Source organism: Budorcas taxicolor, chromosome 7 (genome assembly GCF_023091745.1).
Source record: "Budorcas taxicolor isolate Tak-1 chromosome 7, Takin1.1, whole genome shotgun sequence".
NCBI classification, from domain to species: domain Eukaryota; kingdom Metazoa; phylum Chordata; class Mammalia; order Artiodactyla; family Bovidae; genus Budorcas; species Budorcas taxicolor.
In genome coordinates, this window is record NC_068916.1 from 15,102,879 (window position 1) to 15,164,428 (window position 61,550).

Below are 61,550 nucleotides of genomic sequence, written 5' to 3' on the forward strand. Positions count from 1 at the left end.
TATTCCCACTCAGTAGCAACTTGGAAAGAGATATCCAATTGCTCTAGGGTTCCACCAGAAGTCCCAGTACTGAATCTCATGGGCCTTTCTAGGATCACATGTCATAACTTAACCAATCTCCTACCGCGGGGTTCGGGGTGGGGGTGGGTGGGTGAGGACGGACTACTCTAAATGGTCAGGCTGGAAAATGTGGGCGGGGTCAACTCAAATTTGATCTGAGCCTGTTCATGTGGGCCAAATCTTGCTAGGTTGTTTTTCAGGAATCTGAGATGGGAAGATCACAGAACAACAGAAAAGGCAGAAGTTAAATTCTGGGAGTTCAGTTTAGGGCCAGTTGAGTTTGAGATGCCTCCCAGCCATCAGGTGGTATCACTGAGTCCTCAATTGAATATGAGACATGCATTCATCTGGTGTCTTGGTGGCTCAAGTTGTTTTTATTGATTTTATGGAAATATAATTTCCTTTCGAAGGATACCCTTAAGTGTAATTATTATGATATATAATTTCTCCACTGGAGTTAATTTCCTTTTTTTCTTTGGTTCTCTTTCTTAGAAGTTCTAGCAATTTATCTCAATTCAGCTTTCCAAATGATAAAATTTATCCAATAATCTAGAGGTGAATGTGTGCCTGCTAAGTCCCTTCAGTGATGTCCAACTCTTGTGACCATATGGACAGTAGTCCTCCTACCCCCAGGCTTCTCTGCCCATGGGGTTCTCCAGGCAAAAATACTGGAGTGGGTTGCCATGCTCTTCTCCAGGGGATCTTCCCGACTCAGGGACTGAATCCATGTCTCTTATGTCACCTGCATTAGCAGGCAGGTTCTTTATCTTTAGTGCCATCTGGGAAGCCTAATATAGACGTAGCATTCTGTTTTCCTCCTGGCTTCTTTTTGTTGGGGATTTCTTCCTGTCACGATCCTAGGAATTCTCTTTATTGTTTAATTGGGGTTTTTTCCCAGTTAATTTATTTTTGCTTGTATTGGGTCTTAGTTGCTCCTTGAAGGATGTTTGTTTCCCAGCATGGGCTCCAGAGTGCTTGGACTGAGTAGTAGGTGCTTGCACTTAGTTGCCCCAAGGCAGGTGGGATCTTAGTTCCCCCACAAGGGATGGAACCTGAGTCCCCTGCATTGGAAGGTAGATTCTTAACCACTGGATCACCAGGAAAACCCCCTAGGAATTCTCTTTATCCCTTTCCTAAGTCAGAATTCTTTCCTCCCTCTCTTGTCTTCTCTTTGTCTTTGTTCAGGCTTCCATTGTTGTGGACTGCTGCAGCCATGCTGTGCTCAGTCGTGTCTGACTCTTTGCGACCCCATGGACTGTAGCGCACCAGGCTCCTCTCTCCATGGGGATTCTCTAGGCAAGAATACTGGAGTGGGTTACCATTTCCTCCTCCAGGAGACCTTCCCCACCCAGGGATCAAACCCGAGTCTTCTGAATCTCCTGCATTGGCAAGCGGATTCTTTACCACTGAGTCACCTGGAAAGCCCTTTGTGGAGTTCATCCCACAGTAAATTTCCAAAAACATAAGGGCACGAGAGAGAACATTTTTGAGCCCTTCCATGTTTTGGAATGCGCCTTTACTTGCGCTTCATGTTTGATTGACATTTTGGCTCTAGATAGTAATCTAGATGAAATATGGTTTTCTGTCAGAATTTTGAATCCATGTCCCCACTGTCAAAGTCTGTATAGTCAAAACTGGGGTTTTTCCAGTAGTCATGTATGGATATGAGAGTTGGACTATAAAGAAGGCTGAGTGCCAAAGAATTGATGTTCTTGAATTGTGGTGCTGGAGAAGACTCTTGAGAGTCTCTTGGACAGCAAGGAGCTCAAACCAGTCAACCGTGAAGGAAATCAACCCTGAATATTCATTGGAAGGGCTGATGCTGAAGCTCCAATACTTTAGCCACCTGATACAAAGAGCCGACTCATTGGAAAAGACCCTGATGCTAGGAAAGATTGAGGGCAAGAGGAGAAGGGGAGGACAGAGGATGAGATGGTTGAATGGCATCACCGACTTAATGGACATGAGTTTGAGCAAACTGGGCGATGGTGAAGGACAGGAAAGCCTGGTGTGCTGCAGTTTATGGGATTGCTAAGAGTCGGACATGACTCAATGACTGGACAACAGCAACCCATTGTCTCTTTGTTTCTGGTGCCTTTGAATGCGTTGTTTGTTCTACCAAGAACGCACTTCCTTCCTCTCTTCTTATTTGTTTATTTGGCTGTGCTGAGTCTTCACTGCTGCATGTGGGCTTTCTCTAGTTGAGGCAGGTGGGAGCTGCTCTCTAGTTGTAGGGCTTCTCTTGCTGCTGAGCACCAGCTCTCGGGCCCGTGAGCTTCAGTAGTTGCAGCACGTGGGTTCTAGTGGGTGGGCTCAGTAGTGGTGGTGCATGGCCTTAGTTACTCTGCAGCATTGTGGGATCTTAATTCCTGGACCAGGGATTGAACCCATGTCCCCTGCATTGGCAGGCAGATTCTTATCCACTGGACCACCAGAGCAGTCCTTCTCTCTCTTTCAAATTCCCACCATCTTTTAGCTCCTATGATAAACATTTTTAGAGATCACTATCTTTTGAATGAAAAACAACTTCAATTCGGTGACTCTCTTGACTATTTCTGGCTATTGAAATGTGAGTGGAAATGACACTTCACTTCTGTATGTCAGTCACTTCTGAGGAGACATGAAAAAGCCCATACAAGCTTCTCCAGTCTCTCTCTCGTCCTTCCACAGCAACTGAGACAGTGATTTCTTCCTGATGGTACAGCTGCAAGATGGTGGATATCTGGTCAACCTGGACCCCAGCACGGCTGTGTGGAGCTAAGCCCCTGCAGCTCATGTAGAATGAGTAACACGAGGGAGAAGTAAACTTTGGTTGAGTTGAACCACTGAACTTTGGACTTGTTTGTTACTGCAGGGAAACTTGACCTTTTCTGACTAACGTCAGCCTCTTCTGACTAAATAAGCTTCCTCAGAAGTCCTCCTGAATCACAACCTCTGAACTATACTATTTCCCACCATTGCAAGCTTTCATTTTCCTATGTGACCCATATTGTAAGCATTAACTGTAATGTGTAATGAATTCAATATCTATCTCCTGGGACTTCCCTTGTAGTCCAGTGGCTAAGACTCTGCATTCCCAAATCAGGGGGCTGGGGTTCAATCCCTGGTCAGGAAATTAGATTCCACATGCTGCAACTACATCTCAGTACAGAAAAAAAGAAAGAAAATTAAGAAAACATCTCTCTCCTTTATCTCACCTCCAGAACCCCAAGAGGAGACAAAGATGTTTTTGTTCCTGTTAATACCTAGCGGAGCTTGACACACAATAAATGTCAGGATATACTTGTGCTTTTTTTGGTTTTTGTTTTCATAGCATTGTTTTAATTTTTATTTTAATTAAAATTTTTATTGATGTAGAGTTGGTTTACAATGTTGTGTTAGTTTCAGGAGTACAGCAAAATGATTCAGTTATGTGTCTATATATGTATGGGCACAGATGATCAGTCGTGTGTATATGTATTCTTTTTTAGATTTTTTTCCATCATAGGTTATTACAAGACATTGCATATAGTTCCCTGTCCTCTTCAGTAGGTCCCTGTTGGTTGTGCTCAGTAACTCAGTCATGTATGACTCTTTGTGACCCCCTGGACTGTAGCCCACCAAGCTCATCTGTCCATGGGATCTTCCCAACTCAGAGATTGAACCTGGGTCACCTGTGTCTCCTGCATTGGCAGGTGGACTCTTGACCACTAGCACCACCTGGGAAGCCCCATTTTATTTATAGTAGTGTGTATATTTTAATCCCAAACTCCTAATCTGTCCCTCCCCCCAGGATACATTTGTTGAATGAAAGAAGAGTTTAGCATTCTTTCAGCCAAAAAGGGGAGAAGGCAATGGCACCCCACTCCAGTACACTTGCCTGGAAAATCCCATGGATGGAGGAGCCTGGTGGGCTGCAGTCCATGGGGTCCCTAGGAGTCAGAAACGACTGAGGGACTTCACTTGCACTTTTCACTTTCATGCATTGGAGAAGGAAATGGCAACCCACTCCAGTATTCTCGCCTGGAGAATCCCAGGGACTGGGGAGCCTGGTGGGCTGCCGTCTGTGGGGTCGCACAGAGTCGGACATGACTGAAGTGACTTAGCAGCAGCAGCAGCAGCCAAAAAGGCAGCGGTAAACAGAGAGCTTCCCTGGTGGCTCAGATGATAAGAATCTGCCTGCAGTGCAGGAGATGCAGGATCTATCCCTGGCTTGGGAAGATCCCCTGGAGAAGGAAATGGCAACCCACTCCAGCATTCTTGCCTGGAAAATTCCATGGACAGAGGAGCCAGTCAGGGTACAGTCCATGGGGTCACAGAGTCAGACATGACTAACACATATATACAAACAGAGTTCATTTCTAAAACATTCTGTCCTGCAAATCTCATGTGTAATATAAGCATGAAAGACAGAACAAAGTGGCTCCAACAAGGCAAGGAAGTTTGATGAGGAAAATGATCTCTCATGAGAAAGCATCTTTGCACGTATTCATGTTTCTTTCAAGAGTGTGTAATTTAGTCAGCTCAGCCTTGGGGGGCGTTATTGCAGAAAAGGGCATGAGAACTGGGTGGAGAGACACAGAAACATTCCAGAAACATTCCTAGAATTGCTGAGGAACCCAGGATGAAATTCATGCGCTGAAGCCAAAATACAGTCACCAGAAGACAAGCCTACCTCATTGGATTCCACTCAAATGCAGTTTTGTTCCTGTGTCCTAACGTTACCATAGTGATTTGTTCTTTCAGCTTTATTGGGGTGTCACTGACGTACAAAAAACTACCGCACTTTTTTTTTATTTCATTTTTTGTCCGCATTGGGTCTTCATTGCTGTGAATCGCCTTTCTCTAGTAGCTCGGGCTTTTTGTTTCAATGGCTTCTCTTGTTGCAGAGCACACGCTCTGGGGCGTGTGGGCTTTAGTAGCTATGGCTCGCCGCCCGGGCTCTAGAGAGCAGGCGCAGTAATTGTGGGGCAGCAGCTTTAGGAGCTCCGAGCAGTCTTCTCGGACCGAGGATTGAACCCGTGTCCCTGGCATTGACAGGCGGATTCTCATCCACTGTACCACCAGGGAAATCCTCTTCTTTCTTTTTCTTAATTGAAGTGCAGTTGATTTAAAATATTAGTTTCAGATGTACAACATAGTGATTCAGTGTTTTTGTAGAATACTCCATTTAAAGTCGTTATAGGAGGACTTCCCTGGTGGTCCAGCGGTTAAGAATCCACCTGCCAATGCAGGGGACAGGAGTTCAATCCCTGGTCAAGGAAGATTCCACATGCCTGGGAGCAACTAACCCCACGTGCCAGGATTACTGAAGCCCATGCGCCCCCGAGCCTGTGCTCCACAACAGGAGAAGCCGCTGCAAGGAGAAGCCCGCACACTGCAACTAGAGAGTAGCCCCCACTTGCTGCAATTATGGAAAAGCCCATGCAGCAATGAAAACCCAGTGCAACCAAAAATAAATAGGCATACAAAGTCATTGCAGGGAATTCCCTGATGGTCCAGTGGTTAAGACTCCATGCTTCCACTGCAGCAGGCATAGGTTCAGTCATTCGTTGGGGAATTACTACACAAGCCACGTGGTGTGGCCAAAACATTTCTTTTAAAAAGTCATTATAAAATATTGGCTATCTTCCCTGCATTGTACAATGTATCCTTGTAGCTTATTTATTTTATAAGAGTAGTTTATACCTCTTAATCCCCATGCGTATGCTGCCCCTCCCTCCTTCCCCAGCCCACTGGCAAGCACTAGTTCGTTCTCTATATCTGTGAGTTTGTTTCTGTTTTGTTATATTCATTTATTTGCATGGATTTTTTAGATCCCACCTATAACTTTTTGCTTTGTCTGTCTGATTTATTTCACTAAAGCCTGATACCGTTTAGGTCTATCCATGTAGTTGCAAATAGCAGAATTTCATTCTTTGCCAGGGATGCTCTTGAAAGAGTAATGGAATTAGGACCACTGTGATTCTTGTCTTCATGGAGCTTCTGCTCTCATGGGAGACACTAGGATTAATAAGCAATGACACAGTTGATTGTAATGATGTAAGGTGGCTCAGCAGTGAAAAAATCTGCCTGGAATGCAGCTGCCTGCAATGCAGGAGGCACAAGTTCAACTCCTGGGTCAGGAAGATCCCCTGGAGAAGGAAATGGAAACCCACTCTAGTATTCTTGCCTGGGAAATCCCTTAGATAGAGGAGCCTGGCAGTCGCGGGGTCACAAAGAGTCGGACACGACTTAGCAGCTGAAACCATCACCACAATAATTCATTTGTGTTAGGAGGAACCTGAGAATAAAGAGAGCCTGGCCCAAGCTGGAGGTCAGGGCCAATCTCTAAGAGCAGGCGATGGGCAAGCCAAGACCTGGTGAAGAGAAGGAATAAACAGGCTGCATTGGTTTCCTAAGGATGCTCTTCCCACGGACCGTGTGTCTTGAGACAGAAGTAGATTCTCCCACAGGGCTGGAAGTTGGAGGTGCAAAGTCAAAGTTATCAGCAGGGCTAAGCTCTCTCTGAAGGCTTGAGGGGAGAATCATTCTGTATCTTGTCCTAGCTTCTGGTGGTTACTGGTCTTCTTTGGTTTGCATGCAAGTGCATCACCCGAATCTTGGCTTCTGTTCACATGACCTCCTTCCTCTGTGTCTTTCGGCATCTCTGTCTTCTCTTCTTATAAAGACAGCAGTCCTATTGGACTCAGGACCTGCTCTAGTTCAGTATTGATCTCGTCTTAATTAATTACACCTGCAAAGACTCTATTTCCAAATAAGGTCCCAACCATAAGTACCTGGGGTTTGGATTTCAACACATCTTTTTTGGAGAAACAATAGAGCCCATAAGACAGGCTGGTCTGTGACAGTCATTGTTAGTTGGAATTTGAGGTAGTGGCCCCCAGGTGGATCCAGACAAGCCTGGGGTGGCCTAGTGGGGGTGCCTGGCATCTGGTTTGCTTAAAGTAGTGGGACCTTTGCTTAAAGTAGGAGGGAAAAGAGGAGAAGGGGTTCAAAGAGCAGAGTAGCTCCTAACTGACTCTGTTAGAACATCTCAATTCCGACTGGCCACATTTCAAGTTCTCCATGGCCACATGCAGCTAGTGGTTACTGTCTGAAGGTACAGACAGGGGCCTTTCCCTGGTGGTCCAGTGGTTGAGAATCCACTTGCCAATGCAGGGGACACGGGTTCGATCCCTGGTCTGGGAAGATCCCACATGTTGTGGGCAACTAAGCCTGAGTGCTCCAACTGCTGAGCCTGAGCGCCACAAATACTGAAGCTCACGCATCCTAGAGCCTCTGCTCTACACCAAGAGAAGCCACTGTCGTGAGAAGACCTCTCACTGCAACTAGAGAGTAGCCCCCACCTGCTGCAACTAGAGAAAGCCCGCACACAGCAACAAAGGCCCAGCACAGCCAAAAAATTAATAAATAAAAATTTTTTAAAAAGAGCAGTCAGCACCTTTGAAGATACAGCCTGGGTGCCAACCCTATACCAGGTGGTCCACCCTGACACAGGCAGAGGTTGTCTGGGGACACAGAAGGAAGAACCCAGGGTTCCAACTGTATCTGATATGTCCCCTGTCATTACCTGGGCTGTAGTTACATTTTCCGAACAAATACAGTAGCCACTAGCTGCATGTGGGCATGGAGAACTTGAAATATGGCCAGTCTAATTGAGATGTTCTGTGGTTGCAAAACACATGAAGTGTTATCAGACATAGAAAACACTACCAAAAAAAGATAAAACAGCTCCATGATAATTGTTTATACTTGTTACATGCTGAAATGATCATATTTTGTGTATATTGGGTTAAGCAAAGAGTATTATTGGGAATTTCCTGGTGGCCGCTTGAAGACTCCATGCTCTCACTGCCAAGGGCCTGGGTTCAGTCCCTGGTGGTGGTTTAATTGCTAAGTCACGTCCAACTCTTGCGTCCCCATGGGCTGTAGCCTGCCAGGTTCCTCTGTCCATGGGATTCTCCAGGGAAGAATACTGGAGTGGGTTGCCATTTCTTTCTCCAGGGGATCTTCCTGACCCAGGAATCGAACCTGGGTCTCCTGTATTGCAGGCAGATTCTTTACTGACTGAGCTACAAGGGAAGCCCGCAATCCCTGATTGAGGAACTAAGATTCTACAAGCCATGTGCTCCTCCCCCTGCCAAAAAAAAATAGTATTAAAATTAATTTCACTTCTTTTAATTTTTTAATGAAGTTAGAATTAACATGTAACACTATATTCATTTTTAAAATATTTAAGTATGCAACAGTACAATTTGCTATATGTATATAATCTGGAGTGTTCACAATAAGTTTAATTAACATCCACTACCACATATTTTGGGCTTTCCTCATAGCTCAGTTGGTAAAGAATCTGCCTGCAATGTAGGAGACCTGGGGTCGATTCTGGGGTCGGGAAGATCCCCTGGAGAAGGAAATGGCAACCCCCTCCAGTATTCTTGCCTGGAGAATCCCATGGACAGAGGAGCCTGGCGGGCTATAGTCCATGGGGTCGCAAAGAGTCAAACACAACTTAAGGATTAAACTAAACCACCACCACCTGGTAGCTCAGCTAGCAAAGAATCCGCCTGCAATGCAGGAGACCCAGGTTCAATTCCTGGATCGGGAAGGTCCTCTGGAGAAGAGATAGGCTACACACACCAGTATTCTTGGGCTTCCCTGGTGGCTCAGACAGTAAAGAATCTGCCTGCAATGTGGGAGACCTGGGTTCAATCCCTGGGTTGGGAAGACCCCTGGGGAGAGGAACAACTGCCCACTCCAATAAAGGGCTTCCCTTGTAGCTGCCTGTAATGCAGGAGACCTGCGTTCGATTCCTGGGCCAGGAAGATCCCCTGGAGAAGGAAATGGCAACCCGCTCCAGTATTCTTGCCTGGAGAATTCCATGGATGGAGGAGCCTGGCAGGCTACAACCCATGGGGTTGCAAGAGTCAGACATGACTTATCAACTAAACCGCCACATATAGTTCAGTTTTTTTTTCTTGTGATGAAGATTTTTAAGAACTACTCTCTTAGCAACTTTCAAACACAATACAGTATTATTAACTATAATCACCAAGCTGTGCATGACATTCCCTTATTTGTCTTACAACTGAAAGTTTGTACCTTTGACTCTGTTCACTGATTTCATCCACCACTCATTGCCTCTGGCAACCACTTATCTGCTCTCTGTATCTGAGTCTGTTTGTTTTCCTACGATTCCACATATAAGTGAGATGCTGCAGTGTCTTTCTCTGTCTGTATATTTACGCAATATAAATTTATATATATATGAATATATTTATATCATTGTTCAGTATCTCAGTTGTGTCCAACTCTTTGTGACCCTATGGACTGCAGCACGCCAGGCTTTCCTGTTCTTCACCATCTCCTGGAGTTGGCTCAAACTCATGTCCATTGAGTGGGTGGTACCATCCAACCATCTCATCCTTTGTTGTCCCCTTCTCCTGCCTTCAATCTTTCTCATCATCTTTTCCAATGAGTCAGCTCTTCACATCAGATGGCCAAAGTGTTGGAGCTTCAGCTTCAGCAGCAGTCCCTCCAGTGAATATGCAAGGTTAATTTCATTTAGGATTGACTTGTTTAATCTCCTTGCTGTCCAAGGGACTCTCAAAGTCTCCAGCACCACAGTTCAAAAGCAGCAATTCTTCAGTACTCAGCTTTCTTTATGGTCCAACTCTCACATCCGTACATGACTACTGGAAAAACCATAGTTTTGACTATATGGACCTTTCTTGGTAAAGTAATGTCTCTGCTTTTTAATATGCTTTTTAGGCTTGTCACAGCTTTTCTTCCAAGGAGCAAGCGTCTTAATTTCATGGCTGCAGTCACCATCTGCAGTGATTTTGGAGCCCAAGAAAATAAAGTCTGTCACTGTTTCCGTTGTTTCCCCATCACTTACCATGAAGTGATTGGATCGGATGCCATGATCTTCATTTTTTGAATGTTGAGTTTTAAGACAGTTTTTTCCATCTCCTCTTTCACCTTCATCTTTAGTTCCTCTTTGCTTTCTGCCATAAGTGTGGTGTCATCTGCATATCTGAGTTTATTGATATTTCTCCTGGCAATGTTTCTCCTAACTTATGATTCATCTAGCTCAGCATTTCAAATGATGTTCTCTGTATATAAGTTAAATAAGCAGGGTGACAATATACAGCCTTGATTCCTCTCCCAATTTTGAACCAGTCTGCTGTTCCATGTTCAGTTCTAACTGCTACTTCTTGACCTGCACACAGATTCCTTAGGGTGCAGTTAAGATGGTCTGGTAGTCCCATCTCTTTAAGAATTGTCCACAGTTTGTTAAGATCCATACAGTCAAATTTATATATTAATATATGCATATATATAACTTTTCCCCCATACTTCTCAGCTTGTGAGATCTTGGTTCTCCGACCAGGGATCAAACCCATGCCCTGGAATGGAAGTCCCGAGCTCCAACCACTTGACTGCCAGGGAATTGCCCTATATCACATTTTCTTTATCCATTCATCCATTGGTGGAAGTTTTTGTTGCCTGCTTCCACATGCTGGCTACTGTAAGTAATACTGTAATAAACATGAGGGTGTGCATATCTTTTTGAGATAGTGACATCATTTTTTTCAGATAAATATCCACAAGTAGTTGGATCATATGATAGTCCTATTTTTACTTTTTTGAGGAACCAACAGAGAGTTTTTGATAATGGCTCCACTAATTTGCATTCCTACCAACAGGGCTGAAGGGTTCCTTTTCTCCACATTCTCACCAACACTTGTTATCTCTTGCTTTCTTGATAATCGTCATTCTAACAGGCATGAGGTGCTATCTCATTGTGGTTTGGGTAAGCATTTCTCTGATGATTAGTGTTGCCAAGCACCTTTTCACATACCAGTTAGCCATCCATATGTCTTCTTCGAAGACCATCTATTCAGATCCTCTGCCTGTTACTGGAAAACCTGCCTCTTGGTGAGTGTTGAGCCCAAAGACACAACCAGAGATCTTTCTCAAAGCAGAAAAACTGGGGACCTTTTATGCTAAGATTATGTGCATATGCATGAAGGGGCTTGAGCAAAGGAGAATTCAGCATAGAATTTGGACAAAGGTTAATAGAGTCCAAGCTTTGAAAGTGAAAGTCACTCAGTTGTGTCTGATTCTTTGAGACCCCATGGACTATATAGTCCATGGAATTCTCCAGGCCAGAATACTGAAGTGGGTAGCCTATCCCTTCTCCAGCAGATCTTCCCGACCCAGCAGTCAAACTGGAGTCTCCTGCATTGCAGGTGGATTCTTTACCAACTGAACTATCAGGGAAGCCCTAGTCCAAGCTTTAGTTAATTGAAATCAGGAGGATTAGAAAAGGTCAACATCATTATTCCTTCAGTTCAGTTCAGTCTCTCAGTTGTGTCCGACTCTTTGTGACCCCATGAACTGCAGCATGCCAGGCCTCCCTGTCCACCACCAACTCCCGGAGTTTACCCAAACTCGTGTCCCTTGAGTCGGTGATGCCATCCAACCATCTCATCCTCTGTTGTCCCCTTCTCCTCCTGCCCTCAATCTTTCCCAACATCAGGGTCTTTTCAAATAAGTCAGCTCTTCACATCAGGTGGCCAAAGTACTGGAGTTGCAACATCAGTCCTTCCAATGAACATCCAGGACTGATGTCCTTTAGGATGGACTGGTTGGATCTCCTTGCAGTCCAAGGGACTCTCAAGAGTCTTCTCCAACACCACAGTTCAAAAGCATTAATTCTTTGGCACTCAGCTTTCTTTATAGTCCAACTCTCACATCCATACATGACTACTGGAAAAACCATAGCCTTGACTAGACAGATCTTTGTTGACAAAGTAATGTCTCTGCTTTTTAATATGCTGTCTAGGAGAAGGCAATGGCACCCCACTCCAGTACTCTTGCCTGGAGAATCCCATGGATGGAGGAGCCTGGTGGGCTGCCGTCTATGGGGTCGCACAGAGTCGGACACGACTGAAATGACTTAGCAGCAGCAGGTTGGTTATAACTTTACTTCCAAGGAATAAGCGTCTTTTAATTTCATGGTGCAGCCATGAAAATCACCATCTGCAGTGATTTTGGAGCCCTAAAAAGTAAAGTCAGCCACTGTTGCCACTGTTTCCCCATCTATTTGCCATGAAGTGATGGGACCAGATGCCATGATCTTAGTTTTCTGAATGTTGAGCTTTAAGCCAACTTTTTCACTCTCCTCTTTCACTTTCATCAAGAGACTTTTTAGTTCCTCTTCACTTTCTGCCATAAGGATGGTGTCATCTGCATATCTGAGGTTATTGATATTTCTCCCGGCAATCTTGATTCCAGCTTGTGCTTCTTCCAACCCAACATTTCTCATGATGTACTCTGCATATAAGTTAAATAAGCAGGGTGACAATATACAGCCTTGACGTACTCCTTTTCCTATTTGGAACCAGTCTGTTGTTCCATGTCCAATTCTAACTGTTGCTTCCTGACCTGCATACAGGTTTCTCAAGAGGCAGGTCAGGTGGTCTGGTATTCCCATCTCTTTCAGAATTTTCCACAGTTTATTGTGATCCACACAGTCAAAGGCTTTGGCGTAGTCAATAAAGCAGAAATAGATGTTTTTCTGGAACTCTCTTGCTTTTTCAATGATCTAGTGGATGTTGGCAATTCGATTTTAGGGTCTAGTTAATCTGGTGGTTGAGTGCTTGAGGGAGGTTTGAATTTTACAAAATGCTTCAAGTGCTTCAGGCTAATCCTTACCACTGAAACAGAACTGGAAGTCTTTACAACTAATTTATTACCTTCACTGTTGTTACTTCTCTTGCCTAATAACAGTTGTGTTTCTCTATCTTTCCGTCCCTTATGATCATTAATTACTGAGACTTGATCAAGGGCAAGCTTGTAGCCAGGCTTAGATCACAAAATGCCTTAGGGTTAAAAAAAAAAAAAGGCTTCTCTATGTCAAAGGGCTTCCCTGGTGGGTCAGACAGTAAAGCATCTGCCTGTAATGCGGGAGACCTGGGTTCAATTCTGGGTTGGGAAGATCCCCTGGAGAAGGGAATGGCTACCCATTCCAGTGTCCTACCTTGGGAAATCCCATGGACAGAGGAGCCTGGTGAGGTACAGTCTCTGGGGCCACAAAGAGTAGGACATGGCTGAATGACTTTCAGTTTCACTTTTCTTATGTCAAAAAGGTGTATTTGGTTCTTTTCCTCCAGTGATCTCTACCCTGTCTGCTTAAAGCCCACTTAAATTTTTTTTTTTTTTAATTTAGCGGTAGTGGGTCTTCCTGGAGAGGGAAATGGCAACCCACTCCAGTATTCTTGCCAGGGAAATCCCATGGACAGAGGAGCCTGGTGGGCTACAGTCCATGGGGTCTCCAGAATTGGACATGACGGAGCACCCGTCAGCAGCAGCGGGTCTTAGTTGCAGGATCTTCATTCCTTCACACAGTATCTTTCACTGTAGCACTCGGGCTCAGTTGCCCCAGCATGTGGGATCTTAGTTCCTCATGCATGCATGCTTGCTGTGTCACTTCAGTCCTGCCAGATTCTTTGCAACCCTATGGACTGTAGCCTGCCGGGCTCCTCTGTCCATGGGACTCTCCAGGCAAGAATACTGGAGTAGGTTGCCATTTCTTTCTCCATTTAATTCCTCAACCAGGAACAAACCTGTGTCCCCTGAATGGCCAGGCAGATTCTTAACCACTAGACCACCAGGGAAGTCCCACATGCCTGCTTTTTAATCCAATTATCCGTATTTTTTTTTTACATGGCTACTAGAATATTGAAAAATGTACTTCATGTTTCTGTTGAACAATGCTGATCTAGATTTTTGTGTGTGTGGTGGAAATTGTTCCAGAAAATAATTTGATATATAGGCATGTTCCTAGGACTTCCCCTGGTAGTCCAATGGCAAAGACTCTGAGCTCCCTATGCAGGGGACCCAGGGTCTGATACCTGATCGGGGAGCTAGAGTCCATATGCCACAACTAAAAACCTCACATGCCACGACTATCAGTAATAATAAACAAAACAAACCTGCTTGCCACGACTAAAACTCCCACATGATATAACAAAGATCAAAAATCCTGCATGCCACAACTGAGACCCAGGGCAGCCAAATAAATAAAGAAATATTTAAAAATAGTTTCTTCCAACTGGTGTGTGGATTCGAAGGGTCAACGATGGCATTCAGGAGGCTGAGAAGGATGCACAGCGATAGTGGAGGCCAGGCCTCAGAGGGCAATGGCGGGCGTAAGAATGACAATAGCAGTAACAGTTCACAGTAAAGTGGCAGTTGCTGTGTTGTAAGCATTTTGCATGTTCATTTCATTCTTCTCCGAAGCCCTAGGAAGTAGGAACAATTACTATCCCATTTGGCAGATGAAGAAACTGAGGTATAGAGAAGCAAGGTCATCTGTTTAAGACACCTGGTTGCAGCCTATGCCTCTTTGGGGACATGAGGACAATTATGGACAGATTAGTAGGTGGACTGACCGACCCCGGGAAGGGAGACAATGAAGCCTGGGTATGAGGGAGCCAAGGGCATGGGAGGAAAAGCCAGTGGTGGTGAAAGACAGGATCAATTAAGGGTGCATCAAACCTGGGGAGCCTGGAGGACCTCCAAGGGGGGATACAAGTGGCAACTGGATGCTAGGTGGGGACAGACACCAGGTGGAGAGCTGAGGTTGTGGCTATACTTGCATGAATGGGGGGTAACGGGAAGGAATTGAGGGTCACAGTAAATCACTGCCCTCCTCCAGGCAGGAACTGTTGCGGGAAGGGGGACTCCTTCTGGGGCCCAAGAATGGGCTCTTGTCTAACACTTGGAAATGAATTGTCCGAGGAGACACGCATGCTGACAGAGCAGAAGACTCTATTGGTCAGGCGCACGCAGGCAGAGAGCAGCAGGGTAAGGGAACCCAGGAGAAGTGCTCTAGCACGTGGCTCGAAGTCTCACGTTTTATGGTGATGGGGTTAGTTTCCGAGTTGTCTCTGGCCAGTCGTCCTGCTGCTGCTGCTGCTGCTAAGTCGCTTCAGTCGTGTCCGACTCTGTGCGACCCCATAGACCGCAGCCCACCAGGCGCCCCTGTCCCTGGGATTCTCCAGGCAAGAACACTGGAGTGGGTTGCCATTTCCTTCTCCAGGCCAGTCATCTTGCTTGGCCTGTATTTGGTCTGACTCAGGGTCCTTCCTGGTGGTTTGAATCTCTCAGCCAAGAGGGAGTTCAGTGCAAAGGATCCTCGGAGGTTGGTAGGACATATGATGGACTGGCATCTCCTCCCTCCTTTTGCCTCTCCAGAATTCTCCTGGTTAGTTTTGGCGGCAGCGCTGTGTTCTTTATTGCAATCTCCTGTTATGAGACCACGCATGCAAGTGGTTATCATCCTGCCTGGCCAAGGTGGGCAGTTTCCATCAACAGTGGTGGCCGTGGTGGGAGGGGGTCCAGGCAGGAAATCAAACAGAACGGGGTCACCTGTGGCCACCCCAGTCAGTCTGCCCCCGAGAGGCTATAAACTCTCCTTGCATTCCACAAGTTGCTTGAGCACCTATGTATGCCAGGCCCATGTTGAGTGTTGAGGAGTCAGCAGTGACCAAGATGGACAGAGATGTCTGCCCTCGTGGTGTGGTGGGGACAGTGGATATAACATAATAAGAATTATATATAAATAGAAGATCAGTGCTTTGGTCTGAAAGTTTGTGTCCCCTCTCCCAAATTCATATTTTGAAATCCAACTTCCTTATGTGAAGTTATTAGGAGGTGGGGCCTTTGGGAATTGATTGGGGTTAGATGAGGATTTGAGAGTACAGCCCCCATAATTAGATTAGTGCTCTTATGAAGAGGAAGAGAAACAGGTATTTCTTTCTGTGTGCAATGCACTAAGGATAGGCCATGTGAGGACATAACCAGGAACAGGGACTTCACCAAGACCCCTGCAGCACTGGCACCCTGATCTTGGACTTCCACTATCCAGAAGTATGTGAAATAAATGTCTGGGAATTCCCTGGTGGTCCAGTGGATAAGAATCTGCCTGCCAATGCAGGTGACAGGAGTTCGATCCCAGGTCCAGGGAGAGCCCGCATGCCGTGGAGCAACTAAGCCCGTGGGCCACAACTACTGAGAGCCTGCATGCTGAAACTACTGAAGCCCATTAAGCCCTCAGGCCTAGAGTCTGTGCTCTGTAACAAGAGAAGCTACTGCACTGAGAAGCAGCAATGAAGACCCAGTGCAACCATTAATAAATAATGTCTAAAAATTTTTTAAAAAAGAAAGAAATGTCTGTTACATAATCCGCTCAGTCTGCCCTGTTTATTATAGCAGCCCCAGTTTACTCAGACAATCAGGCTATGATACCTGCTCTGGAAAAAAAAAAACATATGTAGCAGGGAAGGGAGAAGGGTCCCAAGGGTAGGGATGGGGTGGAATTTTGAAGATGGTCACACTGCAGGTATGACATATGAATAAAATCCTAAAGGAGGCTGGAGAGAGCCATGCAGATACCTCAGGGAAGAGAGGTCTAGGCAGAGGCAACAGCAGGTGCAAAGGTCCTGAGGTGGGATGGTACCTGTCGAATTTGAGAAAGGAGGCAGGTCTTCACATCACACACCCTTGTCCAGATCCTTCATCCAACTTCCTTCAGCCAGCTGGGGACACAGCCCTTGAGCTGGCCACTAGAGGCCACCCTCTCTGCGGTTTCCAGGGTCACTACACTCACTCTGCCTGTGAGGTCACGATTGACTTTCGCGGAGCCCTAACTGTGCCTCAAATGCCATGCTAAGCGCTCTAGAGAGATGAACTCGGCTGTCTTCCAAACGTTCCTCTGAGTTAGACGCATTGAAAACATTTATTGCAGTTTTATTGAGTATAAGTGACATACAACAAACCATACACTTTTAACGTGCACAATCCGTTGAGCTGGAAGCAATCACCATAATCAAGATATTAATACTAAACAAATCCTAGTTCTTTTTATTAGTCCCTCCCTCCAACGTCTCCGCACCCAACCCCCAGGCAACCACTATAGATGAGGTTGCATTTTCTAGAGTTTAAATAGAACCATAGAGTACATACTTTCTAAATTTTTGGTCTGGCGTCTTTCCCTCAGTAAAATTAGGAAGATTCATTTGTGTTGTATTTTCGAGCCCCTTTTTGCTCCTGGGGAAACTGAAGCACATAGAGATGTGGCTTGAAGGGGGATTTGGGGTGAGTGGGTGTCACGCACAGACTGGGCTCCCGGGGAAGGCGGGTCCTGGGTGCGCAGCTCTCGGAGGGGCGCTCTGATCCCTCGGGGGACGCAGGCAGGTGCAAACGGCATAAGCGGCCCCGCCTCGCGGGCGGGGGCTAGTCAGTCCCGCAGCACCTGGAGGGGGCGGGGCCGGGGCCGGGCAGGGGCGGGGTCGAAACCGGGGGCGGGGCGGCACCGGGGCGGGGCATCCCGGCTCTGGGGCCTCCGATAAGTACCTGCAGGGGCTCGGTCGCGCCTGGGCGCTGCGATAAGGCGGGCGGCGGTGAGGGCCGCGTGGCGCTGCCGGGAGGCTCCGCGTCAGGAGGCCTCAGCGCCGCCACCCGGGACCGGGGCCGGGGACCCGGGCTGGGGGCCGGGCCAGGGCGGGGCGCGCCGTGTCACGCCCGCCTCCCTCCCGGGGCCAGGGCCGCTAAAATGGCGGCGGCGGCGGCGATAGCGTCCCGCACCGGGCCCGGGGGCCTGGTCGCCGCGCCGGGGCCCCACTAGCACTTTCCTGGGCGTCCGCGTCCCGGCCGCGTCCTGGCCTCTGGGGCGCTCGCACGCGGCCCCCGGGGCCCTCGGTCCGCCCTCCCGGCGCGCCCATGAACTCCGTGTCGCCGGCCGCCGCTCAGTACCGGAGCGGGAGTCCGGAGGACGCGCGCCGTCCGGAGGGCCGCAGGCCGCGGGGACCCCGAACCCCGGACCCCAACGGCCTGGGGCCCTCCGGAGCTAGCGGCTCCGCTCTTGCATCGCCCGGGACCGGCCCCGGAGAGCCGGACGAAGTGGACAAGTTTAAGGCGAAGTTCCTGACCGCTTGGAACAACGTCAAGTACGGTGAGGAGGGGGCGGGGCCCGGGGCTTCGATCCTGACGTGAGAGCGAGCTGAAGTTCAGGCGGGCAGGGCTAGGAGGTCGGTGGGAGTCAAGGAGAGCCAGGACCCTGCCGTCGCCAAATATTCCACCCTTTGTTCCCCTCCTGTGAGTCACCTGTGGGTCGTCTCCCGCCCTGCCCAGTCCAGGGCGGGCCGCTGGCTGGCAGGTCCAAAGGGGAATGTATTTTCAAGTCTCAGCCGACACCTCAGTGTGACCTAGGAAACGGGTTTTTTTGTTTCCCTGTGCCTCCATTTTCCTCCTCTGTAAAATGGGTACAATAATCAGATCTGCTTTGATTCATCCTGAAATTAATGGCAGACATGCATGTGGCTTCCCAGGTGCCAAAGTTGGTAAAGAATCTGCCTGCCAATGCAGGAGACTCAAGGGACATTGGTTCGCTTCCTCGGTGGGGAAGATCCCCCGGAGGAGGAAACAGGCAATCCACTTCCATGTTCTTGCCTGGAGAATCCCATGGACAGAGGAGCCTGACGGGTTACAGTCCATAGGGGTGGTATAGTGTTGTACATGACTGAGCATGCATAGGGAACACATGTGGCTGTTACTAGGGGCCTGGCCTAGAGGGGAGGAATGTAGCAGATTCCCCAAGAGCCTACCCTGACATAAGAACTACGAGAGTCCCCATCTCACACATGGGGGCACGTAAGCGCTGTTGCTGTCCTGTTAGGGTGCGTGTCTGCCAAGCAAGTGCTTCATCTTGCTGGGGGCTGCCCTATGTCTCCCCAGGCTGGGCAGTCAAAAGCCGGACCAGCTTTAGCAAGATTTCCAGTGTCCATCTCTGTGGCCGCCGCTACCGCTTCGAGGGCGAGGGTGAGCTGGTGGCCCCTGACTAGGGTTGGAGGAAGCCCAAAAGGGGAGTTTCTGGTGGTAGCTAACAAGCCTGCTCTTGCAGGTGACATCCAGCGTTTCCAGCGGGACTTTGTATCCCGTCTATGGCTCACATACCGCCGGGACTTCCCACCCCTCGCAGGAGGCACCCTGACCTCAGACTGTGGCTGGGGGTGCATGTTACGAAGTGGCCAGATGATGCTGGCTCAGGGCCTTCTGCTTCATCTCCTGCCCAGAGGTGAGCGGTGGTGGAGGGGGAAGGGCACAGTAGGAGTATAGCGCCAACCCCAGATCAGCAGTGTTACAATGGTTTGTAAACCAAGAATTTCAAGTCCTGTTAGAATTGTGTGTAAAGTTAAAGTTTGGGGGTGGAGTGAGAATTGTTTGTAAAATAAGTTTAAGGGGGCTTCTCTGGTGGCTTAGACGACAACGACGGTGAAGAATCCACCTGCAATGCGGGAGATGTGGTTTCGATCCTGGATTGGGTAGATCCCCTGGAGAAGGGCATGGCTATGCACTCCGTGTATTCTTGCCTGGAGAATTCTGTGGACAGAGGAGCCCGGCAGGCCCCCAGTCCATGTGGTTGCAAACAGCTAGAGATGACTGAGCGACTTTTACTCACTCCTGGTGGCCCAGCGGTTAAGACTCTGTGCTTCCATTGCAGGGGGCTAGGTTCAATCCCTGGTCAGGGAACTAAGCTCCCGCATGGAATCAGTGCAGCCAAAATGTAAAAATTAATAGTAAGTTTAAGGAATGTGAACAGTGTAGTTAAACATGAGGTTTCTAATGGAGCATTAGTGTTGTGTGTGAATCATGGGAACTGCCCCACCCCCACCCCATCGCCGTTTGACTATTTGCTGCATCCCTACCAGACTGGACGTGGTCCCAGGGCGCAGGCCTGGGCCCCGCCGAGCCGCCGGGGTTGGGCTCTCCCAGCCGGTGCCGGGGGCCCACCCGGCGGCTGCCTCCACTCTGGGCCCAGGCCCCTGAGCTGGAGCAGGAGCGCCGGCACCGGCAGATTGTGTCCTGGTTCGCTGATCACCCCCGGGCCCCCTTCGGCCTACACCGGCTGGTGGAGCTGGGGCAGGGCTCAGGCAAGAAGGCAGGCGACTGGTATGGGCCGTCACTGGTGGCACACATACTCAGGTGAGGGCCGCGGCAGGGGGCGTGGGAGCCCCTGGGTGCCCCCCGGGGAACTCAGGCCTTTCCTCCCATCCCCAGGAAAGCGGTGGAGAGCTGCTCAGAGGTCACCCGCCTGGTGGTGTACGTCTCTCAGGACTGCACAGGTAAGGGACTGGGGGCCGAGGTCACGGGGTTCTCACCCTGAGCCAGTCACTGCCTCAGCCGCCTCTTAGGACCCACTTTCCTCAGAGGCTGAAACAAGGTCTGCAGCAGAGGGACCCTTGGAAAGGACTGGAGGCCCACACTGGGCGGTGGGGTCGCTGCTCAGGATCCCTTCATTCTCTCTGGAATCAGGAGAGGAGACTTCAGGAGCTTCTCTGAGTAATAGAATAAAGGACAGAGGAATTCCCCTCTCGGGTCCAACTCACTCTTTTTTTAAAGAACTAACGATTATTTATTTTTGGCTGCACTGGGTCATCGTTGCTGCGGGTGGGCTTTTCTCTAGCTGTGGTGAGCAGGGGCTACTCTCTTTTACTCTCTAGTTGTGGTGCATGGGCTTCCCATCACTGTGGCTTCTCTTGTTGCAGAGCACAGGCTCCAGGCACTCAAGATTGCATAGTTGTGGCCCATGGGCTTAGTTACCCCTCGGCATGTGGAATCTCCCTAGGCCGGGGATCAGACCCGTGTCCCCTGCATTGGCAGGCAGATTCTTAACCACAGGAAGGCCAGGGAAGTCCCCCACTCACTTTTACTTTGTGAACAGTGCTAACGCATACAAAAGTCAGGTTTCCTCTGCCTCACAGGGTTTTCATGAGGATTAAGTGAGTCAGTGATAAACATAACTCTTAGGGGCTTCCCTGGTGGCTCAGTGTGCTAAGGAACCCACCTGCCAATACAGGAGAGATGGGTTTGATCCCTGATCCAGGAAGATCCCACATGCCACAGAGCAGCTAAGCCCATGCGCCACAACTACTGACCGGTGCTCAAGAACCGTAACTATTGAGCCTAAGGGTCACAGCTGCTGAAGCCCTCACTCTAGAGCCCGTGCTCCACAACAGGAGAAGCCACTGGCAATGAGAAACCGGTGCACACAGCTAGAGAGTAGCCCCGGCTCTCTGCAGGTAGAGAAAAGCCAGAGCAGCAGTGAAGACCCAGCACAACCAAAAATGAATAAAAATTTTAAATTAAAAAAAAGTAACTTTTAGAACAGAGCTTCTCATATAGTAAGTATTCACTGAACATTAGCTCTCACTGTTATTGAGTGAGTGAAAGTCGCTCAGTTGTGTCTGACTCTTTGTGACGCCATGGACTACACAGTCCATGGAATTCTCTACACCAGAATACTGGCATGGGCACCATTTCCCTTCTCCAGGGGATCTTCCCAACCCAGGGACTGAATCCAGAGCTCCTGCATTGCAGGCAGATTCTTTACCAGCTGAGCCACAAGGGAAGCCTAAGAATACTGGAGTGGGTAGCCTATCCCATCTCCAGCGGATCTTCCCAACTCAGGAATTGAACTGGGTTCTCCTGCATTGCAGGTGGATTCTTTACCAACTGAGCTATCAGGGAAACCCCCCTCATTGTTATTATGCCCTCCCAATCAGTTTAGAAAGGGAGCTTTTGTGGATTGGTATCAAGGAATCTACAGATCCTATACATGATCCGATACATTTTAATGAAAGAATATAGATGGGGCAAGGTGTAATTTTTCACAGAGAGCCTCTTAGTCTGTTAGGGTTGGTATAACGAAAATACCATAGGCCAGGGAATTCCCTGGTGGTCCAGTGGTTATGTGCGTTCACTGCTGGGACCTGGTTTTGATCCCTGGTTAGGGAACTCTGATCCCACAAGCTACGCAGCATAGCCAACAAAACAAAACAAGCACCCACAGGCTGGGTGGCTTGTAAACAAGGTGTTTATTTTTTATAATAAAGGCTGGGAAGTCCAGGATCAAGGCACTGGCTGTTTGGATGCCTGTTGGGGGCCTACTTCCTGGTTTGTTTCTCTGTATCTTCAGGCAGCAAAATGGGCAAGCATGCTCTCTGGGGTCCCTTTTACGGGGCAGTGATGTCACTCATGATCTCATCACCTCCCACTTCCTCATTCCATCACTTCTAGGGGGTTAGAATTTCAACATATGAAATGAGGGACGGGGGCTGTGAGGGGGGTGCTTCCCAGGTGGCTCTAGTGGTAAAGAACCTGCCTGCCAATGCAGGAGATGTTTCAGAGACTCAGGTTCCATCCCTGCGTCAGGAAGATCCCCTGGAGGAGGGCATGGCAACCCACTCCAGTATTCTTGCCTGGAGAATCCTGTGGACAGAGAAACCTAGCGGGCTGCAGTCTATGGGTTCTCAGAGTTGGACACGACTGAAGCATTCAGACCATTGCAGCTCTTGTCTCCAGGAAAGATTAAATGTACTTTTCTGGAAGTCAGGAGGGGGTTACATAGGCACGAGGGAGATGAGAGGAAAGCAGAGACCAGTGGATGGAACTTGAGGAGGGACATACAGGGACATCCAACTGACTGACAAACTGCTTGGTGCTCCCATTTCCATCTCAGCAAACCCAGGTGCCAAGGAGGGGTAGACTAGTCAGGCCCGGGCTTGGGCAGGCACTCTGGGCTGTGGGGAAAGCTCTTCACCTCCCTGCTGGCTTTACACTCTTTGTCATAATCTCAGGACCTCAGTTGCCCTCTCTGTGAAATGGAGGTGTCCATACCTGCCTGGCGTGCCTGGGATTGTCTGAGGGAGTTTGGGGCAGAGGGTGGGGAATACTGGAAAGCTCTTCTGCCAGCAACAGGAGTGTCATCCAGGGTGGTTGCTCAGGCGAGGTTGGGCCCCAAGGATGGAGGGTTATACAGTGAGACTTGAAAGGCGGGTGAGAATGTGACCTGCTGCCGTTCTTGCAGTATACAAGGCGGACGTGGCACGCCTGGTGGCTCGGTCAGACCCCACGGCTGAATGGAAGTCCGTGGTCATCCTGGTACCAGTGCGGCTTGGTGGAGAAACTCTCAACCCCGTGTATGTGCCCTGCGTGAAGGTAGGTTCTGCCAGGCTCCCCCGTGCCTCCCCGCACTGCCCCCCTCACTGGAGCACTGCAGACATTTTCAGCTTGGGTTAAGGGTTTATGCTTTCTTTTGTCTCTTCATTGGATTATCCAGTACTTATGAAGCACCTGTTATGTGCCAAAAACCCTCTCAGCTGCTGAGGACTCAGAGGTGAACAGGCAACAGTTCATGCCCTCTGGGAACTGACATTCTAGTGGGGGAGTGACAGGCAGTAGGTGTGGAACCACGTCGAGCTGTGGCATTGCAACTCGTACTCTAACGGAACCAAAACTAACGTGGTGAAGGGCAGGTGGGGGTGGCTGCCCGGCCTCGGAAAGCCCCTCTCTGGCGAGAAGCAAATGAGAAGCCAGGGGTGCGGTAGTCCAGGCGAAAGGAACAGCAAGGCTGCAAAGACCCTGGTGTGTTTACACTCAGAACAAAGGCCAGCAATCTCCCCACAGCCCACAAGGCCCTCTACCATCTGCCCACACGCTGCACCTCACTTGACTCTGCTGCAGCCACACGGGCCGCTTTTCTGTTCTCAGAAAACACCTGCCTCAGGGCCTTTGCACTTGCCATTCCCACCACTTGGAGTGCTCTTTCCCAAAACGATTTCTGAATTCCCTTAACTGTTTAGTGAAACATCATCTCAATGAGGTCTTTCCTGACTCCCCATGCTTAACACTGCAAAGCCGTCTTCCCTCCTTTTATTCTTCTCCAGAGAGCTACCACCTTCTGACACATGACAGAACTTATTCTTGTTCTTCATTCTCCCACACTAGAACATAAGCTCCATGGGGACATGGTTTTGTCTGTCTTGGTCACTGCCACCCCCCAGGGCCCTGGCTTGGGTTTGCACACATTGGGCCTTTGTCTTTTTTTTTTTTTTTTTTAATGATTTTATTTATCTATTTTTGGCTGTGCTGGGTCTTTGTTGCTGAACAGGTTTTTCTCTAGTTGCGGCGAGCCAGGGCTCTTCTTTGTTGGGGGTGCAGGTTTGTTATTGCAATGGCTTCTCGTTGGGGAGCACAGGCTCTAGGGCACGGGCTTCAGCAGTTGCAGCTCCCGGGCTCTAGAGCACAGGCTCAGTAGTTGTGGCGTGTGGGCTTAGTTGCTCCGTGGCATGGAGTGGGGTGGGGGTGGGGGGCTCTTCCCCCAGCAGGGATCCAACCCATGTCTCCTGCACTGGCAGGCGGGCTCTTTACCACTGAGCCACCAGGGAAGAAGCCCTGGGGTTTTGCGAGGCATTTGGGTGCCTGACAGCACCTGCCCTGGGCCCTCACTCCATCCCCTTTCCTTCCTGCAGGAGCTCCTTCGTTCAGAGCTGTGCCTGGGCATTATGGGGGGCAAGCCCCGCCACTCGCTGTACTTCATCGGCTACCAGGGTAGGCCCACACCATGCTGCTCCATCGCATCCCTCTACCCCCCTTTCCGCCGCCACCCCCCCTCACACGTCCTCCCTGCAGATGACTTCCTGCTCTACCTGGACCCACACTACTGCCAGCCCACCGTGGATGTCAGCCAGGCCGACTTCCCCCTGGAGGTGAGCGAGCTGGGATCCCCAGGGTGGGGTTGGAGGTGTGTGCAGGGAACCTGCTGAGCCCCCTTGTCTATCCACCCCAGTCCTTCCACTGCACCTCACCCCGCAAGATGGCCTTTGCCAAGATGGACCCGAGCTGTACCGTGGGCTTCTATGCTGGAGACAGAAAGGAGTTTGAGACGCTCTGCTCAGAGCTGACCAGGGTGAGCTGGGTGTGCTGGGAGGTGGGGGGTCCAGAGGAGGTCTACAGCAGGAGAGGAACAGAGGCCATGAGGCCAGCAAACCTGGCCATGTTGTCAGGATTATTATCCTGCAGGAGCCCTCCAGGGTTTTTCAGCTTGGGTTAGGTCTGATTAGAAAGCCCTGCTGATTACAGCAAAAAGCTTCATGAAATGAAAAATTTAAGGGAACAGCTGGTCCCCAGAGGCTGAAGTGGTAGGACCTGCCTTGTCCTTTGGTTCTGTTCTATCAGGGATTTACCCTTACGGTGGCAAGAATGACAACCAACTTCTCTTGTTGTGCACACCAGTCATGTCTGACTTTTTGCAACCCCATGGACTGTAGCCCGCCAGGCTCCTCTGTGTATGGGATTTCCCAGGCAAGAATACTGGAGAGGATTGCAATTTCCTTCTCCAGGGATCTTCCCAACCCAGGGAACCTGGGATTCTTTATTGCTGAGCCACCGGGGAGCTGCCCCCCACCCCACCCCCACTATCTAGTTCAGTGGAAAGAGCCCCATATTCTTAGCAGAGAAGGAAAATCCCAGGGCTGTGGTTCATTGGTTGTACAAGGTCATATACTCATTACTGAGCCAATCACTGTAGCCAGAGCACGGAAGGTGCTGATTGGCTGCTCTGCGTCACTGCGCTGGAGGGATGGGAGTTGAGCCCAGGAAGCACCTGATAAGTACGGCTGTTAATTGTATCTACTTGGATAATTACTATGGCTTCGGGACTGAGCTGCTCCCTCGCCTCCCACCAGGTCCTCAGCTCCTCCTCAGCCACAGAACGATACCCCATGTTCACCCTGGTCGAGGGCCACGCTCAGGACCACAGCCTGGATGACCTCTGCTCCCCGCCCTCCCAGCAGACACTACGGCTCCCTCGCAGTGGCCGGCTCCTCAAGGCTAAACGCCCAAGCTCTGAGGACTTTGTGTTTTTATAAAGGGAGGGGATAAGGGAGAAGACACGACCCTATTTATTTTTAACTTATGTCATGTTAGGTGTGGGAGCTTGAACTCCCCCCTGACAAGTGCAGCTGAGAGAGACCAGTCCAGGAAGCCTCAAGGGCTGGGGCTGTTCAGCCAGGAACAGAGCCCGTACACCTGCCTCCCACCAGCTGGGCCCTCCTCATGGGGCAGGGAGGGAGGCCCCCGGGCACCCACTCAGGGCCTGACTCCGTACTGTAGTTTGCACTGGACCGTCCATGCCCCTCACTGGTCACAAAGCCCCTATCCTGCCAAGAGCTGGTGAGAGGGAGGAGGGGCTGTGGCCGCTGGGGGGTAATAAAGCCGTTTGACTTGACTGTAGCTATTGCTGGGCCCAGCACTTGAGTGTGTCTTGCGGGGAGGTTCCCTGAGTCATCTGGGGAAGCTTGTTGAGTAGGCCTCAGCTTCCACATCTCTAAGATGGGAAGACTCCCTGGCCTACAGGTAGATGTGAGGGTCCATACAGTCAATAAGAAGGGGAAGGGGCCCCTGCAGGCTCCCTTGGGCTCAGTGGCTAGCCTTGGGCCCCTGCTGCTTCCTCCGCTGTCGGCCCAGCTGCCGGAAGTGCAGCCGTTTGGGGTTGAGGCCAAAGGCCTGCAGTCTCTGGCGGCTGAACTCACGTCCCCCAAGTGTCACTGTGGGGCCCAGGAGACGTGCCTTCTTGCCCCTCTTCCGCCTCTGGGGGCCCAGCTTCTCCGTGGGTGTCACAGGGTCTGCCTCTTCCTCTGCTGGGGTGCTCTCAGGCCGGGACCGCTTGCCACAGGCCCCATCAAGTGCCACCAGCTGTCCTGATGAGCCAGCTCTGTCTCTCTGTGGCTTCCCTGTGGCTTCCGTGGGCATCTCTGCCCTGGAGGAAGAAAAGTCATGGATCAGCCCAGGCGCGTCACAACTTTTATAGGCCCGTTTTTACAGATGAGAAAAGCGGCAGCTCAGAGAAGTGGCCAGAACAATTTGGGGGCCTGCCTGCACTCAAACATGGGTCTGATACCACACTGGGATTTTTCTACTCTGAAGCTAGAGTGGGTGATTGATGCTCTTGATCACTGAGCCTGTGCCTACACTAAGCTCTTCACACAGACTAACTCATTTTAGCTTTATGTTAACTCTGTGAGCACTCCTGATTTATTGATCAGGAAATAACAGGCATAGTTACAGTAACAAGAGCTAATAGCTATCCAGCATTTATTGTTTTAAGCACTTTACATGAATTGATTAACTTAATCTTCAAAAAAAAAAAGAAAAACCCAGCAACAAGTGAGCCATCTGTATCTCCATTTTGCAAATGAGGAAACAGGCCCAGAGAGGGAAAATGACTTGCCCAACATCATACAGCTATGGCTCAGCCAAGACCTGATGCCCAGGTATTGGAAAGGAAACCCTACCCCCAAGGTCATGTGGCAAACAGCTGACAAAGCATGACTCAAACCCTGGGCCCGACAGGGCTCTGAAGCCCACCCCTCCACCAGCCATACTCACTCCTCTGGGCCGAGTGACTTGAAGATCTGCCGTTTTTTCCACACGTTCCGGGCCTTCTGGCTGTATGCCCTCTTGTCCTGCAGTTCCTCCTGCTCCGACCTGCGGTCCCCCAGTGGACACGTCTGTTGCTGGGTGGCCTGGATGGGGCTCATGCTTGCCCGCCAGCCTGCTTGCCCCTCCTCCCGGGGTACCCGGCCCAGCCCCACCCCATCACCTATACATGCAGGTCTTCTTCAGGGAGCACCACCGATTTAGCTCCTTGTCATCGGCAGCAAGGATCTGTAAGGGAAGGGAGGGTGGGGTCCTGCTAGTGAGCCCCGGAGGGCCCTGACTCTCAGCCTTAGTCACCCTATGGGTCAAAGCAAGGTAATGCTAGTTCCACCAAGCAGCAGTGTCATGATGGTGAGAACTGATTTCTGCAAAGGCCAATGGAGGTTTTTTTGTTAGGGGCATCAGATGGGGAAACTCAAGAGAAGGGGATCCTTACCCCAAGTCACATGGCCAGGAAATGGCTAATGTCAGATTACAATCTGGGCCCCGACTGGTACACTGTGGTCCCAACAGACTCAAACCAGGGGAGGGGTCTCCATGCCAATGACCAGCTTTGCTAATACAGATGAGACCCAGGTTCCCAACCTTAAGACCTTAAGTCTCCTCACTTACGAGTTGGGCACCCCCTCTTAGAACCTACTGGAAGGTTGTCAGGATGATGAAGTGAATACAGATGGTATAAGCTCAATTATCATTGGCTGTTTTTACTGTCAAGCATCCACAGCCATCATGGCTAGGGCACAGTGACATTCAAAGCACAGTTGTTTGACATCCACAGTCATAAGGTGGGGGTGTTATAAGGCCCATTTTACAGACGGGGAAGCCAGGTTACAGAGCCTTAAGTCATACGTCCAAGGTTATACAGCTGGTGAGTGGCCCAGTCAAGATTTCAGCTGGTGCCAAGTCTTAATGGCCACGCTGCTACCAATATACAGAATTAAAACTGATATTTACAGGGGCTTCAGGTGGACAGAGCAGTGTTTGAGCCCCTGCCTCACAGAAAACCTTTGTGGCAGGCAATATTATTAGTATTATTATTAGCACTGTTGGTCCTGTTGTTTTGGAGATAAAGAAATAAATAGGCTGTGTCACAGCATGGCCAGTTCTGGGCATCCCCGCTTGCTTCTGGGGTACCCCAGGGTCCCACCTCCTCAGTGCTAAGTCCAAAGTCGCAGGGCACCACCGTGCGGTACTTGAAGCGACAGGGCAGATCATCAATGATGTCCTCATAGTCCAGACGGTAATACTCGTCCAGGTACTCCTCAAATGTCTTGTCCCCTAAGTGGGGACAGAGCCAGGCTGTCAGGGTGTGCTGGGCCCCAGGGAGCCCCTGCCCACCCACCGGCACCCGCCTAGGCCTCACCGGGGTCAAACACAGGCTTCTCCTGTCCCACAGCCGCAGCAAAGGGTGACTTCCGCTTCTTCTTGCCCAACAAAGGGGCCTCTCGCTGCTTCTTCCAGGGCTGGCTGGGGTCATAGTCGGCATCCATCTGCCAGGACACACAGGTCAGGCCTGCTGGGGGACCCTCTGAGGCGCCCCCTGCAGGTTCCCATGCCCAGGGCACCTACATTGAAGTCGGGGTCCTCGCAGTGCGGCTCCTGTTGGCTCCAAGCTCCACCTTGCTCCGGCCCAGCCCACATGTCCCAGTTCCAGTCGTCTGGTTCAGGCCAGACAGGCAGGGGGTGAATAAGGGATCAGTAGGCCAAGCACCCCCACCCCCAGCCCGGTACCCCAAGTGACCTCACCTTCCAGCCCTTCTTCTTCCTCAAACTGTGGCTTCTCCTCTTCCATGGCGCCATAGTACTCGTCCCCGAAGCACTTCTACAGGGTCAGGGCCGGGAGGGTCAGCAGGGCCCATTCCCCGCCAGACACTGGTGCTCCTGCACCTTCTGTGGCTTCCCAGCACTGCCCCCCAGGACCCAGCTCCTGATGTGGGGAGAACCCTGTGTGTCTAGGTCCCTCCACCCCCACTTCTTAGCTCATCTTGCCCCATCGACCCTCCTGCTCTCTGCCCCTCCCCGTTCCACTGGCTCGCAAAGGCAAATATTGCTAACTGTGCCACTTATAAACACCTACTACATGCCCAACACTGGGCTGTGTCTCACTGCATTCTCACAAGCACCCCAGAAGACAGAACTACTAACAAACCCAGAACCTGAAGCTCAGGATTAAGAAGCTCCCAGAAAGCGAAGGTTAACTTCAACTAATACAGCACCTACCCACTGCACTTTTCACCTGGCCCATCTACTCATCCTTACTCTCCTTCCATGAACCCCCAGGCTGAGTCTGGGTCCACTTTTTGGTGCTCGGAGTCCCCACTGCGGCTCCCATCCAGGCCTCACTGCCTGTTTCCGTGGTCTGAACCCGCGTTCCCCCTCCCCATACAACAATCAACACTAATGGCTCAATAAATGTGTTTAAAGAAAATATAGCAGCCCATGGTTCCTTGAGCATTTACCAAGCTAATTAGCATTTAGTATTTCTCACAGCCCTGAGATAAATGCTGCAGTTTGGACCCACTTTACAGACAAGAGACACAGGATTAGAGAGGTCAAGTCCCTTCTCTGAGCCAGAAAGGGACTGCTCACTCCAGAGCCACACTCAGCTGCACAGCCAGGCTGGGGCTCCGGGGCTGCACCTGCATGAGCTGGTCGTGCCGGGCAGGGTCGAAGTCATCCTCCAGGTCCTGCTCTTCAAAGCCCAGCGTCTCGTTGCCCGTGACCTGCCGTAGCCTCTCCAGCTTGGCCAGGATCTCCTTCCTCTTCAGGTTCTTCAGCTGCTTGAGTTCCTCCTGCTTCCTCGCTTTCTCCTGCAGGCGGCAGGTCAGAGGGTGTCAGCAACGCCCCCAACCCCTGCAGGCTGCACGTCCCCCCAAAGGCCACCCTGAGAGTCACTCACCCTCTTCTTCCGCTCCCGTGTTTCCTCCCTCTTCTCCTTCCTGCGCTCGTCCTTTCGGCGCACGGAGGAGGCGATGCTCCGAGGGTAGGTCTTGACCTGTGGGCACCAGAGATCTGGGTTCCTTCCCTGGCTTGGGACCCTCCGGCCAGGGCCTCCTCATCCCCCAGCCCCCGGCCCGGCCACCCACTGAGGCAGAGTCTGGCTCCTCAAAGCGGAAGTTGTACTTGAGCTCAAAGTCCTCCTGCTTCTTCAGAAACAGTTCACCCTCGTCTGAGGAGTCATCTACAGCCAGCTGGACCGGGGGACCGGGGACCCTGAGGGATGAGATGGGGTGGGGCTGAGGGGTCAGCAGAGCTCCTGAACGCTTATGTACCAGCGTGTTCACACATTTAATCCTCACAAGAACACTCTGCTAGGGAGCCACTGTTACCCCATTTTACTGATGGGGAAACCGAGGCATGGAAATCCAGGAGCAGGGCCCTCTGGCTCCAGAGCCCACACTCTGGGTCTCTTCCTCAAGAAAGGCCAATTCTGGGGACTTCCCTGGTGGTCCAGTGGTTAAGGCCTGCGCTTCCAGTGCAGGGGGCACAGGTTCAACCCCTGGTCAGGAAATTAAGATCCTACATACCGTGTGGTGCAGCCGCCCCGCCAAAAAGGCTAACTCAGCTGCTGTTGTTCAAGTGCTAAGTTATGTCTGATTCTTTGCGACCTCATGGTCACAAAGCTAGGCTCCTCTGTCCTCCACTATCTCCTGGAGTTTGCTCAAACTCATGTCCATTGAGTTAGTGATGTCATTCAACCATCTCTCCGTCTGTCGTCCCCTTCTCCTCCTGCCTTCTATCTTTCCCACCATCAGGGTCTTTTCCAATGAGTCGGCTCTTCATATCAAAGTATTGGAGTTTCACCTTTAGATTGACTGCTTTGATCTTGCAGTTCAAGAGACTCTCAAGAGTCTTCTCCAGCAACCCAGGCGATCTTCCCGACCCCAGGACCGAACCCATGTGTCCTGCACTGGCAGACGGATTCTTTACCACTGAACCACCAGGGAAGTCCCTAATTCTGTTACCATCTGTGTGATAAAGTAAACACCCAGTGCCTTTTCCTTTCTGCCCAGTGCTGTCTCCAGGCCCCTGGAGGACAGGGGCGCTCACCTTTCCTCCTCTTCGTCTTCCTCCTCCTCATCTTCCTCCTCCCCTTCTTCCTCATAGCGTTTGTTGAGGATGTAATCTCGCAGGAAGCGCTCCCCCTCGTCCAGCTCTGGGTTGTTCCAGAATTCCCTGAGGTGAGTCTAGGGGAGAAGGGTGTATGATAAGACCCAGGTCAGGGACTCAGGGTCAGCGAAGCAGGAGGGTGGGGGCGTGGATTGTGGGGAGCCAGTGGATGTAAGTGACTGCAACTTCACAGCCAGTCTATGAAGTAAGTGGGATAATCCCCATGTTATAGATATAGAAGCTGAGGCCCAGAGATGTGGGGCCCCCATCCTCAAAGGATGTGCTCCTGGGGACTCCTCTGGGGGTCCAGTGGTTAAGACTCCATGCTTCCACTGTAGGGGGCATGGGTTTGATCCCTGGCTGGGGAACTTAAGATCCCAAAGGCCGCATGGTGCAAGGGAAAAAAAGAAAAGGAACAGACTATGTGCTCCTGGCTGGCCACTCAAGGGTGAGTTTCCAGGAAAAGGCTGGATGGAGGCAGACCAGAAAGTTTAGGGGGTCAGTAACCAGGGATGGGAACTCACCAGTTCTTTCAGGGTGTCGGGGTTCTGAATCTCCTTCTGCCCCTTCAGCCACTCAATGTAGTCAGCATCCTCCTGGGCCTGAGGAATGGCCAGCGATGAGGATCTGCCGGACACTCCTGGTGCCCCCTCTGCGCCACCACCCCTCGTCCCACTGGGACCCAGCACCCACCTTCTCCTCTTTGCTTTTAGCACGTTTCTGCAGCAACCCGGAGCCACCTTCCTCAGCGCTGTCTTCATCCTCACTGTCCTCCACAAACGCCCGGAAGCTGCCCAAGCAAGAAAACAAGCCTCAGGATGGGTGTGCTGGCTCTGCCCGCTGATCCAAAGATGAGCCCTATCTACTAATAAGTCCTGAGCTCCTTCTGACCAGCCCAGAGCGGTGCTGTGACATACAGCCCATGATCAACCCCATTACACAGATACAGAAACTGAGGCCCAGAGAACAGAAAATGACAGGCCCAAGGGAACACAAGTGCCCATTAAGTGGGCACATTAAGCGACAGAACTCTATTTGAACCTGGGCCCGCCAACCTCAGAGCCTCAACTCTTTTTCACCTGGAGCTCAGCCGGCTCCAGGGCTCACCTTTCCTTCAGCTGTTTCTGTTCTTCCACGTAACTCTTCGATGAGGTCTGCTGCATAGAGAGTGACAGGGGCCTCAGACCCTGCCATGGGCCCCTTAGCCCCCCAACCCTCCCACCCAGCCTCCATCCCACACACCTGGAATCTCTGATCGGAGGTTTCCCCATCTGAATTCTCCTCATCGACATATTTTCTGGGCAAGGAAGGATGAAGGTTTCAGAACAGACTCCCCCAGGCCTGTCACCATGGGGTAGGGGCTCTTAAGAACAACAGCTGGGGCCTCCCTGGTGGCTCAGTGGTAAAGAATCCGCCTCCCAATGCAGGAGGAGACAGGTTCGATCCCTGATCCAGGAAGATCCCACATGCCTTGGAGCAACTGAGCCCTTAGGCCACAACCATTGAGCACGTGCTCTAGAGCCTGGGAACAACTACTGAGCCCACATGTCGAAACTACTGGAGCCCAGATGCCCTAGGGCCTGTGCTCCACAACAAGAGAAGCCACCGCAGTAAGCCCACACACCACAACTGGACAGTAGCCCCTGCTTGCCGCAACTAAAGCAAAGCCCTCGCAGCAATGAAGACCCAACACAGCCAAAAATAAATAAATAAAAACTATTAAAAGAGACAAAAATTCAAAAACAGAGCACCCACTGGGGGATGGGGGCAGTGGGATGCAGGCAGGTCACCAAGCCTTCTGCTCTCCGAGGTTCCCCCAACTCTGCTGGGTGGGGGCTTCTTCCCACCCCCACCCCTAAGTCCCCCATGTGTCCACCTGCCCTGGGAAGGTGGAAGCAGAGGAGTTAGGCTGTCTCCTCACCCTCCTTTCTCCAGGATAACCTTCCTCTCGTAGTCCTTCAGGTACATGGGTTGCACCTTCTTTCGCTTCTCAGCTGCCAGCTCCTCTTCGCTGTCTGAGGACGATACTGCAGGGCCACCACAAGACACCTGTCATCACCCACACCCACAACCCCCTTCCTCCCCTAGGCAGAGAATAACTGTGCTGGGCCAGAGTCAGACGGAGGTTTCAAATCCCCTAGCCACCAGTTCCCAGCTACCAAATAGGCATCACACTTGCTACTACCTGGTAATAGCTGGTGGTGATCACTCAGTGAGTAATTCACACTCAGAACAGTGCCAGACACACAGCCATTATTAGTAACAACAGGTCATAACCCTGGACACTCTTAGCTGATTAGTGATCAGTTTTTTTTCTTTTGGCTGTGCTGCGTGGCCTGTGGGATCTTAGTTGCCCCACCAGGGATGGAAGTGCAGTCTTAACCTCTGGACAACCAAGGAAGTCCCTCTGCTAATCAGTTCTGACTTGTAGGTGAAAAAAAAGTGAAAGTGTTAGTTGCTCAGTTGTGTCTGACTCTTTGCACCCTATGCACTGTAGCTTGCCAGACTCCTCTGTCCATGGGATTTCCCAGGCAATAATACTGGAGTCGGTAGCCATTCCCGTCTCCAGGGGATCTTCCTGACCCAAGGATTGAACCCAGGTATTGCAGGCAGACTCTTGACTGTCTGAGCCACCATGGAAAGATTCATTAAATAGCCACAACAGCTTCTAAGGCAATGAGGACCCAGGATCCCATGAGAAGCAGCCCCAGACCTGTTCGCTGATAGAAGGTGGCATCTTTCTGATAAATACGGGGGTCCTTCTTCTTCAACAAGGAGAGAGTCCTGTAAAAGTCACGCTCTTGCTGAGGGTCAAATTCCTAAAGAAGAAAAAGGGGGTGGGGACAGATTTCAGAAGGGGGCTGTGATGGGGGCAGTAAGCCACAGGGGCAGGAGGGCTGAGAGAGTGTGGGAATTAGGGTGTAGGGAGGGGTACAGATTAGAAGATGGGAGAATCCAGCTGGGTAGAGGAAGGTGGGGGGAGGGCTGGAGGGCTGGATCTCAGTGGGAGGGAGGGTCAAATGGGTGGGAGAGGAGACCCCGTGGGGGTGGACCACACACGAGTAGAGAATAGGAAGCAAAAAAAGGTAGCAGGCAAGGGGGGGGGTGGTACTTCCAGGAATCAATACGGGATGGATGATACAGGGGCAGGTGGCAGCGAAGGCATATGAAAAACAGAGAGGAAGGGATGGATGGCTCAGTGAGTCTTGGAAGATCAGGGCTGGTGTGGGGAAAAGCTGGGTGCTCCACGTGGCAGAGGGATGCCCCATTTTGGGAACAGAGGCAGACAGGGAGAAATGGTTAGACTGTCCGGGATTGAAGGCGCAATGGGGTTGGAGGTTAGCTGCCCCTTGTTAGTCCGGGCCAGGATGAGACACGGCCCCTGGACACCTCCCGCAACTCCGGGACGGAGGCGGAGAAGCTCACCACGTGCTCGTCGCTGGACTCAGATTCGGAGCTGGAGTCGCTGCCGCTGCGCCGATCTCCGTAGCGATCTTTCACTGTGGGACAAAGATGCGAGCCCCCCACCCAGGTGAGCCTGGGGGACCAGATCAAGGCCCACCTGCAGACCGCCCGACACGCGCCGGCCCCCCCACGCGCATGCGCCCCGCACTCACGCCGCTGCAGCTCCTCTCGCTCACGGTAGCGGCCGTACCTCGCCGCGAACGCCGCGTTCACCCGCAGCGGCGACGACCCGCGCGGCTCCGGCATGGCTGCTCTCCGACCCACTGCGCACGCGTCAGGAAAGCACCGCCTCCCTGGAGGCGGGGCTACGCACAGTTTACTTTAAATAGGGGCGGAGCCTCCTGGGCCGCACAGAACCTTGCCCCGGGCCCTTCCAGGATCCCTGTCCCTGGGACCGCAGTCCCCGCCCACGAGCCACGCCTCTGCGGGGAAGGCTGCAGCCACCGCCCATCCCACTCCCCCACCCTCGGGGCTCCCGGCACCCAGCTGACATCTGGGGGCCCTTTCTCCACTCGCGGTTTCCTGCCTCCCTTCCGTTCCGACAGCGTAAACCGCTGCCCCACCCAGCTCACTCACCCCTGGCGCCCTGGGAATTACCACTCTCTCCCCTCCTCCAAAGCATCCACGATCCTCGACCCCCAGGACCCATCCCCACAAACATCCTGGATACGCGACTCTCCATCGCGTATCAAAAATGACAAGCCACTAGAGCTGTGGTCATGCACGAGTCTTAATTTAATGGGTAAAAACATTAAATTACACACACAACAATATTTTCTATAAAGCTTAATAAATAGACTTTTTTTTTTAAACGCTGTACAAGGGACTGGAAATGAAGCTTTCAACAAAATATGAATGAACTCATACTACCCTTTTATCGATTTGGAACACTCCCCCCTCCCCCATGCCGGAAAGCAGTGTGCACACTTGAGGTCTCTCTCCGTAAGCCGGCCAAGGTCGACAGGTTCCAAGAGCCTTGGAAGAGATGACCTCACTCTCTCACTCTTGAGGGCTGGGGTTTTAAACGCTCTGCCCTTGGGACTCAGTCTGTAGGCGTGGAGGAAACTGAACCGTTTGGGTGGCTGTTGCCTCTAGGAGCCCTTCTCTGCCCAACACACCGAAAGGGGTGAGGAAAAAAAAAACGAGAAATGCACGTCAAACACACACACCCCAGAAATCAACACCAACAAGCCACAAACCGGTGCCCCTCGGCAGCGGGCAGGAGGAGCAAAGGGAGAAAGTGTTTCTTCCCTCTTCTGACACAGAACTCAGCTGGGTCCTGCTGCTGGAGTGGGTGGCCCCAGGTCACAGGGGTGCCACTGTGTGCCGCTGCAATATGTCCATGAGCTCTTGGGCCCCTCTCCCCCGTGCCAGCTCTAGGGGTGTGAGCCCCCTGGCGTCCCTGTGATGGAGATCAGACTCCGCAGCCAGGAAGCTGACCACAGGGGTGTGGCCCTCTCTCACTGCCAGGTGGATGGGGAGCGCCCCGGTGCCATCGGGTGCGTTGACATCGGCACCGTGCTCCACCAGCACTTTTAGGGTGTCAAGGAATCCAGTGCGGGCTGCATCGTGGGCCGGAGTGGTGCCCGAAGCGTCCTGGACGTTGGGGCTGGCGCCTTGCTTCAGGAGTTCCAGGGCAATGGTGGGACTGCCGAACATCATGACCTGGTGGGGGGATGGGGGTAGAGAAGGGTCAGGGAGTCTCCAAAGGAGGAGGTCTGGGGAAACGGGTGACTGGAGAGAGGGGTCATTCGGGAGTTGAGAATGCCAGATACAAGGTTCTCAAGAGAAGGAAAAACTCCGGGGAACATAAACTTCCAGGCAGCTGTTGAGACCCCAGAGAACAAGATCTCCTGGGAATAAGGACCTTCAAAAAACTGGTCACCCCCGCCGCGCTAGGGTATACCCCCGTGGAAATTTTCAAGGAACCTAAGACCCTCCCCCAAGGAACCAGAGACACTTCTCCCCACAGATGGGAAATCATCAGGAAATATGAACCCCACCAGGAAACAGACCTCAGAGAACAGTCCCCTCCAGGAAATGGAGATGGCCAGGGAATTTAAAACTGCTCCAAGGAATTTCCCCCTCCCATATAGTAGGGATCCTTTCTGATGAAATGGGGTTCCCCTTTTGTAAATGTCCCCAAGGGAACAGGGACTCCCATGTAATTTGTGACTACTCCCTTATTGGTATCCCCCTCCCCAAATATGCCAGTAAGAAAACCCCGCGGGGATAGAGATTCTCCCCCACAGGAAACTGGATACCTCGCAGAGAACCCCCTGAAAATGGGTACACCTTGGAAATAGGAATCCTTCCTTCCTGCGGTCGGATCGTCCATAGATGCTCCAAGACATTGGAGCCGCCCTCATGAAACTCGGATCCAAAGAAGGTGAACCCTCACCCAGGGAATAAGAACTTCTCCAGGGAAACTGAATCCCTCGCAATCAGAGAACAAGGAATCCTCCAAAGATGGAAAGCTCTCCCCTCCCCCCAACCTAACCCCATCCACCACCCACCTAAGATAAGGGCCATTAGGGAGCCAAGTCAGCCCAGAGACGCAGAAACAGACCTCAGTCGGCTACCAACGGGAACAAGGAGAGAAGAGGGAAGGCGTCTGCGGGCCGGCCCGGGCTCACCTGCAGCGCCGTCTTGCCAAAGCGGTTCAGAACGTCTGGGTGCACCAGCTCGCGGTGCAGAAGGCGGCGCACCTCCTGCACGTCTCCTCGGGCCGCCGCCCCGCTCAGCCGGTCGCCGGCGTGGACCTCTTCCAGCAGCATGTCGATACTGGCGGCCTGCGAAGCCCCCCGCCCCACCCCGCGGCGGTCAGTGAGGGGGAGCCCACCGGCGCTGGCCCGAACAGCCCTCCCGCAGCGTCCCCGGCCTGCAAAGAGGTCGGACTCTCCTGTCCGGGTCTCGGGCGCGACCCCCGCCCTCCCGGCCGGCTCCTCCCCCTGTCAGCCGGTGGGTAGAGAGGGGCTGAGAGCCGGGGCCCAACCCTCCGCTAGCCCGCTGGGCCCTGCCCGGCGCCCGCCCCTTGGGGGCCGGGTCTCCCCCCAACTCACCCTCCCTCCTCCTCGACGGGCGGGGTCTGTTCTGAGCCAGCGTCTCTGCCGCTGCGGAGCAGGCCGCTAGGGGGCGGAGCCAGAGCTCTCGCGGCCCCGCCCCCAAACGCCGCGGATTTGTTTTCTTATGAACTTGCTACGTTGTAGCCCAGCTGCGATGCCCGGCTCCCGACCCTGTAGTGCTCCGCCCTCCTTGCCAGCGCAGCCAATGGCCACGCGTTGCCAGGGAGGCTTGGGGCGCCGGCGTGGGCGGGCCCGCTTCTGATTGGACAAACTGCGGCGACCGGTGAACCGCGAACAATGGCGGGGTTTTCGGTTTTTCAAAAGCGACGGGCGGGCGGGAAAGAGGGCCGGTTTAACTGACCCAGGGGAGAAAGGTCAGGCGCAGGGTAGCGCGGGCTGCTCCGGGACCTCGGCACTTCCGAGGGAAAGGGAGGCAGGGCTGGGACCGCCCAGTTTGGAGTTATGCGGTGCGATATTTGTTAGTTCTTACTGTGCAGAGTGCTTTATTTCATTCATTCACTGTGTGCCGGAGCCGTTCCTGGAGCTGGGGGTCCTGCATTCGAGCTACTGAGTAATTTTAGTGTTAAGCACCGTAAGGAAAATAAAGCATGGAAATGGGGTGAGTGAAAAAGGAATCACGTTTGGCTCAGATTGCGCCAGCCCTGGCACAGCAAATGCAAGGGCGTGGAAGAAAGTTCATTCACCAGCTGCCACGTGGGTGAGACTGGGAGGCGAGAGTCGCGTCGGAGGCTCTTAACAGAGGCCTTCAACAGCGGGGCCTTCACACATTTACTGACCTGCTACTGTGTACTATGCACCCCAGTAGAAAGCAAGCCAGGTGCCTCCTAGCTGTTGGATACTTACCTTTTAGAGCTGGAGACGACAATAAATATTTTCAGAGTGCTATACACTGTGGAGCTGACAAAATGAGATAAATAATGGTGTCTTGGGAAAAGAAGGCTTTGAAATAGAGAGGTCGGTCATGGCCACCCTAAGAAGGTGACATTTGATTTGAGACCTGAAGGTGAGGGAAGGAGCCATGTGTCTCTCAGGAAAAACATACCAGGTGGAGGCGCTGCAGATTCAAAGGGCCTGAGCTGTAAGCATGTCTAGTAAGTTCAGGAAGAGCGAGGTATAGAGAGGGAGAGAAGGGGGAGGAGGTGAGGGGTGAACAGGCGTGTAGGCTGTGGTGAGCACTTTTACTTTTTAAAAAGAATGGGGAATTTTCCTGGCGGTCCAGTGGTTAAGACTCCGCGCATCTGCTGCAGGGGGTCCAGGTTCAATCCCTGGTCGGGGAACTACGGTCCCGCAAGCTGCCCAGAACGACAGAAATCAATGGGTGGAACCCTGGGAAGCTTCTGTATTGAGGAGCCACGGTCTGGTTTAGGAGTTAATAGGCGCCCTCTGGTGGCTATGATGGGAACTGGCTGTCATGGGAGAGAAGCCCAGAGCCTGGGAGACCAAGGTGGGAGCAATTTGCGAGGGCCCAGCTGAGAAACGACCAGGGCTGAGAAATGGATATGTTGCCCATTCTTATCCCAGCACCCCAGGGGCACCTCTGGTATCCCCAGGCCCCAGCCAAGAAGTACATAACAGCAGCTAGATTCATCTTTTTAATGCCATCCTAAAACTCAGAAATGGGCCAGTGGGGCCTCTGGGCTCAGCAGCTGTGGAGGAGGGACTCCCCACACCTCCTAAGGCAGGTCACTGCAAAAAGGCACTCATGAGGGGGACTTCAAGCCCCTCTTCTGTTTCTTCATATAAAACTGGGGGAGGGGGAGGGGTGAGAGTCTGAGAGCTGGAGATTATCACTCCCAGCCTACCAGTAAAGGAAATGGGTAGGAGCAAGTCAGGTGCTGGGAGTAACAAACCAGTAATTCAAGGGCTACCCTCACACACACACACCCCGTCTTCCCTCCTTCTCTAGTGGAGGCTGCAGTTGGGGCCTGGGGAGAAGACAGCCCAGGTTCAGGCCCCCACTTCTCCCTTCTAGCTGGTACGAAGTTGATAATCTGTAGGGAAACAATGAGCAGGGACCATCTCAGAATTGGGGGAAGGAGACAGGACATCACCCCCACCCACAACCCATCCCCTTCCCCAGTGCTCATGATCAACCCCACAAGTATGTAACAGGGCTAAGGACGGACTCAAACATGGCGACTGTAACCACAGCAACATGCCTGTCTCCAGGCAACAGATGGGGCTGCTGTGTGTTCAGTTGCTTATCCAAACCCCACCACCACCACCCTGGAACTGGCAACTGTCCCCATTTTAAAGATAGGCAAACCGAGACTCGGGAGGGCACACTGACAAAGATAGGATAGACCTGAGGGCCACGCCTGTCGGTTTTGGAGCCCTCTGAGACAAGATGTTTCAAATCCCCAAGACCATGCCCATTCATCTCCTTGTCCCTGTCATCTCAGGGAGCCAGGCCACCTTACCGCCACTCTGGGTGATATAGCGGACCCAGGGCAGGGCCTGGTAACCACTCTTCTCAATGATCTTCATGTATCGGACCTGGAAAGGGATGAAAGGAGGTGGCCCAGGGTAGGGGGGACAGAGCAGGCTGGGGCCAGGGGAACATAAATAACACAACTTCCGGGAATAAGAAAGCACAGCCTGGGAGGAATGAAGTAACAAGGCTCAGGGCAAAGATGTGACCAGGACAGTGTATGTGTGTGGGGAGATCAGGTGGTCCAGGACAGTGGGAAAGATGGCACGTTCTAAGAGAGTTTAGGCACAGGGCAAAACTAGGGGGGAGGGGAAGGGGACCCAGGCTGAGAGCAGAAAAAGCAACACTGTGGGACTTCCCTGGTGGCTCAGTGTTAAGAATCTGCCTGCCAACACAGGAGACACGGGTTCAATCCCCGATCTGGGAGGATCCCACATGCCCTGGGTCAACTAAGCCCATGTGCCACAACTACTGAGTCTGCCCTAGAGCCCAGGAGCTGCAATTAGTGAGGCCACGTGCTGCAACTGCTAAAGCCTGTGTGCCCTAGAGCCCACACTACACGAGAGAAGCCACCGGTGAGCAGCCCACACACCACGACTAGAGAAAAGTCCGTGCAGCAGTGAAGACCCAGCCCAGCCAAAAATAAATAAATAAAATCATTTTTTAAAAAAAGAATCTGCCTGCCAGTGCAGGGGACTTGGGTTTGGGGGATGTGCGACATGTGGGATCTTCTTTGGTCCAGGAAGATCCCACATGCCAAGGAACAACTAAGCCTGTGCTCTGCAACTACTGAGCCTGCATTCTGCAACTACTCAAACCCTCGGGCTCTAGAACCCATGCTCTGCAACAAGAGAAGCCACCGCAATTAAAAAAAAATAGCCCCGACTCACTGCAACTAGAGAAAGCTCACGCACAACAATGAAAACCCAGCGCACCCAAAAGTTGACATTAAAATGTTTGTTTAGAGAAAAAGCAACACTGTTCCAGGAAAAAACAAGAATGATTATAAAGGAGGAGATGAGACAAGCCAGGGAACGGAGGTGGTCCAAGCCAAGAGATGAGAGTAAGGGGGACCCACCAAGGTCAAGAAGAGGAACCACCCTGCCCCCTTCCCTCACCTGGATCCCAGAGACAGTGAAATAGGGGATCTCAAACTTCACCCCAATGGGGGGCCGGCCCTCTACTTCCTCCTTCTCCACGCTGGGGAGGCCAAAGTGGGCGCGCATCAGGTACTCCTTGCCCCCCTGAGGGAACATGGGGGTTATCAGACACACTGAGGGCCCCTATACCCCAGACCACTCCTCATGGCAGCCCCCTGGGGGCAGGCTTTGCTCTCAGCCCATTTGACAGACCAGAAAGTAAAGTCTCCTGGCCAAAACTCACAGACGAAGCTTCTGATAGCAAAGCCTAGTTGGGGGCCTTCTGGTGATCATCTCCCATTTTCCAGGGGCCGACGAACATCCCCCAACCAAGATCCCAAAGAGAGACCAAATCCTCCAGCAGCCCAAGGATGTGGGTAGCATGATCCTGTCTATTTCACAGATGGACACACTGAGGCTTCATGAGGGGAAGTAGGGTCCCCAAGGCTGGGAAGCTCAGAGAAATAAGGGTGAGGAATCTGAACCCAGGGCTGGTTTCCTCAAGACCTAGGACCAGGAGAGCTTAACCATGCGGAGAGCTTAAGCATCATCCAGTTTTATCGTCTGCAAAGGACAGCCACGTACATGCGTACGTGGCTCTGATTTATTCTCTACTTCGCCCTCAATCATCAAGGGCCCCTCCAGTTCCCCGGCCCATCCCCGAGGCTCACCGGGAAAGACTTGATGCTCCAAATAACCATGTTCTTCTCTGGTACATACTTGGCGCTGCCCACACTGGTCTTGAAGCGAGGGGAGTCGGCGTCACTGGGGACGGGCACAGATATCTCTACGCCGTTAGCCACCGATTGCTTTTTAAACTGCCCCTTGGCCTGTCGGTGGAGAGAACGTGGGGTGTGAAGAGTGCATTCACGCAAATGGAGACCAAGCCCTTTCCATGCACCATTTCATCAAGAGCCCAGAAGTGGGGACCATGATCCTGTCCATTTTCCAGAGGAGGGAACAGAGGCACAGAGAAATTAAGGCATTTCTCTGGAGACACACAGCCAACAAGGGGCAGAGTCACACCCACAAGAGACCCCAGCGGTTCTGCTTTTGGCGCCTTCTGTTTGGAAAGTATCATATACCTTTTCCTGCTTCAAAATGTAATCCCTCATTTGAACAGCTCCTAGGGCAGGCTCACCTCAGCCCATTTCACAGACAAGATAATAAAGGCTCCAGGTCAAGACTCACACACTCACACCTGCAAAGCCAGGATGGGACCCTCAGTCTATCAGAATTTTCTTTTTTTTTTTTTGGCAGTGCTGCAATGTGCAGAATCTTAGTTCCCCAGTCTGGGATCGAACCCATGTCCCCAGTAGTGGAAACTCAGAGTCCTAACCAAGAGAGCACCAGGGAATTTCCGAGTTTTCATTTGAAAGCTGGCATCTACGGAGCCCCTACCATGTGCAGGGCCCTGTGCCAAGTACTTAACCCTCTCACTAATTTTCTAAAGTAGGAGCCATTCCAAAGGTCCATTTTACAGATGAAGAAACTGACCCAGAGAGAAAGAGCACTTCGCCTGCGTTGTGTAGCTGGTAGCCGGCACAGCACAGAGGTTTGACTTGAGCCTGTGTTCTCAATCCTCAAATGCTCTCCTTTGCAGATAATACATTATTACATTATAGCTAGATCCAGATCCATTTTGACATGGGCAAGCTTTTAACACAAGGACTCTAAGTGTCCATGTGCAGTAGCTAGCACCATGATAGCTGCTCTTAATCATCTGGTGCCAGGGGGTGGGGATATATGAGAGGCAGGATTGGCCCAGAGGACCTGGAGGCAAACAGGGCAGGGGATGTTCTTTCTGAAAGGCACCAACTTTTTAGTATTTATTTGGCTGTGCTGGGGCTTAGTTGCAGCCTGTGGGATCTAGCTCTCTGACCAGGGATCAAGTCCCGGGCCTTCTACACTGGAATTTCAGAGTCTTAATTGCTGGCCACCACGGAAGTCCCAGGAAGGCACCAGCTTTAGCGGCCCCTTCTCCTCTCCCTGACTATAGAGACAGGGACTTTGGGAGCACCAACACCATCCCCCCCACCACCAGTGACTGTCCACATCATGAACCGGTTCCCCTGAGACTCTAAGACTGGGGAGCAAAGTTAAATCTGAGAACACAGACTCTTGAGCCAGGCAGCCCCAAGTTCAACGTGACCCCTCCCTTCCTAGACGAATGACATCTTAGTTCTTCTGGGCCTCTTTCCCCATCTGTAAAGGGGGCTAAGGACTTCCCCGGTGATCCAGTGGCTAATACTCTGCACTCCCGATGCACAGGGCACAAGTTAAATGCCTGGTCAGGGAACTAAAATCCCACATGCAGTATGGCGTGCCCTCCCTCGTCCCCCCAACTTTTTTAATTAAAAAAGAGGTTGGGAAAAAAAAAAAAAACTTTTAAGGGTAGGGAGGGACAAATTATATGTTCTGGAGAAGCTCTTGTTTGGGGGACTGGGGACATGCACAGGGCTATCCATGGCAATGTGAACCAGAGAAGCCAAGAAATGAAAACCACCCATGCAAAACACAGGACAGAAGATTCTCCTGGTGGAATAGTCTACAGGCACCAAAATGGATGCCCTGCGCTGCAGGTCCTGGGATTCCTCTTAAAAGTCGACATTACACGAAGAAGGCAAATTATACAAAAAAGTCATACAGCAAGAGTTCACGGATATAAAGGTCAGAGACTGGCAGAATGAAGTATTTGTGGTTACAGATGACGGTGGCAAAATTACAAACAAAAGCAAAGAAACGATTTACATGGAATTCCAAATTGTGACCACCTGTGGGCAAGGGTCGGGGGAGCCATGGTCAGGCAAGGGGCAGGTGGGGGTTTAGAGGTGCTGGTTGAGCCAGGCACATTCAATTAAGCTGCGTGGTATGATATGATGATATGGTATGACAATGATAACATTGATCTCTAACACACTCTATGGTTTATATACATATATGAATATAAATGTAAATTCATAAAAAGTAAATTTCAATGTAAATGTAAATTTATAAAGTAGTATGAATGTATATTTTTTAAGTAAATTAAGTAAAACAGATCATGTGTCACACGATGGTGGTTCAGTAATAAGAGAAGAAAACAGAGCAAAGAAGGGAGGTGGAGAAATCAGGGAAGGCTCCTCTGAGGAGGTGACACTGAAGCAAAGAACTGAAGGAGGTGAGGGAAGAGCCAGGGGGATATCTGGGTGGCTGGGGGCAGAGTGCTCCAGGGAGAGGGGATAGTCAGGGACCATGCCTGGCATGTTTGAGAACCAGCCAGGAGACCTGCGTGGCTGGAAGGACGTGATGATTGGGGAGGGAGGTGGGAGATACGGTTAGACTGCTGAGGGGGTAGGAGGGGTGATCTGAGCACTGTAATTATTACCCCGGGGGCCCACCTTGACCATGATCTCCACGCGGCTGTGTGAGAATTTCTCAATGACAGATTCAATCCAGATCAGTGGCTTGACCTGCAGACAGAGGAAGAGGGAGTTCTCCAAGGCTCTGGGGTCAACCCTTGCCCCCCGCCAGGGGCTTGACCCTGCCTCACCTGCGTGCTAAGGCGGTAGGACATGAGCTCAAAGTCACCATCGGGCGGGATGAAGGAGATGGTGCGGTCATTGTCAAAGCGAGAGAGCCGCACGCACTGGTGGAATTTCACATCCTCCAGTTCCACAGACTTGTTCTTGCTCCCTGAAACTCAGAGCCGAGTTAGCGGGGTGACACTGGAGCCCAGGGCAGGGTCCTTATCCTTACCTTCCCTGTCTACTGCTACGATCACCCCCATATTACAGATGAAGAAACTGAGGTCTAGAGAGGATGAGTAACTCACCCGGGGTCACCCAGCTGGCCAGGAACAGAGCTGGGATCCCCAGGGAATCAGGCCCTTGCTGTCAGGATGTTATCCTGTGGGTGTTAGTCGCTCAGTTGTGTCTGAATCTTTGTGATCCATGGACTGTAGCCCACTAGGCTCCTCCATGGAATTCTCCAGGCAAGAATACTGGCGTGGGTAGCCATTCCCTTCTCCAGGGGATCTTCCCAACCCAGGGATCGAACCCAGGTCTCCTGCATTGCAGGCAGAGTCTTTATTGTCTGAGTCACCAGGGAAGAAATGTAATGCTATTCTGTCTCCTACTCCCACTAGAACGTCAGCTCCGTGAGGGCAGAGATTATTTTTTCTTTTCTGCCATGTCCTTGTGCCTGGCACTCAATAATGAAGCACAGTTGTTTGCATTAAGGCACGAGCAGCTGCAGTACTGGTCAAGACCAGTAGAGGGCAGGCGAGTACTATTTCAGAATTGACTGCAGGTCTCCAGATACCACCCACCCCAGATGAGGTGAGGTCTCAGGCTCCCTCTCGCACCCCCTTCCAGAAACTTACGGCCAGTGAGCTCGAAGAGTACACGGTCGTTGAGGCCAAGCCGCAGCTCTGGCATTCCCGACAGAAACACCTTGAGCTTGATAGTGCCCACGATCTCGCTCAGCAGGACACTGCCGTTGGCATTGACCTGGGAATGCAAACATTGGTGATGTGGGAGGCAGTTAACAAGCATAGGGCTCCCTCTCCTGGCCCTTGGCTGTAGCGAGGGTGGGGCAGAGGTGTGGAGGCTCACCAGCAGGTTAACGGACTCTATGACATCGATGAAGACCTCATTCTTCTTGTACTTAATGCCCTCCGAGCGCCAGGACACAGCATTGGTGACAGTGGGTGGCACTCGTGACTTGCCCGTCTCCAGCTTGTTGCCCTGCTGCGTGATGTACCTGGCGGGGGGGGCCGGGAGATGAGCAGATAGGCCCAAGGATACTTCCCTGACCCTCCCCAGGTTTCTTCCACCCATGGCCCACCCTGTGGCTGACCCCCTGCCCACTCACTCCTGCAGGATTTTGCTGTCTGTGGTCTGTGGGAAGCCAAAGTCCATGAGCTCATCCAGCAGTTCGTAGACGATGACAAAGTTGTCTCGGATACTCTCCTCCTCCAGCTCCTTGAAGTATTCAGAGAATACCTGGGGGTGAGAGGAGACCAACACCCACAGAGATGCGGCTGGTGCAACTCTTGGGCTGGGTTCCCACTCATCCAGCCAGCCACCCAATAAGCAACTATTGAGTAACTACTGTGTACCAGTGTCAGGATATTAACGGTGAACAAAGCCAACAAGGTCTCTGCCCTCCTGGAACAGTCTTGAGGGGGAATGGACAGGTAGGTAGTGGAACTAATATTATCCAACATGTAGAGTGCAATAATGAGGAAAACAAGTGAAGTAGGAACCCAGAGGCAGGGAGGTCCAAGAAGACTTCCTGGAAGAGGGATTAGAAGGACTCAGAATTTTTTGTGTGTGTGTGAATCATGGGATTGCCGTGTATCTGGTGATGTTAATGGACCCACCTCAGAATAAGGTTTGTAAATGCATGAAATAAAAGATATACACACAGACAAAAAACAAAAGACACAATATGGGAATTCTCTGGCACTCCAGTGGGTAGGACTCCACGCTTCCACTGCTGAGGGCCCAGGTTCAATCCCTGGTTGCGGAACTAAGATCCCACAAGCCAAGCCATGCAGCATGGTCAAAACAAAAACAAACCAAAATAACCCCACAAGATGGCAAAGGAAAACTGTTACACTACACAGAAATACATCTAAGTTCTTGGATTCCTTGAATTCCATCCAGGGGCCCTTGGGACTTGGGGGACCCCCCAGACGGGAGCCCCTGGGAATTAGCAAGTATCTCCTTAGCAGAGAATCTGTCATGCACCCAACACTGGAAACCCCATCCCTCATCCTGCTTCAGCTTCTGTGGCCTCTTTCCTGTTTCCACCTCAGGGCCTTTGCACATGCTATGCTCACTGCTCAGGATACTCTCACACAGGCTCCTTGTGACAGGCCTTACTCCTTGGTGAAGCCACCACTATCCCTTGACCCCTGTGAGTATCAGGGTGAGACAGCACCTACCCAGTCACTGGTTAAAACAACGTCCCCTTGAATATCCTTCATGCCCTTTAACTCCTGAGCACAGGCCAGAACTGTGCCTGCCTTATACACAGCTGTGTGTCCCGCCTCTGCCTGGCAGAGAGGAGACAAATCAATACAGATCTCTTAATTTGTTGAAAAGTATCCCAAAAATCCCTCTGGGAATTCCCGGCAGTGCAGTGGTTAGGACTCAACCCTTTCACTGCCAAGAGCATGAGTTCAATCCCTGGTCAGGGAACTAACCTCCTGTAAGCCAGGAAGTGACCAAAAAAAAAAAAAAGAAAGTACTTTCTCAGCCACTTCTTCAGGGCCAGCCTGCCCTCACACCTTGGGGGTATACTATCATTTGTTTACCAAACAAAATTCTGAGCAGTTAAAAAAAAAAGTACTTTCTCAATCATTGAGAATGACATAGCAAGTGGTCAAAAGATTACTATGGGATCATATGATAGGACATTAGTGGTAATGCTAACAATAATACCAAACCTTTATTAAGCACTTACTGTATACTAAGCACTGTTTTCAGTGCTCTAGAGGTATGAATTGGATTGAATTATTTTCTACAACAACTCTGAGGCAGGGCTAAACCTAGCTTATAGTATTTCTTTCTTTTTTTTTTTTTTTTTTTCGGTTGTACCTTGCAGCATGTGGGATCCTAATTTCTTGATCAGGGAATTCAAGCCCCTCGCAGTAGAAGCATGGGGTCTTAACCACTGGACCATCTGGATTAAACCCAGGTTAGAGGCACAGAGAGAAGTAACTTGTCCAAGGTCACGCAGCCAGTAAGCAGCGGAGCTGGGTCTGGAACCCAGTATCCTCGGGTTCAGATTTGAGCAGTACACCCTCTCGGAGACTTCCTTGCTTCCTGCCCAATAGGAAGAGCTGATCTCACAACAGCTGATGAGAACAGAGTGGTGGTGGCACCCCCTTTGATGGCCGCACCCCCTGGGAAGTCAGGGAAGGCTTTCTAGGTGGGATGGATCCCGAAAGAGGCGGGCAAGACAGGTGGACAGACAGACGAGCCGACCAATAGAAGGCCAGAACCTACCTCCACTATCTTGTAGAGGAAGGAATACACGAGGGAGGCGTTGGCATTCTTCAATGTGGTGGCCACCACTGCAGGCAGCGAGGTTAAGGAAAGGCAGCATTTTGGAGAGTTCCAACGGAGCGTAGACCTGGAAACGCCACCCTGTCCGCTCCCACTCTCCACCCTGAGCCACTGCTATGTCGCGCACCTCTCGTCCCAGCCCATTATCTCTGGGCCTGAAATGCCACCACCCCAGGCCGCCAGGGACCCACCCGTGGCTGGATACAGTAGAGGTTGCTGTATTTGATCCACAGGAAGTGGACCCGTCCGTGACTCAGCAGTGGGGTCAGGGCACCTTCTTCCTCCCGCTGCATGAGCAGAGGCATGAAGTGATCGATCTCGCTCATAGCCACATCACCCTTGTAGTTGCGGCTGATCAGGGGCTGAAGATGAGCAGAGAAGGTCTGGTCATTGCTGGGATCCAGGGACCTTCCCCCCAGGGGCATCAGAGTGCCAGGTTCTGACCCTACTTGCTGGTTGAGGGGACATGGACAAGGCTCTGCCTCTCGGCATGTCGGTTTCCTCCTCTGCAGAATGGGCTCATGGCAGTGACAGCCAGAGCGTCTAGAGCCCTCACTGACACCTCAGCCGTGCTCTGCTAAACCTGGACGTCTGCTTACTTATGTCGTTGTCACCATCTCCATTTTACACATGGAGAAACTGAGGTATGGACCTGGTCCATAGCCAGCAAGGAAGCTGGGAATTGAGCCAACACGCCCTGGCTCCAGAATTCCTGCTCTTGAGCAAGGTTTCAGAGGCATCAAATCAGCGGGGTAGGGGTGATGAAAGAAAAGAAAGAGAGAGGAAAAAAGAAAAGAAAGATGATTATATCCATTTATCACTCATAGCTCATATAGCTCTGCCTGGCAGGCAGTAAGTGGTTAATTTTAATAATATTTACGTAAGGGAGTTGTTTAGTCCAGTGTTTAGAAGGAAGCGGGTACCCAGCCGGTGCTCACACATCTTAGCCCTTACTATGTTTATTATCAGGAATATTATTCTCATCACCACCGTTACTATTGCTGGGTTTCCCAGGTGGCATTACTGGTAAAGAACCCACCTGGCAATGCAGGAGACCAAAGAGATGCAGGTTCGATCCCTGGGCCCTGAAGATCTCCTGGAGGTCAGGGCAACCCACCCCAGACAGAACAAAATGAATGGGAGGGGGCGCCAGAGAGAGACAAGGCAGCCCCACAGGGGAAGTATGGTCTTCTGCCCCGGCTTTCTTCCCCAAATATCAGTACAGTGGATGACGATGGTGATAGAACTAATAATTTCAATTGCTTGAACGCCTAATGTTTGCAGCAGAGTCACTGTACTAAGTGGTACACACTGCATGCGGCTGTATTAATTCTTCTTGGGTAGGGACCTCTGTTATTCCCATTTGTACAGACAGGGAGACTGAGGCTCAGAGAGGCGAAGCCCCTTCCCTCAGACACGCCGCTAGTAAAAGTGGAGGTGGGGTTCGAGGCGGGAGTCCCAGGAATTGGGGGAGGGGTGTTCCCACGCTCCCAGAGCTTTCCGGGGCCTCGCTGCCTGCAAGGAGGGGCCGCCCCCTGGGTCCGAGAGGGAGCAACCTTCACCTGTCGGCCTCCCACTCCCTGCACCCAGCCTCACCTTGCCCTTGACGTCGAGGATGAAGACAGCCGAGGCGGACATGGTGGCGGCCGGCGGACCTGGGGGGTGGGGAGGGAGCGCCGGGAGGCGACGGTGTCGCCGCTTCCTTCTTCCTGCGGAAGCACCCGCGCGCAGGTGAGGACCCAGGTGAGCGCGTCTTAAAGGGGAGGGCCACCAGGTGAGCGGCGCCGTCGGCCGACGGGAAGACGCTGCGGGGGCGGGGCGGGGCGGAGCTTAAGATGTGACAACTGCCCCGCCTCACTTTGCGCCCTGGAGTGAGAATGGGCGGAGACCCCAGACCAACCGATTCTCCCTCCAAGGAACCGAATATCTATCCTTCCATCCATTCATCCATCCACCCACCCAACCATTCATCCATCCACCCATCCACTCGTCTTGTTTCTTCTGTCTTTCCCACACTCACGTCCACCCCAATAGAGCAGGGACTTAGTCCTTTTCATGTCTGTGTCCCCAGGGCCCAGTGCTGGGTGCTCAATGTGTGTGTAATTTATTAATTAATACATGCCATAAATATTTGCTAATTAATTTATTCTTTCGTTCAGTGACAAGAACTATGAGTTACACTCTCAGCAAGAAAAACGTAGCTGCCTTTTTTTTTTTTTTTTTTTGGTGAGCCAAGTGGGATCTTAGTTCCCTGATCAGGAATCGAACCCATTCCCCCTGCAGTGGAAGCACAGAGGTTTAACCACTGGACCAGCAGGGAATTCCCCAAGTAGTTTTTATTGTTATTCCTAATGTTATTCTTTCAAAACTTTTTTTTAACGTTTAAATTTTTATACAGTTTCTAAAGGTCACACTCCTGCAGTGTGAGAGACCCGGATTCAATCCCTGGGTCGGGAAGATGCCCTGGCGAAGGGAGTGACAACCCACTCCAGTATCTTGCCTGGAGGATCCCATGGACAGGGGAACCTGGTGGGCTACAGTCCATAGGGTTGCAAAGAGTCAGACAGGACTGAGCAACTAACACTTTCATTCCATTTACAGTTATTACAAAATATTGGCTCTATTTCCTGTGTTGTACAATACATCCTTGTGACTTATCTTACGCCCACGGGTTTGTGGCTCCCCTTTCACTCTATGTTGCCTCTCCCCTACCCTCTGGTAACCACTAATTCGTTCTCTATATCTGTGAGTCTGCTGCCTTTTTTGTTATATTCATTGGTTTGTTGTATTTTTCAGATTCTACATATAAGTGATATTATACAGTATTTGTCTTTTGCTGTCTGACTTCTTTCACTCAGCATAATGCCTTCCAAGTCCATACATGTTGCTGCAAATGGCAAAATTTCATTGTTTTCTTACTGCTAAATAGTATTCCATTGTGTAGATATCACATCTTCTGTATTCATTCATCTGTTGATGGACACTCTAATGTTCTTCTTTTTTAAATTTTTTTATTTATTTTGGCTCCATCGCAAAGCATGTGGGATCTTAGTTCCCTGGTCAAAGATTGAACTCTCAGCCCCTGCACTTCCAGTGAAGTCCCTAATGTTTTTCTTTCTAAAAATTTTTATTCTATTGAAGTAGAGTTGATTACAATGTTGTGTCAATTTCTGCTCTACAGCAAAGTGATTCAGTTTTATATGTTATATATATATATATTTTTTCAGACTATATATATTCTTTTTCATATACTTTCCATTATGGTTTATCATAGGATATTGAATATAGCTCTCTGTGCTGCACAGTAGGAACTTGTTGTTTATCCATTCTAAATATAATAGTTTGCTTCTAATCCCAAACTCCCACTATTTCCTCTCCCTCCCCTCCTTCCCCTTGGCAACCGCAACACCATTCTCTATGTGCGTCTGTTTCTGTTTCATGTTTATTTATGTCATATTTTAGCTTCCACGTATAAGTGATATCTTATGCCATTTGTCTTTCCCTCTCTGACTTACTTCATTTAATATGGTCATCTCTAGGTCAGTCCATGGTGCCACAAATGGCAGTTTCATACTTTTTTATGGGTGAGTAGTATTCCATTGTATATATGGAGCACATCTTTTCTATCCCCTATTATTACTCTTATTCACTCTGAAATATTTATAAGCTCCTACTATGTGACATTAAGATACTGATAGCGTGCTGCAGTCCATAGGGTCACAAAGGATCAGACTTGACTAAGCGACTGAACAACAACAGCAAAATGTTGAAAAGATAAATGGTTATCTTTAGTATGACTGTAATTGTTATATTAGTCACTCAACCAACATTTATTGAGCACTTACTATGTGCTTGACTGGACATATGGACGCTGCTTTTATTATGGTGATAACGGTTCACTCAGTGAGTGAGTATTTATTGAGTGGAGAATTCCATGGACTGTCCGTGGGCTGCAAAGAGTCGGACACAACTGAGTGACTCTCACTTCACCTGTGGCACTAGGTGATGCAGACAAAGCCACTCCAGGCTCTCTATCTAGGAAGAGCAAGAGACACACAACTTGGAAAAAAATACAAAACAAAACAGGTGATCCCTGGGAATTCCCTGGTGGTTCACTGGTTAAGACTTTGTGCTTTGTTGCCAAAGGCCTAGGTTCTATCCCTGGTCAGGGAACTCGGATCCCACAAGCTGCATGATGCAGCCAAAAAAAAAAAAAACAAAGCGATTCCTGATGAGGATGGGTACCCCGAAAGCAAGCAGTTGGCATGTGTTTGTGTGTGTTGGAGGACAAATGGGGGACTGTGCGGCAGGGAGATCAGAGAATGAGCTGACATTTGAGAAAGATCTGAGGGGCTGAGGGTAAATGGAGACATGAAAAGTTCACATTACTGGCAGCAACTATTTGCCGAGCCCTTAAGTGTGTTAAGGGTTTCATGGGCTTCCCATCCCTGAATTTCCAGAACAATCTTAAGAGCAGGGGCAACCCAAGAGAAAGTCCCATGGAAGAGCCTGGCACAAAGCTGGTGCTAATATTGTTTCTGTTGGTGGTGCTGTGTGTGCTTGCTGAGGGCATGAGCTCTGGAGCCTGCCACTTGGGATCTCGTACTGGGTATGCAAGCAGCCAGCTGGGGGCCTCAGGCACCTGGCTTCCCCTCCCTGGACCTCAGTTTGCCCATCTGTGAAATGTGGTTAAAGCTGTGCTTTCCTATAACTCACAAGAACCTACTGGATAACACAGGGAACTTTATTCAATATTTTATAGTAATCGACAAGGGGAAAGAATCTGAAATTTTATATATATATAAAATGACTGGATCACTGTGCTGTACACATGAAACTAACATGATATTGTAAATCAACTATACTTCAATTAAAACACACACGAATAAAATAAGTAAAAAATAGAAAAAAATAGGGAGGGATAAATCGGAAACTTGGGATTAACATACACACACTACTATATATAAAATAGAAAACCAACAAGGACCTACTGATTAACACAGGGAACTTTACTCAATATTCTGTGATAACCTACATGAGAAATAAATCTGAAAAAACCTGAATATATGTATATGAATAACTGAATCACTTTGTTGTATACCTGAAACTAACACAATATTGTAAATCAACTATACATCAAAAAAAATTTGTTTAAGTCTTGAAAAGAAGAGGACAAAAAGAAAAAATAAAACACAATAAAAAAAACCACAATAAAAGAAAAAAATGCTGTTTTCTAATAAGATTAGAGTGCAGCTCGCTTGACTGAGTGATGACATGCAACGTGATGCTTGGAACTGTGCCTAGGATACAGCCAACACTCAATCATGTTATTATTATCTATTATTTGCTGTTATTACTGTTTACTGTATGGCAGGTAAGGCTACAGGGGCTGGGTTTGAATCCTGACTCTGCCGTCGGCTGTAAGGCATCGGGCTAGTAATGGCACCTCTTGTTTCTCAGTTTCCCCTTCTTTTAAATGGGTATAAAAGCCATAGTGCCGCTTTCTCAGGCGGCACAGCACTGACTTACAGGGCATAACTCAATGCCTGGCACAACACCTATGCTACCCCCACTCATCAGCTATTGTGGACCCTGGGTTCCACTCCAAGATTGTTGGTAGAGAAGGTGAGGCTGGGGGTGAGGAGGAGAGGGAATATAAATCTCAGGCGGGTTGGAGTGATCTTGCTCTACAGAGTCCTTTGGACAGCAAGGAGATCAAACCAGTCAATCCTAAAGGAAATCAGCCTGAATATTCTTTGGAAGGACTGATCCTGAAGCTGAAGCTCCAATACTTTGGCCACCTGATGTGAAGAGCTGACTCATTAGACAAACCCTGATGCTGGGCAAGATTGAGGGCAGGAGAAGAGGGTGACAGAGGATGAGATGGTTGATGGCATCACCGACTCAATGGACATGAGACTGAGCAAACTCTGGGAGATAGTGAAGGACAGGGAAGCCTAGTGTGCTGCTGTCCATCGGATGGCAAAGAGTAGGACGTGGCTGAGCAGCTGAACAACCTCAGTGGGAGGGAGAATCCTGCAAGGCCACAAGGGGGCGACATTCAGCTCTCCCAGGCGTCGTGCTTCCTGCGCCAAACCCAGCCCGGTCTTTATCAGCCCCTGAGGGTGGGATGGTCGTCCCCACAGGGGACTTGAGGAAAGGAGCAGGACCGCAGCTGTCAGAGCCATGCACTGCTTCTGGCATCGTTCGCTGAGCACATGTCCCCTCACAGAGAAAGAAGCAGAGGCACAGAGCACTGAAGCCACTTGCCCAAGGCCGCACAAGAGCTGGGCCAGAATTGGAACCTGAGTTGTGAGTCCCAGTCCTCATCCAGTGGCTCTGTTATGTGTAACACACACAAGCATCACTGTTACTGACAACAGCTAACCCCTGTGTGGTGCTCACTTTACCCAGGGGCTGGTTTCCTCTATGACTCAGTTGGTAAAAATCCGCCTGCAATGCAGGAGGCATGGGAGTGCAGGTTCATCCCTGGGTGGGGAAGATTCCCCTGGAGAAGGAAATGGCAACCCCCTCCAGTATTCACACCTGGGAAATCCCATGGACAGAGGAGCTTTGTGGGCTACAGCCCATGGGGTCGCAAAGAGTCAGACACGTCTGAGAGTCTAAGCACACGTTCATGCACACCCAGGGGCTACCCTAAAAGTCTTCCAAGTGGGAGGGAATGTTTTGAGTTCAGGAACCTGGTGTTGCCATTTGACAGATAAGAAAACTGAGGCTCAGGAAGAGTGAATGACTTGTACAAAAATCAACCCCAGCCAGCAGAGACAGAGCTGGAAATTCTAGCCCTTGCAAAGCCCCACCCTAGCTTTTATGTCACCTCTGCCCAAAAGAAAGCTGTCCTTTCTGTACCTGATAGGGGCAGAGGAAAGGGACAAAGTGCATGTATGCTTCGTCAGTCTTTCCGACCTAAGGATTGAACCTGCATCTCTTACGTCGCCTACATTGGCAGGCAGGCTCTCTACCACTAGCATCAACTGGAAAGCCAAAGGGACAAAGTAGATGATTAAATAGCTAATTCCACTGGGGGATTATAAATAGAAAAATATGGGAGACCCCTGTAAATTAATGATTACTCAAAAAATCAGGTTTGCTTAACCACAGAGTCAGGTGGGCTTGCTTAGCCACACAACTTGCTTATGCAACAGAAGGACGAGACATGTCCACAAACAATAAAACAATGGTGGCATGAGCCCGGCATCCTGTCCAGTGAACTCAGTAAGTCAGTTATCCCTAGGACATGCTCTCTGCACAAATAAACAATAATCTGTGGACCCAGCTTGACCCTGTCTTTGTGTGAATGCTCGGTTGTCAGTTGTGTCCAACTCTTTGGGACCCATGGACTGTAGCCAGCCAGGATCCTCTGTCCATTGGATTCTCCAGTCAACAATACTGGGATAGGTAGCCATTTCCTCCTCCAGGGGATCTTCCTGACGTAGGGATTGAACCTCTTACATCTCCTGCACTGGCAGGAGGATTCTTTACCACCGAGCCACCTGGGAAGCCAGACTTGACCGTGTAGGGACAAAAAAAACTCCCCTGCTCAACCTGAAGGAAGAACTGATGATAGAAGCATGACGTTTACTCAAGAAAGATGAAGAAATTCTTCTCCATGGCCCCACTTTTCCTTTGATCATAAAAACTGTAGCCCATTAAGTTCTCAGGGCATGGCATCCCCTCACCTACCTGCCTGTAAATCTCACAGGTATCCTACTCTAATAAATAAATCCCTTATCTATCACTTTGCCACTTGCTGAATTCTTTCTATGCTGAGACGTGAAGGACCGTGGTACCAGAGCTCTTCGGAGCCCCCTGGCCCCAAACGACACCAATCACCAATCGGTTTCACTCCTACCAGCCCTTTGCTCCAGTGTTCTTGCCAGGAAAATCCCATGGACAGAGGAGCCTGGAGAGATGCGGTCCATGGGGTCGCAACTGAAGCAACTGAGCACACAGCCCCTTGCTCAGAAGGTGACCTTGGTAGACTGAGGACTTGTCACGCCCTCGCCCCAGCCCGGGCATCACTGAACCTTGCAAGGGCCCTTCTCCTAGGGCCCTCAGATGTTTTCAGGCAGTAAACAGAACCCAGAAGCCTGGGCCCAGCGCCCTGGAATCTGAAACTCAAGGTCTGTTTGGCTGAAAAATTCATGAGCCCAAAAGCCTCAGTGGAGTCAGAGAACAGAGCAGCTCTGTTTGCCGAACCACCCTGCAGCAGCTGCAACCTCCGCTGTCCCCAGAGCCTGGGGCCCTGCCCCAGTTCCTTCTAAAAGCCTACGGGCATCCTGCCTCTTTGTGGTTCAGTCACTAAATTGTGTCTGACTCTTTGTGACTCCGTGGATAGCAGCATGCCAGGCTCCTCTGTCCTCCACTCTCTCCCAGAGTTTGCTCAGTCTCATGTCCATTAAGTCTGTGATGCCATCCATCCATCTCATCCTCTGTCACCCCCTTCTCCTCCTGCCCTCAATCTTTCACAGCATCAGGATCTTTCCAATGATCGGCTCTTCATATCAGGTGGCCAAAGGATCGGAGCTTCAGCTTTAGGATCAGTCCTTCCAATGAATATTCAGGGTTGATTTCCTTTAGGATTGACTGGTTTAATCTCCTTGCTGTCCAAGGGACTCTTAAGAGTCTTCTCCAGCACCGCAGTTTAAAAGCATCAATTCTTCGGTGCTCAACTTTCTTTATGGTCCAACTCTCACATCCATAAGTGACTACTGGAGGAACCATAGCTTTAACTATGCGGATCTTTGTCAGCATAGTGATGTCTCTCATTTTTAGGTCTGTCATAGCATTGCCCAGTCACCCCCTTAACTCCTTATCCACAGCACTAAAGGGATCTCCCTGATACTCACAGCTTCTTTGGCCCTCCCTCACCCTTGCATCAGCCATGGCTCCCCATTGCCCTCAAGCTGTCCTGCGTGGTAAGGTTTGACCCCTGTTGACCTCTCCCACGAAGCATGCTTGAACTCACAGACTCAGACACACTGACGTACTTAATTTCATTTCCCCTCTTTCTTTGTCTTCCTCTAGCCCATGACAGCTTAATGCATGATGCCTACCTATCTTGCTTTCTCCACGTAGTTCTCACTCAGCTCTTAGGTCTTCTCTTCAGAAGCCCTTCCTGACCTTCTCCTCCAACCCCATCTAGGTCAGGTTCCTCCCTTGCACTTTCCCAAGTCTCCTGTGACTCTCCCAGCATAGCTGTGTCACACCGTATTCTTAAACATCTGTTTAAAAACTTTTATTGTGGGGCTTCCCTGGTGGCTCGGTGGTAAAGAATCCACCTGCCAATGCAGGAGACGTGGGTTCCATCCCTGATTCAGGAAGACCCCACATGCGAAGAGCAACTAATCCAGCGTCCCAGGGCTATTGAGCCTGTGCTCCAGAGTCTGGAGCTATGAGAACCCACCACAATGAGAAACCCCATGTGTGAAACAAGAGCAAACCCCGGCTCGCCACAAGCCCACACAGCCAAAATAAATAAGTAAATAAATGAAATAATTTAAAAAACTTCTATGGTGGTTATATATATATATATATATATACACATACATATACATATATACGTATATATATATCATATAAAATCTCATACCTTCTGATTCCACCTACAGGCTGTTGCAAAAGGAGTCAAATTCTTAGAGAGAGAAAGTAGAATGGTGAGTGCAGGGGCAGCTGAAGTGGGTGGGAAGTTATTGCTTATGGATCAGGTGGGGGAGGGTAGTTTCCATTTCAAAAAAGAAAAAAAGAGCTCAGGAAATGGATGGCGGTAATGTTGTTGCAACATGTGAATATACTTAATCCCACTGGACTGGACACTTCAAATGATAGATCAGGAAAAAAATCCCTTTTGCCTCCTCCCTCCCATCCTGATCCTTCTGATAACCTCTATCTTGTTGAAATCTCTTTCTGTTATCACTATTCTGTTATTAATCTATTTCATATGTATCTGTTTGAGGTATCTCTATCTCTTTCTCCTCCACATACCATACTAAACACAACTTGGTATTTATATTCTCTGATAGGACCTGAAACCCTCCCCAACTGCTCTGCAGGGTTACAGCTGAGGGGTGTGGAGTGTGTGGACTGAAATTCTTTTTTTTTTTTTTTGGACTGAAATTCTTGTTCAGCTCAGGGCTCACTAACTTTGTGTCTGCGGGTAAATTACTTACCCTCTCTGTGTCATTTTCTGCAACTGGAAAATGGTTGCTGCTGCTGCTAAGTTGCTTCAGTCGTGTCCGACTCTGTGCGACCCCATAGACGAGAGCCCACCAGGCTCCGCCATCCCTGGGATTTTCCAGGCAAGAACACTGGAGTGGGTTGCCATTTTCTTCTCCAATGGTTGCAAGGAGTAACAAAACACTTCATAAACGGATTAATCTCTCTCTGTCACTTTCCCCTGTCACTTTTCCACCAGGCTTCCCTAATGGCTCAGACGGTAAGGCGTCCTCCTGCAATGCAGGAGACCTGGGTTTGACCCCTGGGTTGGGAGGATCCCCTGCAGAAGGCAATGGCAACTCACTCCAGTACTCGTGCCTGTAAAATCCCATGGACAGAGGAGCCTGGTAGGTTACAGTCCATGGGATTGCAAAGAGTCAGACCTGAGTGAGCGACTTCATATGGTCACTTTCCCCAACTGGAAAAAGGTAATAAAGATTTCATGTACATAATACCATGCCTTATACTGACTAAGCTCCACTCTTGTACTAATCTGCAGGGCCACTGCCTCCTTTCTTAAACTGCTGAGATATTTTCCACTTTTAAAATGTAACAGCTATTAAGAAAGGGCAAATGTCAAGTAACTGTGAAGAACTGAACCCACCTGGTAAACCGCAGTCTGCAGTCCTGTTTCTGACTCACCCTTTGACCCTTTCTGCCAGTCACTGACAACCACAAAGGCCACCTCTGGTCCATGTTTTGTAGCCATAGGTCGATTAGCTGTGCCTGACTAGGACTTCATAGCGAAGTCTCTGGCCTTTTTCACTGGGGCATAATGGTTTTATATCTGTGTGTGTGTGTATTATGTATACATATAATTTTATTCATCTATTTATTTTTGGTTGTTCGGGGTCTTCTTTGCTGTGCAGACTTTTCTCTAGTTGTGGCAAGCAGGAGCTACGCCCCAGTTGTGGTGCATGGGTTTCTCATTGTGGTGGCTTCTCTTGCTGTGCAACACAGGTTCCAGGCGCACAGGCTTCAGTAGTTGGGGCACGTGGGCTCAGTAGTCGTGGCTCCCCAGCTCTAGAACACAGGCTTAGTAGTTGAGGCGCACAGGCTTTGTTGCTTCACAGCATGTGGGGTATTCCCTGACCAGAGATCGAACCTGTGTCTCTTGCATTGGCAGGCGAATTCTTTACCACTGAGCCACCAGGAAAGCCCCTCTCCCTCGCCCTTTTAAAAAAATTCATCCATGATGTTGCACTTTCCAATAATAATTCATTCCTTTTTCTTGCTGAGGAGTCTTCTGTGGTATGGACCATTGGGCTGCTTTAAGCTAGGGGCCATTATGAATAAAGCTATTACAGAACTCCTGTGAACATTTGCATACACATTTTTGCAGGTCTAGCCTTTCTTTTGTGAGTGGTTTCAGTTTTATTTTTCTTGGGTAAATACTTAGGAGTAAATATGTGCATCGTACTGTAGGTGCTCATTTATAAGAAACCACCAGGTTTTTCCCCAAGTGGTTGTGCCATGTTACACCCCCACCAGTAGTGTAGGAGAGCCACCGTTTGCTTCAGATACTCACCAACACTTGGTACCGCCTGTCTTTTGAGTTTTAGCTATTCTGGTGGGTGTGTAGTTGTGTATTACCAAGTTTTAATGTGCATTTCCCTGACGACCTGTTTCCTTTTCTTTGCTGCCTTTTTTTTTTTTTTTAGATCTATTTATTTATTTTTGGCTGTGCTGGTTTACGGCTGCTGCATGCAGCCTTCCTCTAGTTGCCCCACACAGGCTTCACGTGAGGTGGATTCTCTTGTTGCAGAGCGCGGGCTCTAAATGCTTGGGCTTTAGCAGTTGCAGCGTGTGGGCTCAGTAGTTGCGGTTCCAGGGCCCTAGAGCACTGGCTCAGTAGTTGTGGTGCACGGGAATGGCTGCTCCAAAACACGTGGGACCTTCCAGGACCAGGGATTGAACTGGGTGTCCCTTGCATTGCAAGGTGGATTCTTAACCCCTTGGGAAGCCCCACTGCATTGTTTGTATCTGTTGAATGCTGCCCGCTTCTGTGAGCACACCGCTGGGTTTGCATGCTCTGCTCTACTGGTGAACACAAACATTCTCCCCCATTTTATACAAGAATGTTCAAAGCTGCAGGTAATACCTGGCACTAACTGCCTGTGCACATACATGCTATGGTTTCTCTAGGGTCAGTGACAGAGAGGAATTGTACAGAGTGAGCACAGTTTGGGTTTAATCTTTTTGCTAGAGAACATTCAGACCCACAGCATCAGATCACCTCCCTTGATGTTGCTGTCACTCAGTTGTGTCTGTCTCTTTCCGACCCCATGGACGCCAGGCTTCCCTGTCCTTCACGGTCCCTGGGAGCTTGCTCAAACTCATGTCCATGGAGTCTGTGATGCTGTCCAGCCATCTTGTCCTCTTCTCCTCCTGCCCTCCATCTTTCCCAGCATCAGGGTTTTTTCCAACGTGTCGGCTCTTCACATCAGGTGGCCAAAGTATTGGAGCTTCAGCTTCAGCATCAATCCTTCCAAAGAATAGTCAGTGTTGATCTCCTTTAGGATGGACTGGTTGGATCTCCTTGCAGTCCAAGGGACTCTCAAGAGTCTTCTCCAACACCACAGTTCAAAAGCATCAATTCTTCGGCTCTCAGCCTTCTTGATGGTCCAGCTCT

General features: G+C 50.5%; 4 protein-coding genes across 4 annotated transcripts; 1 reads left to right on the top strand and 3 right to left on the bottom strand.

Moving 5' to 3' along the window:
• The first annotated feature begins 17,664 nt into the window (after positions 1–17,664).
• ATG4D (autophagy related 4D cysteine peptidase) lies at positions 17,665–26,191 on the top strand. The gene is made up of 10 exons (XM_052642495.1): positions 17,665–18,067; positions 18,850–18,933; positions 19,016–19,189; positions 19,824–20,097; positions 20,173–20,237; positions 22,982–23,112; positions 24,426–24,504; positions 24,586–24,662; positions 24,743–24,862; positions 25,641–26,191. The coding sequence occupies exons 1-10, from the start codon at positions 17,836–17,838 to the stop codon at positions 25,821–25,823; spliced, it is 1,419 nt and encodes a 472-aa protein (XP_052498455.1). The 5' UTR covers positions 17,665–17,835; the 3' UTR covers positions 25,824–26,191.
• KRI1 (KRI1 homolog) lies at positions 24,586–35,222 on the bottom strand. The gene is made up of 19 exons (XM_052642494.1): positions 35,121–35,222; positions 34,930–35,003; positions 34,217–34,322; positions 33,425–33,530; positions 32,746–32,800; positions 32,611–32,660; positions 32,197–32,293; positions 32,028–32,105; positions 31,444–31,580; positions 30,480–30,606; positions 30,293–30,388; positions 30,033–30,203; positions 29,140–29,215; positions 28,963–29,051; positions 28,757–28,883; positions 28,541–28,671; positions 27,557–27,621; positions 27,343–27,441; positions 24,586–26,713 (listed from the first exon to the last, which is right to left on the bottom strand). The coding sequence occupies exons 1-19, from the start codon at positions 35,212–35,214 to the stop codon at positions 26,374–26,376; spliced, it is 2,118 nt and encodes a 705-aa protein (XP_052498454.1). The 5' UTR covers positions 35,215–35,222; the 3' UTR covers positions 24,586–26,373.
• Positions 35,223–35,716: 494 nt separating this feature from the next.
• Positions 35,717–37,870, bottom strand: CDKN2D (cyclin dependent kinase inhibitor 2D). Its single transcript, XM_052643970.1, has 2 exons — positions 37,605–37,870; positions 35,717–36,633 (listed from the first exon to the last, which is right to left on the bottom strand). Exons 1-2 carry the CDS (start codon positions 37,743–37,745, stop codon positions 36,274–36,276), a joined length of 501 nt encoding a protein of 166 aa, XP_052499930.1. The 5' UTR covers positions 37,746–37,870; the 3' UTR covers positions 35,717–36,273.
• Positions 37,871–40,022: 2,152 nt separating this feature from the next.
• AP1M2 (adaptor related protein complex 1 subunit mu 2) lies at positions 40,023–50,320 on the bottom strand. Its single transcript, XM_052643928.1, has 12 exons — positions 50,279–50,320; positions 48,888–49,044; positions 48,623–48,690; positions 46,479–46,609; positions 46,220–46,367; positions 45,988–46,114; positions 45,157–45,299; positions 45,005–45,076; positions 42,296–42,454; positions 41,604–41,729; positions 40,475–40,550; positions 40,023–40,045 (listed from the first exon to the last, which is right to left on the bottom strand). The coding sequence occupies exons 1-12, from the start codon at positions 50,318–50,320 to the stop codon at positions 40,023–40,025; spliced, it is 1,272 nt and encodes a 423-aa protein (XP_052499888.1).
• Between the last annotated feature and the right edge of the window lie 11,230 nt (positions 50,321–61,550).

Excerpts from the sequence above, each read along its gene's own strand:
- KRI1 (XM_052642494.1), bottom strand. The coding sequence starts at position 35,214 with ATGCCGGAGCCGCGCGGGTCGTCGCCGCTGCGGGTGAACGCGGCGTTC. Across the intron at positions 32,294-32,610 it reads CAGAAACAGCTGAAGGAAAG|CTTCCGGGCGTTTGTGGAGG; the intron begins GTGAGCCCTGGA and ends TTGCTTGGGCAG. Across the intron at positions 30,204-30,292 it reads CACGGGAGCGGAAGAAGAGG|GAGAAAGCGAGGAAGCAGGA; the intron begins GTGAGTGACTCT and ends TGCCGCCTGCAG.
- ATG4D (XM_052642495.1), top strand. The coding sequence starts at position 17,836 with ATGAACTCCGTGTCGCCGGCCGCCGCTCAGTACCGGAGCGGGAGTCCG. Across the intron at positions 18,068-18,849 it reads TTGGAACAACGTCAAGTACG|GCTGGGCAGTCAAAAGCCGG; the intron begins GTGAGGAGGGGG and ends ATGTCTCCCCAG. Across the intron at positions 24,663-24,742 it reads AGGCCGACTTCCCCCTGGAG|TCCTTCCACTGCACCTCACC; the intron begins GTGAGCGAGCTG and ends TATCCACCCCAG.
- CDKN2D (XM_052643970.1), bottom strand. The coding sequence starts at position 37,745 with ATGCTGCTGGAAGAGGTCCACGCCGGCGACCGGCTGAGCGGGGCGGCG. Across the intron at positions 36,634-37,604 it reads TTGGCAAGACGGCGCTGCAG|GTCATGATGTTCGGCAGTCC; the intron begins GTGAGCCCGGGC and ends TCCCCCCACCAG.
- AP1M2 (XM_052643928.1), bottom strand. The coding sequence starts at position 50,320 with ATGTCCGCCTCGGCTGTCTTCATCCTCGACGTCAAGGGCAAG. Across the intron at positions 48,691-48,887 it reads CAAATACAGCAACCTCTACT|TGGTGGCCACCACATTGAAG; the intron begins GTATCCAGCCAC and ends CGCTGCCTGCAG. Across the intron at positions 46,368-46,478 it reads GACAGCAAAATCCTGCAGGA|GTACATCACGCAGCAGGGCA; the intron begins GTGAGTGGGCAG and ends CCCCCCCGCCAG.